This window comes from Chiloscyllium punctatum, chromosome 42 (assembly GCF_047496795.1).
Source record: "Chiloscyllium punctatum isolate Juve2018m chromosome 42, sChiPun1.3, whole genome shotgun sequence".
NCBI classification, from domain to species: Eukaryota; Metazoa; Chordata; class Chondrichthyes; order Orectolobiformes; family Hemiscylliidae; genus Chiloscyllium; species Chiloscyllium punctatum.
Genome location: NC_092780.1, coordinates 40,060,737 through 40,127,703, shown reverse-complemented (window position 1 = coordinate 40,127,703; position 66,967 = coordinate 40,060,737).

The window sequence follows — 66,967 nt, the reverse complement described above, 5'->3', positions numbered from 1 at the left end:
CCTTGCTCTGTTTGTTCCCTTGCTCTGAATGTTCCCTCGCTCTGAATGCTCCCTTGCTCTGTTTGTTCCCTTGATCTGAATGTTCCCTTGATCTGAGTGTTCCCTTGCTCTGAGTGTTCCCTTGCTCTGAATGTTCCCTTGCTCTGAGTGTTCCCTTGATCTGAGTGTTCCCTTGCTCTGAGTGTTCCCTTGATCTGAGTGTTCCCTTGATCTGAATGCTCCCTTGATCTGAGTGTTCCCTCGTTCTGAGTGTTCCTTTGCTCTGAATGCTCCCTTGCTCTGAATGTTCCCTTGATCTGAATGTTCCCTTGCTCTGAGTGTTCCCTTGCTCTGAGTGTTCCCTTGCTCTGAATGTTCCCTTGCTCTGAGTGTTCCCTTGCTCTGAATGCTGTCTTGCTCTGAGTGTTCCCTTGGTCTGAGTGTTCCATTGCTCTGAATGTTCCCTTGCTTGGAGTGTTCCCTTGCTCTGAGTACTCCCTTGCTCTGAGTGTTCCCTTGCTCTGAGTACTCCCTTGCTCTGAATGTTCCCTTGCTCTGAGTTCACTCTTGTCCTGAAAGTTCCCTTGCTCTGAATGTTCCCTTGCTCTGTTTGTTCCCTTGCTCTGAATGTTCCCTCGCTCTGAATGCTCCCTTGCTCTGTTTGTTCCCTTGATCTGAATGTTCCCTTGATCTGAGTGTTCCCTTGCTCTGAGTGTTCCCTTGCTCTGAATGTTCCCTTGCTCTGAGTGTTCCCTTGATCTGAGTGTTCCCTTGCTCTGAATGTTCCCTTGTTCTGAGTGTTCCCTTGCTCTGAGTGCTCCCTTGCTCTGTGTTCTCTCTTGTTCTGAATGTTCCCTCGCTCTGAATAATCTTTTGCTCTGAATATTCCCTTGCTCAGACTGTTCCCTTGCTCTGAATGCTCCCATGCTCTGAGTGTTCCCTTGGTCTGAATGCTCCCTTGCTCTGAATGCTCCCTTGCTCTAAATGTTCCCTTGCTCTGAGTGTTCCCTTGCTCTGAGTGTTCCCTTGCTCTGAGTGCTCCCTTGCTCTGAATGCTCCCTTGCTCTGAGTGCTCCCATGCTCTGAGTGTTCCCTTGCTCTGAATGCTCCCTTGCTCTGAATGCTCCCTTGCTCTGAATGTTCCCTTGCTCTGAGTTTTCCCTTGCTATGAATGTTCCCTTGCTCTGAGTGTTCTCTTGCTCTGAATGCTCCCTTGCTCTGAGTGCTCCCTTTTTCTGAATGTTCCCTTGCTCTGAGTACCCCCTCCTCTGAATGTTCCCTTGCTCTGAATGATCTCTTGCTCTGAGTGTTCCCTTGCTCTGAGTACCCCCTTGCTGTGAGTGCTACCTTGCTCTGAGTGCTCCCTTGCTCTGAATGTTCCTTTGCTCTGAGTACCCCCTTGCTCACGAATGCTGTCTTGCTCTGAGTGTTCCCTTGCTCTGAGTGTTCCATTGCTCTGAATGTTCCCTTGCTTGGAGTGTTCCCTTGCTCTGAGTACTCCCTTGCTCTGAGTGTTCCCTTGCTCTGAGTACTCCCTTGCTCTGAATGTTCCCTTGCTCTGAGTTCACTTTTGTTCTGAAAGTTCCCTTGGTCTGAATGTTCCCTTGTTCTGAGTGTTCCCTTGCTCTGAATGCTCTCTTGCTCTGAATGCTCCCTTGCTCTGAGTGTTCCCTTGCTCTGAATGCTCTCTTGCTCTGAATGCTCCCTTGCTCTGAGTGTTCCCTTGCTCTGAATGCTCTCTTGCTCTGAGTGCTCCCTTGCTCTGAATGCTCCCTTGCTCTGAGTTCTCTCTTGCTCTGAAAGTTCCCTTGCTCTGAATGCACCCTTGCTCTGAGTGTTCCCTTGCTCTGAGTGTTCCCTTGCTCTGAATGTTCCCTTCCTCTGAATCATCCCTTGCTCTGAGTGTTCCCTTGCTCTGAATGTTTCCTTGCTCTGAGTGATCCCTTGCTCTGAATATTCCCTTGCTCTGAATGCTCCCTTGTTCTGAGTGTTCCCTTGCTCTGACTTTTCCCTTGCTCTGAGTGTCCCCTTGCTCTGAGTGTCCCCTTGCTCTGAATGCTCCCTTGATCTGCGTGTTCCCTTGTTCTGAGTGTTCCTTTGCTCTGAGTGCTCCCTTGCTCTGAATGCTCCCTTGCTCTGAATGTTCCCTTGATCTGAGTGTTCCCTTGATCTGAGTGTTCCCTTGCTCTGAGTGTTCCCTTGCACTGAATGTTCCCTTGCTCTGAGTATTCCCTTGATCTGAGTGTTCCCTTGATCTGAGTGTTCCCTTGCTCTGAGTGTTCCCTTGCTCTGAGTACTCCCTTGCTCTGAGTGTTCCCTTGCTCTGAGTGCTCCCTTGCTCTGAATGCTCCCTTGCTCTGAGTTCTCTCTTGCTCTGAAAGTTCCCTTGCTCTGAATGCACCCTTGCTCTGAGTGTTCCCTTGCTCTGAGTGTTCCCATGCTCTGAATGTTCCCTTCCTCTGAATCATCCCTTGCTCTGAGTGTTCCCTTGCTCTGAATGTTTCCTTGCTCTGAGTGGTCCCTTGCTCTGAATATTCCCTTGCTCTGAATGCTCCCTTGTTCTGAGTGTTCCCTTGCTCTGACTGTTCCCTTGCTCTGAGTGTCCCCTTGCTCTGAGTGTCCCCTTGCTCTGAATGCTACCTTGATCTGAGTGTTCCCTTGTTCTGAGTGTTCCTTTGCTCTGAGTGCTCCCTTGCTCTGAATGCTCCCTTGCTCTTAATGTTCCCTTGATCTGAGTGTTCCCTTGATCTGAGTGTTCCCTTGCTCTGAGTGTTCCCTTGATCTGTATGTTCCCTTGCTCTGAGTGTTCCCTTGCTCTGAGTGTTCCCTTGCTCTGAGTGTTCCCTTGCTCTGAATGTTCCCTTGCTCTGAGTGTTCCCTTGATCTGAGTGTTCCCTTGATCTGAGTGTTCCCTTGCTCTGAGTGTTCCCTTGCTCTGAGTGTTCCCTTGCTCTGAATGTTCCCTTGCTCTGAGTGTTCCCTTGCTCTGAGTGTTCCCTTGCTCTGAGTGTTCCCTTGATCTGAGTGTTCCCTTGCTCTGAGTGTTCCCTTGCTCTGAATGTTCCCTTGCTCTGAATGTTCGCTTGCTCTGAGTGTTCCCTTGCTCTGAGTACCCCCTTGCTCTGAGTGCTACCTTGCTCTGAGTGCTCCCTTGCTCTGAATGTTCCTTTGCTCTGAGTACCCCCTTGCTCATGAATGCTGTCTTGCTCTGAGTGTTCCCTTGGTCTGAGTGTTCCATTGCTCTGAATGTTCCCTTGCTCTGAGTTCACTCTTGCTCTGAAAGTTCCCTTGCTCTGAATGTTCCCTTGCTCTGAGTGTTCCCTTGCTCTGAATGCTCTCTTGCTCTGAATGCTCCCTTGCTCTGAGTGTTCCCTTGCTCTGAATGCTCTCTTGCTCTGAGTGCTCCCTTGCTCTGAATGCTCCCTTGCTCTGAGTTCTCTCTTGCTCTGAAAGTTCCCTTGCTCTGAATGCACCCTTGCTCTGAGTGTTCCCTTGCTCTGAGTGTTCCATTGCTCTGTATGTTCCCTTCCTCTGAATCATCCCTTGCTCTGAGTGTTCCCTCGCTCTGAATGTTTCCTCGCTCTGCGTGTTCCCTTGTTCTGAGTGTTCCCTTGCTCTGACTGTTCCCTTGCTCTGAATGCTCCCTTGTTGTGAGTGTTCCCTTGCTCTGACTGTTCCCTTGCTCTGAGTGTTCCCTTGCTCTGAATGCTCCCTTGCTCTGAATGTTCCCTTGATCTGAATGTTCCCTTGATCTGAGTGTTCCCTTGCTCTGAGTGTTCCCTTGCTCTGAATGTTCCCTTACTCTGAGTGTTCCCTTGATCTGAGTGCTCCCTTGCTCTGAATGTTCCCTTGCTCTGAGTGTTCCCTCGCTCTGAATGCTCCCTTGCTCTGTTTGTTCCCTTGATCTGAATGTTCCCTTGATCTGAGTGTTCCCTTGTTCTGAGTGTTCCCTTGCTCTGAGTGTTCCCTTGATCTGAGTGTTCCCTTGATCTGAATGCTCCCTTGATCTGAGTGTTCCCTTGTTCTGAGTGTTCCTTTGCTCTGAATGCTCCCTTGCTCTGAATGTTCCCTTGATCTGAATGTTCCCTTGCTCTGAGTGTTCCCTTGCTCTGAGTGTTCCCTTGCTCTGAATGTTCCCTTGCTCTGAGTGTTCCCTTGCTCTGAATGCTGTCTTGCTCTGAGTGTTCCCTTGGTCTGAGTGTTCCATTGCTCTGAATGTTCCCTTGCTTGGAGTGTTCCCTTGCTCTGAGTACTCCCTTGCTCTGAGTGTTCCCTTGCTCTGAGTACTCCCTTGCTCTGAATGTTCCCTTGCTCTGAGTTCACTCTTGTCCTGAAAGTTCCCTTGCTCTGAATGTTCCCTTGCTCTGTTTGTTCCCTTGCTCTGAATGTTCCCTCGCTCTGAATGCTCCCTTGCTCTGTTTGTTCCCTTGATCTGAATGTTCCCTTGATCTGAGTGTTCCCTTGCTCTGAGTGTTCCCTTGCTCTGAATGTTCCCTTGCTCTGAGTGTTCCCTTGATCTGAGTGTTCCCTTGCTCTGAATGTTCCCTTGTTCTGAGTGTTCCCTTGCTCTGAGTGCTCCCTTGCTCCGTGTTCTCTCTTGTTCTGAATGTTCCCTCGCTCTGAATAATCTTTTGCTCTGAATATTCCCTTGCTCTGACTGTTCCCTTGCTCTGAATGCTCCCATGCTCTGAGTGTTCCCTTGGTCTGAATGCTCCCTTGCTCTGAATGCTCCCTTGCTCTGAATGTTCCCTTGCTCTGAGTGTTCCCTTGCTCTGAGTGTTCCCTTGCTCTGAGTGCTCCCTTGCTCTGAATGCTCCCTTGCTCTGAGTGCTCCCATGCTCTGAGTGTTCCCTTGCTCTGAATGCTCCCTTGCTCTGAATGCTCCCTTGCTCTGAATGTTCCCTTGCTCTGAGTTTTCCCTTGCTATGAATGTTCCCTTGCTCTGAGTGTTCTCTTGCTCTGAATGCTCCCTTGCTCTGAGTGCTCCCTTTTTCTGAATGTTCCCTTGCTCTGAGTACCCCCTCCTCTGAATGTTCCCTTGCTCTGAATGATCTCTTGCTCTGAGTGTTCCCTTGCTCTGAGTACCCCCTTGCTGTGAGTGCTACCTTGCTCTGAGTGCTCCCTTGCTCTGAATGTTCCTTTGCTCTGAGTACCCCCTTGCTCACGAATGCTGTCTTGCTCTGAGTGTTCCCTTGCTCTGAGTGTTCCATTGCTCTGAATGTTCCCTTGCATTGGAGTGTTCCCTTGCTCTGAGTACTCCCTTGCTCTGAGTGTTCCCTTGCTCTGAGTACTCCCTTGCTCTGAATGTTCCCTTGCTCTGAGTTCACTTTTGTTCTGAAAGTTCCCTTGGTCTGAATGTTCCCTTGTTCTGAGTGTTCCCTTGCTCTGAATGCTCTCTTGCTCTGAATGCTCCCTTGCTCTGAGTGTTCCCTTGCTCTGAATGCTCTCTTGCTCTGAATGCTCCCTTGCTCTGAGTGTTCCCTTGCTCTGAATGCTCTCTTGCTCTGAGTGCTCCCTTGCTCTGAATGCTCCCTTGCTCTGAGTTCTCTCTTGCTCTGAAAGTTCCCTTGCTCTGAATGCACCCTTGCTCTGAGTGTTCCCTTGCTCTGAGTGTTCCCTTGCTCTGAATGTTCCCTTCCTCTGAATCATCCCTTGCTCTGAGTGTTCCCTTGCTCTGAATGTTTCCTTGCTCTGAGTGATCCCTTGCTCTGAATATTCCCTTGCTCTGAATGCTCCCTTGTTCTGAGTGTTCCCTTGCTCTGACTTTTCCCTTGCTCTGAGTGTCCCCTTGCTCTGAGTGTCCCCTTGCTCTGAATGCTCCCTTGATCTGCGTGTTCCCTTGTTCTGAGTGTTCCTTTGCTCTGAGTGCTCCCTTGCTCTGAATGCTCCCTTGCTCTGAATGTTCCCTTGATCTGAGTGTTCCCTTGATCTGAGTGTTCCCTTGCTCTGAGTGTTCCCTTGCACTGAATGTTCCCTTGCTCTGAGTATTCCCTTGATCTGAGTGTTCCCTTGATCTGAGTGTTCCCTTGCTCTGAGTGTTCCCTTGCTCTGAGTACTCCCTTGCTCTGAGTGTTCCCTTGCTCTGAGTGCTCCCTTGCTCTGAATGCTCCCTTGCTCTGAGTTCTCTCTTGCTCTGAAAGTTCCCTTGCTCTGAATGCACCCTTGCTCTGAGTGTTCCCTTGCTCTGAGTGTTCCCATGCTCTGAATGTTCCCTTCCTCTGAATCATCCCTTGCTCTGAGTGTTCCCTTGCTCTGAATGTTTCCTTGCTCTGAGTGGTCCCTTGCTCTGAATATTCCCTTGCTCTGAATGCTCCCTTGTTCTGAGTGTTCCCTTGCTCTGACTGTTCCCTTGCTCTGAGTGTCCCCTTGCTCTGAGTGTCCCCTTGCTCTGAATGCTACCTTGATCTGAGTGTTCCCTTGTTCTGAGTGTTCCTTTGCTCTGAGTGCTCCCTTGCTCTGAATGCTCCCTTGCTCTTAATGTTCCCTTGATCTGAGTGTTCCCTTGATCTGAGTGTTCCCTTGCTCTGAGTGTTCCCTTGATCTGTATGTTCCCTTGCTCTGAGTGTTCCCTTGCTCTGAGTGTTCCCTTGCTCTGAGTGTTCCCTTGCTCTGAATGTTCCCTTGCTCTGAGTGTTCCCTTGATCTGAGTGTTCCCTTGATCTGAGGGTTCCCTTGCTCTGAGTGTTCCCTTGCTCTGAGTGTTCCCTTGCTCTGAATGTTCCCTTGCTCTGAGTGTTCCCTTGCTCTGAGTGTTCCCTTGCTCTGAGTGTTCCCTTGCTCTGAGTGTTCCCTTGATCTGAGTGTTCCCTTGCTCTGAGTGTTCCCTTGCTCTGAATGTTCCCTTGCTCTGAATGTTCCCTTGCTCTGAATGTTCGCTTGCTCTGAGTGTTCCCTTGCTCTGAGTACCCCCTTGCTCTGAGTGCTACCTTGCTCTGAGTGCTCCCTTGCTCTGAATGTTCCTTTGCTCTGAGTACCCCCTTGCTCATGAATGCTGTCTTGCTCTGAGTGTTCCCTTGGTCTGAGTGTTCCATTGCTCTGAATGTTCCCTTGCTCTGAGTTCACTCTTGCTCTGAAAGTTCCCTTGCTCTGAATGTTCCCTTGCTCTGAGTGTTCCCTTGCTCTGAATGCTCTCTTGCTCTGAATGCTCCCTTGCTCTGAGTGTTCCCTTGCTCTGAATGCTCTCTTGCTCTGAGTGCTCCCTTGCTCTGAATGCTCCCTTGCTCTGAGTTCTCTCTTGCTCTGAAAGTTCCCTTGCTCTGAATGCACCCTTGCTCTGAGTGTTCCCTTGCTCTGAGTGTTCCATTGCTCTGTATGTTCCCTTCCTCTGAATCATCCCTTGCTCTGAGTGTTCCCTCGCTCTGAATGTTTCCTCGCTCTGCGTGTTCCCTTGTTCTGAGTGTTCCCTTGCTCTGACTGTTCCCTTGCTCTGAATGCTCCCTTGTTGTGAGTGTTCCCTTGCTCTGACTGTTCCCTTGCTCTGAGTGTTCCCTTGCTCTGAATGCTCCCTTGCTCTGAATGTTCCCTTGATCTGAATGTTCCCTTGATCTGAGTGTTCCCTTGCTCTGAGTGTTCCCTTGCTCTGAATGTTCCCTTACTCTGAGTGTTCCCTTGATCTGAGTGCTCCCTTGGTCTGAATGTTCCCTTGCTCTGAGTGTTCCCTCGCTCTGAATGCTCCCTTGCTCTGTTTGTTCCCTTGATCTGAATGTTCCCTTGATCTGAGTGTTCCCTTGTTCTGAGTGTTCCCTTGCTCTGAGTGTTCCCTTGATCTGAGTGTTCCCTTGATCTGAATGCTCCCTTGATCTGAGTGTTCCCTTGTTCTGAGTGTTCCTTTGCTCTGAATGCTCCCTTGCTCTGAATGTTCCCTTGATCTGAATGTTCCCTTGCTCTGAGTGTTCCCTTGCTCTGAGTGTTCCCTTGCTCTGAATGTTCCCTTGCTCTGAGTGTTCCCTTGCTCTGAATGTTCCCTTGCTCTGAGTGTTCCCTTGATCTGAGTGCTCCCTTGCTCTGAATGTTCCCTTGCTCTGAGTGTTCCCTTGCTCTGAGTGTTCCCTTGCTCTGAGTGTTCCCTTGCTCTGAATGTTCCCTTGCTCTGAGTGTTCCCTTGATCTGAGTGCTCCCTTACTCTGAATGTTCCCTTGCTCTGAGTGTTCCCTTGCTCTGAGTGTTCCCTTGCTCTGAGTGTTCCCTTGCTCTGAATGCTCCCTTGCTCTGAATGTTCCCTTGCTCTGAGTGTTTCCTTGCTCTGAGTGCTCCCTTGCTCTGAATGCTCCCTTGCTCTGAGTGTTCCCTTGATCTGAGTGCTCCCTTGCTCTGAATGTTCCCTTGCTCTGACTGTTCCCTTGATCTGAATGTTCCCTTGCTCTGAGTGTTCCCTTGCTCTGAGTGTTCCCTTGCTCTGAATGTTCCCTTGCTCTGAGTGTTCCCTTGATCTGAGTGCTCCCTTGCTCTGAATGTTCCCTTGCTCTGAGTGTTCCCTTGCTCTGAGTGTTCCCTTGCTCTGAGTGTTCCCTTGCTCTGAATGCTCCCTTGCTCTGAATGTTCCCTTGCTCTGAGTGTTCCCTTCCTCTGAGTGCTCCCTTGCTCTGAATGCTTCCTTGCTCTGAGTGCTCCCTTGCTCTGAGTTTTCCCTTGCTATGAATGTTCCCTTGCTCTGAGTGTTCTCTTGCTCTGAATCTTCCTTTATTCTGAGTACCCCCTTGCTCTGAATGTTCCCTTGCTCTGAGTGCCCCCTTTTTCTGAATGTTCCCTTGCTCTGAATGATGTCTTGCTCTGAGTGTTCCCTTGTTCTGAGTACCCCCTTGCTCTGAGTGCTACCTTGCTCTGAGTGCTCCCTTGCTCTGAATGTTCCTTTGCTCTGAGTACCCCCTTGCTCATGAATGCTGTCTTGCTCTGAGTGTTCCCTTGCTCTGAGTGTTCCATTGCTCTGAATGTTACCTTGCTCGGAGTGTTCCCTTGCTCTGAGTACTCCCTTGCTCTGAGTGTTCCCTTGCTCTGAGTACTCCCTTGCTCTGAATGTTCCCTTGCTCTGAGTTCACTCTTGCTCTGAAAGTTCCCTGGCTCTGAATGTTCCCTTGCTCTGAGTGTTCCCTTGCTCTGAATGCTCTCTTGCTCTGAATGCTCCCTTGCTCTGAGTGTTCCCTTGCTCTGAATGCTCTCTTGCTCTGAATGTTCCCTTGCTCCGAGTGCTCCCTTGCTCTGAGTGTTCCCTTGCTCTGAGTGTTCCCTTGCTCTGAATGTTCCCTTCCTCTGAATCATCCCTTGCTCTGAGTGTTCCCTTGCTCTGAATGTTTCCTTGCTCTGAGTGATCCCTTGCTCTGAATATTCCCTTGCTCTGAATGCTCCCTTGTTCTGAGTGTTCCCTTGCTCTGACTGTTCCCTTGCTCTGAGTGTCCCCTTGCTCTGAGTGTCCCCTTGCTCTGAATGCTCCCTTGATCTACGTGTTCCCTTGATCTGAGTGTTCCTTTGCTCTGAGTGCTCCCTTGCTCTGAATGCTCCCTTGCTCTGAATGTTCCCTTGATCTGAGTGTTCCCTTGATCTGAGTGTTCCCTTGCTCTGAGTGTTCCCTTGCACTGAATGTTCCCTTGCTCTGAGTATTCCCTTGATCTGAGTGTTCCCTTGATCTGAGTGTTCCCTTGCTCTGAGTGTTCCCTTGCTCTGAGTGTTCCCTTGCTCTGAATGTTCCCTTGCTCTGAGTGTTCCCTTGATCTGAGTGTTCCCTTGCTCTGAGTGTTCCCTTGCTCTGAGTACTCCCTTGCTCTGAGTGTTCCCTTGCTCTGAGTACCCTCTTGCTCTGAATGTTCCTTTGCTCTGAGTACCCCCTTGCTCATGAATGCTGTCTTGCTCTGAGTGTTCCCTTGCTCTGAGTGTTCCATTGCTCTGAATGTTCCCTTGCTCGGAGTGTTCCCTTGCTCTGAGTACTCCCTTGCTCTGAGTGTTCCCTTGCTCTGAGTACTCCCTTGCTCTGAATGTTCCCTTGCTCTGAGTTCACTCTTGCTCTGAAAGTTCCCTTGCTCTGAATGTTCCCTTCCTCTGAATCATCCCTTGCTCTGAGTGTTCCCTTGCTCTGAGTGCTCCCTTGCTCTGAATGCTCCCTTGCTCTGAGTTCTCTCTTGCTCTGAAAGTTCCCTTGCTCTGAATGCACCCTTGCTCTGAGTGTTCCCTTGCTCTGAGTGTTCCCTTGCTCTGAATGTTCCCTTCCTCTGAATCATCCCTTGCTCTGAGTGTTCCCTTGCTCTGAATGTTCCCTTCCTCTGAATCATCCCTTGCTCTGAGTGCTCCCTTGCTCTGAATGTTTCCTTGCTCTGAGTGGTCCCTTGCTCTGAATATTCCCTTGCTCTGAATGCTCCCTTGTTCTGAGTGTTCCCTTGCTCTGACTCTTCCCTTGCTCTGAGTGTCCCCTTGCTCTGAGTGTCCCCTTGCTCTGAATGCTACCTTGATCTGAGTGTTCCCTTGTTCTGAGTGTTCCTTTGCTCTGAGTGCTCCCTTGCTCTGAATGCTCCCTTGCTCTTAATGTTCCCTTGATCTGAGTGTTCCCTTGATCTGAGTGTTCCCTTGCTCTGAGTGTTCCCTTGCTCTGAATGTTCCCTTGCTCTGAGTGTTCCCTTGATCTGTATGTTCCCTTGCTCTGAGTGTTCCCTTGCTCTGAGTGTTCCCTTGCTCTGAGTGTTCCCTTGCTCTGAGTGTTCCCTTGCTCTGAATGTTCCCTTGCTCTGAGTGTTCCCTTGCTCTGAGTGTTCCCTTGATCTGAGTGTTCCCTTGCTCTGAATGTTCCCTTGCTCTGAGTGTTCCCTTGCTCTGAGTGTTCCCTTGCTCTGAATGCTCCCTTGCTCTGAATGTTCCCTTGATCTGAATGTTCCCTTGATCTGAGTGTTCCCTTGCTCTGAGTGTTCCCTTGCTCTGAATGTTCCCTTACTCTGAGTGTTCCGTTGATCTGAGTGTTCCCTTGTTCTGAGTGTTCCCTTGCTCTCAGTGTTCCCTTGCTCTGAGTGTTCCCTTGCTCTGAGTGTTCCCTTGCTCTGAATGTTCCCTTGCTCTGAGTGTTCCCTTGATCTGAGTGTTCCCTTGCTCTGAATGTTCCCTTGTTCTGAGTGTTCCCTTGCTCTGTGTGCTCCCTTGCTCTGAGTTCTCTCTTGTTCTGAATGTTCCCTCGCTCTGAATAATCTTTTGCTCTGAATATTCCCTTGCTCTGACTGTTCCCTTGCTCTGAATGCTCCCATGCTCTGAGTGTTCCCTTGCTCTGAGTGCTCCCTTGCTCTGAATGCTCCCTTGCTCTGAATGTTCCCTTGCTCTGAGTGTTCACTTGCTCTGAGTGTTCTCTTGCTCTGAATGCTCCCTTGCTCTGAATGTTCCCTTGCTCTGTATGTTCCCTTGCTCTGAGTGTTCCCTTGCTCTGAATGCTCCCTTGCTCTGAGTGCTCCCTTGCTCTGAGTTTTCCCTTGCTATGAATGTTCCCTTGCTCTGAGTGTTCTCTTGCTCCGAATGCTCCCTTGCTCCGAATCTTCCTTTACTCTGAGTACCCCCTTGCTCTGAATGTTCCCTTACTCTGAGTGCTCCCTTTTTCTGAATGTTCCCTTGCTCTGAGTGCCCCCTCCTCTGAATGTTCCCTTGCTCTGAATGATCTCTTGCTCTGAGTGTTCCCTTGCTCTGAGTACCCCCTTGCTCTGAGTGCTACCTTGCTCTGAGTGCTCCCTTGCTCTGAATGTTCCTTTGCTCTGAGTACCCCCTTGCTCATGAATGCTGTCTTGCTCTGAGTGTTCCCTTGGTCTGAGTGTTCCATTGCTCTGAATGTTCCCTTGCTCTGAGTTCACTCTTGCTCTGAAAGTTCCCTTGCTCTGAATGTTCCCTTGGTCTGAGTGTTCCCTTGCTCTGAATGCTCTCTTGCTCTGAATGCTCCCTTGCTCTGAGTGTTCCCTTGCTCTGAATGCTCTCTTGCTCTGAGTGCTCCCTTGCTCTGAATGCTCCCTTGCTCTGAGTTCTCTCTTGCTCTGAAAGTTCCCTTGCTCTGAATGCACCCTTGCTCTGAGTGTTCCCTTGCTCTGAGTGTTCCATTGCTCTGTATGTTCCCTTCCTCTGAATCATCCCTTGCTCTGAGTGTTCCCTTGCTCTGAATGTTTCCTCGCTCTGCGTGTTCCCTTGTTCTGAGTGTTCCCTTGCTCTGACTGTTCCCTTGCTCTGAATGCTCCCTTGTTGTGAGTGTTCCCTTGCTCTGACTGTTCCCTTGCTCTGAGTGTTCCCTTGCTCTGAATGCTCCCTTGCTCTGAATGTTCCCTTGATCTGAATATTCCCTTGACCTGAGTGTTCCCTTGCTCTGAGTGTTCCCTTGCTCTGAATGTTCCCTTGCTCTGAGTGTTCCCTTGATCTGAGTGCTCCCTTGCTCTGAATGTTCCCTTGCTCTGAGTGTTCCCTCGCTCTGAATGCTCCCTTGCTCTGTTTGTTCCCTTGATCTGAATGTTCCCTTGATCTGAGTGTTCCCTTGTTCTGAGTGTTCCCTTGCTCTGAGTGTTCCCTTGATCTGAGTGTTCCCTTGATCTGAGTGTTCCCTTGCTCTCAGTGTTCCCTTGCTCTGAGTGTTCCCTTGCTCTGAGTGTTCCCTTGATCTGAGTGCTCCCTTGCTCTGAATGTTCCCTTGCTCTGAGTGTTCCCTTGCTCTGAGTGTTCCCTTGCTCTGAGTGTTCCCTTGCTCTGAATGCTCCCTTGCTCTGAATGTTCCCTTGCTCTGAGTGTTCCCTTCCTCTGAGTGCTCCCTTGCTCTGAATGCTTCCTTGCTCTGAGTGCTCCCTTGCTCTGAGTTTTCCCTTGCTATGAATGTTCCCTTGCTCTGAGTGTTCTCTTGCTCTGAATCTTCCTTTACTCTGAGTACCCCCTTGCTCTGAATGTTGCCTTGCTCTGAGTGCCCCCTTTTTCTGAATGTTCCCTTGCTCTGAATGATGTCTTGCTCTGAGTGTTCCCTTGTTCTGAGTACCCCCTTGCTCTGAGTGCTACCTTGCTCTGAGTGCTCCCTTGCTCTGAATGTTCCTTTGCTCTGAGTACCCCCTTGCTCATGAATGCTGTCTTGCTCTGAGTGTTCCCTTGCTCTGAGTGTTCCATTGCTCTGAATGTTACCTTGCTCGGAGTGTTCCCTTGCTCTGAGTACTCCCTTGCTCTGAGTGTTCCCTTGCTCTGAGTACTCCCTTGCTCTGAATGTTCCCTTGCTCTGAGTACACTCTTGCTCTGAAAGTTCCCTGGCTCTGAATGTTCCCTTGCTCTGAGTGTTCCCTTGCTCTGAATGCTCTCTTGCTCTGAATGCTCCCTTGCTCTGAGTGTTCCCTTGCTCTGAATGCTCTCTTGCTCTGAATGTTCCCTTGCTCCGAGTGCTCCCTTGCTCTGAGTGTTCCCTTGCTCTGAGTGTTCCCTTGCTCTGAATGTTCCCTTCCTCTGAATCATCCCTTGCTCTGAGTGTTCCCTTGCTCTGAATGTTTCCTTGCTCTGAGTGATCCCTTGCTCTGAATATTCCCTTGCTCTGAATGCTCCCTTGTTCTGAGTGTTCCCCTGCTCTGACTGTTCCCTTGCTCTGAGTGTCCCCTTGCTCTGAGTGTCCCCTTGCTCTGAATGCTCCCTTGATCTGCGTGTTCCCTTGATCTGAGTGTTCCTTTGCTCTGAGTGCTCCCTTGCTCTGAATGCTCCCTTGCTCTGAATGTTCCCTTGATCTGAGTGTTCCCTTGATCTGAGTGTTCCCTTGCTCTGAGTGTTCCCTTGCACTGAATGTTCCCTTGCTCTGAGTATTCCCTTGATCTGAGTGTTCCCTTGATCTGAGTGTTCCCTTGCTCTGAGTGTTCCCTTGCTCTGAGTGTTCCCTTGCTCTGAATGTTCCCTTGCTCTGAGTGTTCCCTTGATCTGAGTGTTCCCTTGCTCTGAGTGTTCCCTTGCTCTGAGTACTCCCTTGCTCTGAGTGTTCCCTTGCTCTGAGTACCCTCTTGCTCTGAATGTTCCTTTGCTCTGAGTACCCCCTTGCTCATGAATGCAGTCTTGCTCTGAGTGTTCCCTTGCTCTGAGTGTTCCATTGCTCTGAATGTTCCCTTGCTCGGAGTGTTCCCTTGCTCTGAGTACTCCCTTGCTCTGAGTGTTCCCTTGCTCTGAGTACTCCCTTGCTCTGAATGTTCCCTTGCTCTGAGTTCACTCTTGCTCTGAAAGTTCCCTTGCTCTGAATGTTCCCTTCCTCTGAATCATCCCTTGCTCTGAGTGTTCCCTTGCTCTGAGTGCTCCCTTGCTCTGAATGCTCCCTTGCTCTGAGTTCTCTCTTGCTCTGAAAGTTCCCTTGCTCTGAATGCACCCTTGCTCTGAGTGTTCCCTTGCTCTGAGTGTTCCCTTGCTCTGAATGTTCCCTTCCTCTGAATTATCCCTTGCTCTGAGTGTTCCCTTGCTCTGAATGTTCCCTTCCTCTGAATCATCCCTTGCTCTGAGTGCTCCCTTGCTCTGAATGTTTCCTTGCTCTGAGTGGTCCCTTGCTCTGAATATTCCCTTGCTCTGAATGCTCCCTTGTTCTGAGTGTTCCCTTGCTCTGACTGTTCCCTTGCTCTGAGTGTCCCCTTGCTCTGAGTGTCCCCTTGCTCTGAATGCTACCTTGATCTGAGTGTTCCCTTGTTCTGAGTGTTCCTTTGCTCTGAGTGCTCCCTTGCTCTGAATGCTCCCTTGCTCTTAATGTTCCCTTGATCTGAGTGTTCCCTTGATCTGAGTGTTCCCTTGCTCTGAGTGTTCCCTTGCTCTGAATGTTCCCTTGCTCTGAGTGTTCCCTTGATCTGTATGTTCCCTTGCTCTGAGTGTTCCCTTGCTCTGAGTGTTCCCTTGCTCTGAATGTTCCCTTGCTCTGAGTGTTCCCTTGATCTGAGTGTTCCCTTGATCTGAGTGTTCCCTTGCTCTGAGTGTTCCCTTGCTCTGAGTGTTCCCTTGCTCTGAGTGTTCCCTTGCTCTGAATGTTCCCTTGCTCTGAGTGTTCCCGTGCTCTGAGTGTTCCCTTGATCTGAGTGTTCCCTTGCTCTGAATGTTCCCTTGCTCTGAGTGTTCCCTTGCTCTGAGTGTTCCCTTGCTCTGAATGCTCCCTTGCTCTGAATGTTCCCTTGATCTGAATGTTCCCTTGATCTGAGTGTTCCCTTGCTCTGAGTGTTCCCTTGCTCTGAATGTTCCCTTGCTCTGAGTGTTCCGTTGATCTGAGTGTTCCCTTGATCTGAGTGTTTCCTTGCTCTCAGTGTTCCCTTGCTCTGAGTGTTCCCTTGCTCTGAGTGTTCCCTTGCTCTGAATGTTCCCTTGCTCTGAGTGTTCCCTTGATCTGAGTGTTCCCTTGCTCTGAATGTTCCCTTGTTCTGAGTGTTCCCTTGCTCTGTGTGCTCCCTTGCTCTGAGTTCTCTCTTGTTCTGAATGTTCCCTCGCTCTGAATAATCTTTTGCTCTGAATATTCCCTTGCTCTGACTGTTCCCTTGCTCTGAATGCTCCCATGCTCTGAGTGTTCCCTTGCTCTGAGTGCTCCCTTGCTCTGAATGCTCCCTTGCTCTGAATGTTCCCTTGCTCTGAGTGTTCACTTGCTCTGAGTGTTCTTTTGCTCTGAATGCTCCCTTGCTCTGAATGTTCCCTTGCTCTGTATGTTCCCTTGCTCTGAGTGTTCCCTTGCTCTGAATGCTCCCTTGCTCTGAGTGCTCCCTTGCTCTGAGTTTTCCCTTGCTATGAATGTTCCCTTGCTCTGAGTGTTCTCTTGCTCCGAATGCTCCCTTGCTCTGAATCTTCCTTTACTCTGAGTACCCCCTTGCTCTGAATGTTCCCTTGCTCTGAGTGCTCCCTTTTTCTGAATGTTCCCTTGCTCTGAGTGCCCCCTCCTCTGAATGTTCCCTTGCTCTGAATGATCTCTTGCTCTGAGTGTTCCCTTGCTCTGAGTACCCCCTTGCTCTGAGTGCTACCTTGCTCTGAGTGCTCCCTTGCTCTGAATGTTCCTTTGCTCTGAGTACCCCCTTGCTCATGAATGCTGTCTTGCTCTGAGTGTTCCCTTGGTCTGAGTGTTCCATTGCTCTGAGTGCTCCCTTGCTCTGAATGCTCCCTTGCTCTTAATGTTCCCTTGATCTGAGTGTTCCCTTGATCTGAGTGTTCCCTTGCTCTGAGTGTTCCCTTGCTCTGAATGTTCCCTTGCTCTGAGTGTTCCCTTGATCTGTATGTTCCCTTGCTCTGAGTGTTCCCTTGCTCTGAGTGTTCCCTTGCTCTGAATGTTCCCTTGCTCTGAGTGTTCCCTTGATCTGAGTGTTCCCTTGATCTGAGTGTTCCCTTGCTCTGAGTGTTCCCTTGCTCTGAGTGTTCCCTTGCTCTGAGTGTTCCCTTGCTCTGAATGTTCCCTTGCTCTGAGTGTTCCCGTGCTCTGAGTGTTCCCTTGATCTGAGTGTTCCCTTGCTCTGAATGTTCCCTTGCTCTGAGTGTTCCCTTGCTCTGAGTGTTCCCTTGCTCTGAATGCTCCCTTGCTCTGAATGTTCCCTTGATCTGAATGTTCCCTTGATCTGAGTGTTCCCTTGCTCTGAGTGTTCCCTTGCTCTGAATGTTCCCTTGCTCTGAGTGTTCCGTTGATCTGAGTGTTCCCTTGATCTGAGTGTTTCCTTGCTCTCAGTGTTCCCTTGCTCTGAGTGTTCCCTTGCTCTGAGTGTTCCCTTGCTCTGAATGTTCCCTTGCTCTGAGTGTTCCCTTGATCTGAGTGTTCCCTTGCTCTGAATGTTCCCTTGTTCTGAGTGTTCCCTTGCTCTGTGTGCTCCCTTGCTCTGAGTTCTCTCTTGTTCTGAATGTTCCCTCGCTCTGAATAATCTTTTGCTCTGAATATTCCCTTGCTCTGACTGTTCCCTTGCTCTGAATGCTCCCATGCTCTGAGTGTTCCCTTGCTCTGAGTGCTCCCTTGCTCTGAATGCTCCCTTGCTCTGAATGTTCCCTTGCTCTGAGTGTTCACTTGCTCTGAGTGTTCTTTTGCTCTGAATGCTCCCTTGCTCTGAATGTTCCCTTGCTCTGTATGTTCCCTTGCTCTGAGTGTTCCCTTGCTCTGAATGCTCCCTTGCTCTGAGTGCTCCCTTGCTCTGAGTTTTCCCTTGCTATGAATGTTCCCTTGCTCTGAGTGTTCTCTTGCTCCGAATGCTCCCTTGCTCTGAATCTTCCTTTACTCTGAGTACCCCCTTGCTCTGAATGTTCCCTTGCTCTGAGTGCTCCCTTTTTCTGAATGTTCCCTTGCTCTGAGTGCCCCCTCCTCTGAATGTTCCCTTGCTCTGAATGATCTCTTGCTCTGAGTGTTCCCTTGCTCTGAGTACCCCCTTGCTCTGAGTGCTACCTTGCTCTGAGTGCTCCCTTGCTCTGAATGTTCCTTTGCTCTGAGTACCCCCTTGCTCATGAATGCTGTCTTGCTCTGAGTGTTCCCTTGGTCTGAGTGTTCCATTGCTCTGAATGTTCCCTTGCTCTGAGTTCACTCTTGCTCTGAAAGTTCCCTTGCTCTGAATGTTCCCTTGCTCTGAGTGTTCCCTTGCTCTGAATGCTCTCTTGCTCTGAATGCTCCCTTGCTCTGAGTGTTCCCTTGCTCTGAATGCTCTCTTGCTCTGAGTGCTCCCTTGCTCTGAATGCTCCCTTGCTCTGAGTTCTCTCTTGCTCTGAAAGTTCCCTTGCTCTGAATGCACCCTTGCTCTGAGTGTTCCCTTGCTCTGAGTGTTCCCTTGCTCTGTATGTTCCCTTCCTCTGAATCATCCCTTGCTCTGAGTGTTCCCTTGCTCTGAATGTTTCCTCGCTCTGCGTGTTCCCTTGTTCTGAGTGTTCCCTTGCTCTGACTGTTCCCTTGCTCTGAATGCTCCCTTGTTGTGAGTGTTCCCTTGCTCTGACTGTTCCCTTGCTCTGAGTGTTCCCTTGCTCTGAATGCTCCCTTGCTCTGAATGTTCCCTTGATCTGAATATTCCCTTGATCTGAGTGTTCCCTTGCTCTGAATGTTCCCTTGCTCTGAGTGTTCCCTTAATCTGAGTGCTCCCTTGCTCTGAATGTTCCCTTGCTCTGAGTGTTCCCTTGCTCTGAATGCTCCCTTGCTCTGTTTGTTCCCTTGATCTGAATGTTCCCTTGATCTGAGTGTTCCCTTGTTCTGAGTGTTCCCTTGCTCTGAGTGTTCCCTTGATCTGAGTGTTCCCTTGATCTGAGTGTTCCCTTGCTCTGAGTGTTCCCTTGCTCTGAGTGTTCCCTTGCTCTGAATGTTCCCTTGCTCTGAGTGTTCCCTTGATCTGAGTGTTTCCTTGTTCTGAGTGTTCCCTTGCTCTGAGTGCTCCCTTGCTCTGTGTTCTCTCTTGTTCTGAATGTTCCCTCGCTCTGAATAATCTTTTGCTCTGAATATTCCCTTGCTCTGACTGTTCCCTTGCTCTGAATGCTCCCATGCTCTGAGTGTTCCCTTGCTCTGAATGCTCCCTTGCTCTGAATGCTCCCTTGCTCTGAATGTTCCCTTGCTCTGAGTGTTCCCTTGCTCTGAGTGTTCCCTTGCTCTGAGTGTTCTCTTGCTCTGATGCTCCCATGCTCTGAATGTTCCCTTGCTCTGAGTGCTCCCTTGCTCTGAATGCTCCCTTGCTCTGAGTGCTCCCTTGCTCTGAGTTTTCCCTTGCTATGAATGTTCCCTTGCTCTGAGTGTTCTCTTGCTCTGAATGCTCCCTTGCTCTGAGTGCTCCCTTTTTCTGAATGTTCCCTTGCTCTGAGTACCCCCTCCTCTGAATGTTCCCTTGCTCTGAATGATCTCTTGCTCTGAGTGTTCCCTTGCTCTGAGTACCCCCTTGCTGTGAGTGCTACCTTGCTCTGAGTGCTCCCTTGCTCTGAATGTTCCTTTGCTCTGAGTACCCCCTTGCTCACGAATGCTGTCTTGCTCTGAGTGTTCCCTTGCTCTGAGTGTTCCATTGCTCTGAATGTTCCCTTGCATTGGAGTGTTCCCTTGCTCTGAGTACTCCCTTGCTCTGAGTGTTCCCTTGCTCTGAGTACTCCCTTGCTCTGAATGTTCCCTTGCTCTGAGTTCACTCTTGTTCTGAAAGTTCCCTTGGTCTGAATGTTCCCTTGTTCTGAGTTTTCCCTTGCTCTGAATGCTCTCTTGCTCTGAATGCTCCCTTGCTCTGAGTGTTCCCTTGCTCTGAATGCTCTCTTGCTCTGAAAGTTCCCTTGCTCTGAATGCACCCTTGCTCTGAGTGTTCCCTTGCTCTGAGTGTTCCCTTGCTCTGAATGTTCCCTTCCTCTGAATCATGCCTTGCTCTGAGTGTTCCCTTGCTCTGAATGTTTCCTTGCTCTGAGTGATCCCTTGCTCTGAATATTCTCTTGCTCTGAATGCTCCCTTGTTCTGAGTGTTCCCTTGCTCTGACTGTTCCCTTGCTCTGAGTGTCCCCTTGCTCTGAGTGTCCCCTTGCTCTGAATGCTCCCTTGATCTGAGTGTTCCCTTGCTCTGAGTGTTCCCTTGCTCTGAATGTTCCCTTGCTCTGAGTGTTCCCTTGCTCTGAGTGTTCCCTTGATCTGAGTGTTCCCTTGCTCTGAATGTTCCCTTGCTCTGAATGTTCCCTTGCTCTGAGTGTTCCCTTGCTCTGAGTGTTCCCTTGCTCTGAATGCTCCCTTGCTCTGAATGTTCCCTTGATCTGAATGTTCCCTTGATCTGAGTGTTCCCTTGCTCTGAGTGTTCCCTTGCTCTGAATGTTCCCTTGCTCTGAGTGTTCCGTTGATCTGAGTGTTCCCTTGATCTGAGTGTTCCCTTGCTCTCAGTGTTCCCTTGCTCTGAGTGTTCCCTTGCTCTGAGTGTTCCCTTGCTCTGAATGTTCCCTTGCTCTGAGTGTTCCCTTGATCTGAGTGTTCCCTTGCTCTGAATGTTCCCTTGTTCTGAGTGTTCCCTTGCTCTGTGTGCTCCCTTGCTCTGAGTTCTCTCTTGTTCTGAATGTTCCCTCGCTCTGAATAATCTTTTGCTCTGAATATTCCCTTGCTCTGACTGTTCCCTTGCTATGAATGTTCCCTTGCTCTGAGTGTTCTCTTGCTCCGAATGCTCCCTTGCTCTGAATCTTCCTTTACTCTGAGTACCCCCTTGCTCTGAATGTTCCCTTGCTCTGAGTGCTCCCTTTTTCTGAATGTTCCCTTGCTCTGAGTGCCCCCTCCTCTGAATGTTCCCTTGCTCTGAATGATCTCTTGCTCTGAATGCTCCCTTGCTCTGAGTGTTCCCTTGCTCTGAATGCTCTCTTGCTCTGAATGCTCCCTTGCTCTGAGTGTTCCCTTGCTCTGAATGCTCTCTTGCTCTGAGTGCTCCCTTGCTCTGAATGCTCCCTTACTCTGAGTTCTCTCTTGCTCTGAAAGTTCCCTTGCTCTGAATGCACCCTTGCTCTGAGTGTTCCCTTGCTCTGAGTGTTCCCTTGCTCTGAATGTTCCCTTCCTCTGAATCATCCCTTGCTCTGAGTGTTCCCTTTATCTGAATGTTTCCTTGCTCTGAGTGATCCCTTGCTCTGAATATTCTCTTGCTCTGAATGCTCCCTTGTTCTGAGTGTTCCCTTGCTCTGACTGTTCCCTTGCTCTGAGTGTCCCCTTGCTCTGAGTGTCCCCTTGCTCTGAATGCTCCCTTGATCTGAGTGTTCCCTTGCTCTGAGTGTTCCCTTGCTCTGAATGTTCCCTTGCTCTGAGTGTTCCCTTGCTCTGAGTGTTCCCTTGATCTGAGTGTTCCCTTGCTCTGAATGTTCCCTTGCTCTGAATGTTCCCTTGCTCTGAGTGTTCCCTTGCTCTGAGTGTTCCCTTACTCTGAATGTTCCCTTGATCTGAATGTTCCCTTGATCTGAGTGTTCCCTTGCTCTGAGTGTTCCCTTGCTCTGAATGTTCCCTTGCTCTGAGTGTTCTGTTCATCTGAGTGTTCCCTTGATCTGAGTGTTCCCTTGCTCTCAGTGTTCCCTTGCTCTGAGTGTTCCCTTGCTCTGAGTGTTCCCTTGCTCTGAATGTTCCCTTGCTCTGAGTGTTCCCTTGATCTGAGTGTTCCCTTGCTCTGAATGTTCCCTTGTTCTGAGTGTTCCCTTGCTCTGTGTGCTCCCTTGCTCTGAGTTCTCTCTTGTTCTGAATGTTCCCTCGCTCTGAATAATCTTTTGCTCTGAATATTCCCTTGCTCTGACTGTTCCCTTGCTCTGAATGCTCCCATGCTCTGAGTGTTCCCTTGCTCTGAGTGCTCCCTTGCTCTGAATGCTCCCTTGCTCTGAATGTTCCCTTGCTCTGAGTGTTCCCTTGCTCTGAGTGTTCCCTTGCTCTGAGTGTTCACTTGCTCTGAGTGTTCTCTTGCTCTGAATGCTCCCTTGCTCTGTATGTTCCCTTGCTCTGAGTGTTCCCTTGCTCTGAGTGCTCCCTTGCTCTGAGTTTTCCCTTGCTATGAATGTTCCCTTGCTCTGAGTGTTCTCTTGCTCCGAATGCTCCCTTGCTCTGAATCTTCCTTTACTCTGAGTACCCCCTTGCTCTGAATGTTCCCTTGCTCTGAGTGCTCCCTTTTTCTGAATGTTCCCTTGCTTTGAGTGCCCCCTCCTCTGAATGTTCCCTTGCTCTGAATGATCTCTTGCTCTGAGTGTTCCCTTGCTCTGAGTGTTCCCTTGCTCTGAGTGCTCCCTTGCTCTGAATGCTTCCTTGCTCTGAGTGCTCCCTTGCTTTGAGTTTTCCCTTGCTATGAATGTTCCCTTGCTCTGAGTTTTCCCTTGCTCTGAATGTTCCCTTGCTCTGAGTGCCCCCTTTTTCTGAATGTTCCCTTGCTCTGAATGATGTCTTGCTCTGAGTGTTCCCTTGTTCTGAGTACCCCCTTGCTCTGAGTGCTACCTTGCTCTGAGTTCACTCTTGTCCTGAAAGTTCCCTTGCTCTGAATGTTCCCTTGCTCTGTTTGTTCCCTTGCTCTGAATGTTCCCTCGCTCTGAATGCTCCCTTGCTCTGTTTGTTCCCTTGATCTGAATGTTCCCTTGATCTGAGTGTTCCCTTGCTCTGAGTGTTCCCTTGCTCTGAATGTTCCCTTGCTCTGAGTGTTCCCTTGATCTGAGTGTTCCCTTGCTCTGAGTGTTCCCTTGATCTGAGTGTTCCCTTGATCTGAATGCTCCCTTGATCTGAGTGTTCCCTTGTTCTGAGTGTTCCTTTGCTCTGAATGCTCCCTTGCTCTGAATGTTCCCTTGATCTGAATGTTCCCTTGCTCTGAGTGTTCCCTTGCTCTGAGTGTTCCCTTGCTCTGAATGTTCCCTTGCTCTGAGTGTTCCCTTGCTCTGAATGCTGTCTTGCTCTGAGTGTTCCCTTGGTCTGAGTGTTCCATTGCTCTGAATGTTCCCTTGCTTGGAGTGTTCCCTTGCTCTGAGTACTCCCTTGCTCTGAGTGTTCCCTTGCTCTGAGTGTTCCCTTGCTCTGAATGTTCCCTTGCTCTGAGTGTTCCCTTGCTCTGAGTGTTCCCTTGCTCTGAGTGTTCCCTTGCTCTGAGTGTTCCCTTGATCTGAGTGTTCCCTTGCTCTGAGTGTTCCCTTGCTCTGAATGTTCCCTTGCTCTGAATGTTCGCTTGCTCTGAGTGTTCCCTTGCTCTGAGTACCCCCTTGCTCTGAGTGCTACCTTGCTCTGAGTGCTCCCTTGCTCTGAATGTTCCTTTGCTCTGAGTACCCCCTTGCTCATGAATGCTGTCTTGCTCTGAGTGTTCCCTTGGTCTGAGTGTTCCATTGCTCTGAATGTTCCCTTGCTCTGAGTTCACTCTTGCTCTGAAAGTTCCCTTGCTCTGAATGTTCCCTTGCTCTGAGTGTTCCCTTGCTCTGAATGCTCTCTTGCTCTGAATGCTCCCTTGCTCTGAGTGTTCCCTTGCTCTGAATGCTCTCTTGCTCTGAGTGCTCCCTTGCTCTGAATGCTCCCTTGCTCTGAGTTCTCTCTTGCTCTGAAAGTTCCCTTGCTCTGAATGCACCCTTGCTCTGAGTGTTCCCTTGCTCTGAGTGTTCCATTGCTCTGTATGTTCCCTTCCTCTGAATCATCCCTTGCTCTGAGTGTTCCCTCGCTCTGAATGTTTCCTCGCTCTGCGTGTTCCCTTGTTCTGAGTGTTCCCTTGCTCTGACTGTTCCCTTGCTCTGAATGCTCCCTTGTTGTGAGTGTTCCCTTGCTCTGACTGTTCCCTTGCTCTGAGTGTTCCCTTGCTCTGAATGCTCCCTTGCTCTGAATGTTCCCTTGATCTGAATGTTCCCTTGATCTGAGTGTTCCCTTGCTCTGAGTGTTCCCTTGCTCTGAATGTTCCCTTACTCTGAGTGTTCCCTTGATCTGAGTGCTCCCTTGCTCTGAATGTTCCCTTGCTCTGAGTGTTCCCTCGCTCTGAATGCTCCCTTGCTCTGTTTGTTCCCTTGATCTGAATGTTCCCTTGATCTGAGTGTTCCCTTGTTCTGAGTGTTCCCTTGCTCTGAGTGTTCCCTTGATCTGAGTGTTCCCTTGATCTGAATGCTCCCTTGATCTGAGTGTTCCCTTGTTCTGAGTGTTCCTTTGCTCTGAATGCTCCCTTGCTCTGAATGTTCCCTTGATCTGAATGTTCCCTTGCTCTGAGTGTTCCCTTGTTCTGAGTGTTCCCTTGCTCTGTGTGCTCCCTTGCTCTGAGTTCTCTCTTGTTCTGAATGTTCCCTCGCTCTGAATAATCTTTTGCTCTGAATATTCCCTTGCTCTGACTGTTCCCTTGCTCTGAATGCTCCCATGCTCTGAGTGTTCCCTTGCTCTGAGTGCTCCCTTGCTCTGAATGCTCCCTTGCTCTGAATGTTCCCTTGCTCTGAGTGTTCCCTTGCTCTGAGTGTTCCCTTGCTCTGAGTGTTCACTTGCTCTGAGTGTTCTCTTGCTCTGAATGCTCCCTTGCTCTGTATGTTCCCTTGCTCTGAGTGTTCCCTTGCTCTGAGTGCTCCCTTGCTCTGAGTTTTCCCTTGCTATGAATGTTCCCTTGCTCTGAGTGTTCTCTTGCTCCGAATGCTCCCTTGCTCTGAATCTTCCTTTACTCTGAGTACCCCCTTGCTCTGAATGTTCCCTTGCTCTGAGTGCTCCCTTTTTCTGAATGTTCCCTTGCTTTGAGTGCCCCCTCCTCTGAATGTTCCCTTGCTCTGAATGATCTCTTGCTCTGAGTGTTCCCTTGCTCTGAGTGTTCCCTTGCTCTGAGTGCTCCCTTGCTCTGAATGCTTCCTTGCTCTGAGTGCTCCCTTGCTTTGAGTTTTCCCTTGCTATGAATGTTCCCTTGCTCTGAGTTTTCCCTTGCTCTGAATGTTCCCTTGCTCTGAGTGCCCCCTTTTTCTGAATGTTCCCTTGCTCTGAATGATGTCTTGCTCTGAGTGTTCCCTTGTTCTGAGTACCCCCTTGCTCTGAGTGCTACCTTGCTCTGAGTTCACTCTTGTCCTGAAAGTTCCCTTGCTCTGAATGTTCCCTTGCTCTGTTTGTTCCCTTGCTCTGAATGTTCCCTCGCTCTGAATGCTCCCTTGCTCTGTTTGTTCCCTTGATCTGAATGTTCCCTTGATCTGAGTGTTCCCTTGCTCTGAGTGTTCCCTTGCTCTGAATGTTCCCTTGCTCTGAGTGTTCCCTTGATCTGAGTGTTCCCTTGCTCTGAGTGTTCCCTTGATCTGAGTGTTCCCTTGATCTGAATGCTCCCTTGATCTGAGTGTTCCCTTGTTCTGAGTGTTCCTTTGCTCTGAATGCTCCCTTGCTCTGAATGTTCCCTTGATCTGAATGTTCCCTTGCTCTGAGTGTTCCCTTGCTCTGAGTGTTCCCTTGCTCTGAATGTTCCCTTGCTCTGAGTGTTCCCTTGCTCTGAATGCTGTCTTGCTCTGAGTGTTCCCTTGGTCTGAGTGTTCCATTGCTCTGAATGTTCCCTTGCTTGGAGTGTTCCCTTGCTCTGAGTACTCCCTTGCTCTGAGTGTTCCCTTGCTCTGAGTGTTCCCTTGCTCTGAATGTTCCCTTGCTCTGAGTGTTCCCTTGCTCTGAGTGTTCCCTTGCTCTGAGTGTTCCCTTGCTCTGAGTGTTCCCTTGATCTGAGTGTTCCCTTGCTCTGAGTGTTCCCTTGCTCTGAATGTTCCCTTGCTCTGAATGTTCGCTTGCTCTGAGTGTTCCCTTGCTCTGAGTACCCCCTTGCTCTGAGTGCTACCTTGCTCTGAGTGCTCCCTTGCTCTGAATGTTCCTTTGCTCTGAGTACCCCCTTGCTCATGAATGCTGTCTTGCTCTGAGTGTTCCCTTGGTCTGAGTGTTCCATTGCTCTGAATGTTCCCTTGCTCTGAGTTCACTCTTGCTCTGAAAGTTCCCTTGCTCTGAATGTTCCCTTGCTCTGAGTGTTCCCTTGCTCTGAATGCTCTCTTGCTCTGAATGCTCCCTTGCTCTGAGTGTTCCCTTGCTCTGAATGCTCTCTTGCTCTGAGTGCTCCCTTGCTCTGAATGCTCCCTTGCTCTGAGTTCTCTCTTGCTCTGAAAGTTCCCTTGCTCTGAATGCACCCTTGCTCTGAGTGTTCCCTTGCTCTGAGTGTTCCATTGCTCTGTATGTTCCCTTCCTCTGAATCATCCCTTGCTCTGAGTGTTCCCTCGCTCTGAATGTTTCCTCGCTCTGCGTGTTCCCTTGTTCTGAGTGTTCCCTTGCTCTGACTGTTCCCTTGCTCTGAATGCTCCCTTGTTGTGAGTGTTCCCTTGCTCTGACTGTTCCCTTGCTCTGAGTGTTCCCTTGCTCTGAATGCTCCCTTGCTCTGAATGTTCCCTTGATCTGAATGTTCCCTTGATCTGAGTGTTCCCTTGCTCTGAGTGTTCCCTTGCTCTGAATGTTCCCTTACTCTGAGTGTTCCCTTGATCTGAGTGCTCCCTTGCTCTGAATGTTCCCTTGCTCTGAGTGTTCCCTCGCTCTGAATGCTCCCTTGCTCTGTTTGTTCCCTTGATCTGAATGTTCCCTTGATCTGAGTGTTCCCTTGTTCTGAGTGTTCCCTTGCTCTGAGTGTTCCCTTGATCTGAGTGTTCCCTTGATCTGAATGCTCCCTTGATCTGAGTGTTCCCTTGTTCTGAGTGTTCCTTTGCTCTGAATGCTCCCTTGCTCTGAATGTTCCCTTGATCTGAATGTTCCCTTGCTCTGAGTGTTCCCTTGCTCTGAGTGTTCCCTTGCTCTGAATGTTCCCTTGCTCTGAGTGTTCCCTTGCTCTGAATGCTGTCTTGCTCTGAGTGTTCCCTTGGTCTGAGTGTTCCATTGCTCTGAATGTTCCCTTGCTTGGAGTGTTCCCTTGCTCTGAGTACTCCCTTGCTCTGAGTGTTCCCTTGCTCTGAGTACTCCCTTGCTCTGAATGTTCCCTTGCTCTGAGTTCACTCTTGTCCTGAAAGTTCCCTTGCTCTGAATGTTCCCTTGCTCTGTTTGTTCCCTTGCTCTGAATGTTCCCTCGCTCTGAATGCTCCCTTGCTCTGTTTGTTCCCTTGATCTGAATGTTCCCTTGATCTGAGTGTTCCCTTGCTCTGAGTGTTCCCTTGCTCTGAATGTTCCCTTGCTCTGAGTGTTCCCTTGATCTGAGTGTTCCCTTGCTCTGAATGTTCCCTTGTTCTGAGTGTTCCCTTGCTCTGAGTGCTCCCTTGCTCCGTGTTCTCTCTTGTTCTGAATGTTCCCTCGCTCTGAATAATCTTTTGCTCTGAATATTCCCTTGCTCTGACTGTTCCCTTGCTCTGAATGCTCCCATGCTCTGAGTGTTCCCTTGGTCTGAATGCTCCCTTGCTCTGAATGCTCCCTTGCTCTGAATGTTCCCTTGCTCTGAGTGTTCCCTTGCTCTGAGTGTTCCCTTGCTCTGAGTGCTCCCTTGCTCTGAATGCTCCCTTGCTCTGAGTGCTCCCATGCTCTGAGTGTTCCCTTGCTCTGAATGCTCCCTTGCTCTGAATGCTCCCTTGCTCTGAATGTTCCCTTGCTCTGAGTTTTCCCTTGCTATGAATGTTCCCTTGCTCTGAGTGTTCTCTTGCTCTGAATGCTCCCTTGCTCTGAGTGCTCCCTTTTTCTGAATGTTCCCTTGCTCTGAGTACCCCCTCCTCTGAATGTTCCCTTGCTCTGAATGATCTCTTGCTCTGAGTGTTCCCTTGCTCTGAGTACCCCCTTGCTGTGAGTGCTACCTTGCTCTGAGTGCTCCCTTGCTCTGAATGTTCCTTTGCTCTGAGTACCCCCTTGCTCACGAATGCTGTCTTGCTCTGAGTGTTCCCTTGCTCTGAGTGTTCCATTGCTCTGAATGTTCCCTTGCATTGGAGTGTTCCCTTGCTCTGAGTACTCCCTTGCTCTGAGTGTTCCCTTGCTCTGAGTACTCCCTTGCTCTGAATGTTCCCTTGCTCTGAGTTCACTTTTGTTCTGAAAGTTCCCTTGGTCTGAATGTTCCCTTGTTCTGAGTGTTCCCTTGCTCTGAATGCTCTCTTGCTCTGAATGCTCCCTTGCTCTGAGTGTTCCCTTGCTCTGAATGCTCTCTTGCTCTGAATGCTCCCTTGCTCTGAGTGTTCCCTTGCTCTGAATGCTCTCTTGCTCTGAGTGCTCCCTTGCTCTGAATGCTCCCTTGCTCTGAGTTCTCTCTTGCTCTGAAAGTTCCCTTGCTCTGAATGCACCCTTGCTCTGAGTGTTCCCTTGCTCTGAGTGTTCCCTTGCTCTGAATGTTCCCTTCCTCTGAATCATCCCTTGCTCTGAGTGTTCCCTTGCTCTGAATGTTTCCTTGCTCTGAGTGATCCCTTGCTCTGAATATTCCCTTGCTCTGAATGCTCCCTTGTTCTGAGTGTTCCCTTGCTCTGACTTTTCCCTTGCTCTGAGTGTCCCCTTGCTCTGAGTGTCCCCTTGCTCTGAATGCTCCCTTGATCTGCGTGTTCCCTTGTTCTGAGTGTTCCTTTGCTCTGAGTGCTCCCTTGCTCTGAATGCTCCCTTGCTCTGAATGTTCCCTTGATCTGAGTGTTCCCTTGATCTGAGTGTTCCCTTGCTCTGAGTGTTCCCTTGCACTGAATGTTCCCTTGCTCTGAGTATTCCCTTGATCTGAGTGTTCCCTTGATCTGAGTGTTCCCTTGCTCTGAGTGTTCCCTTGCTCTGAGTACTCCCTTGCTCTGAGTGTTCCCTTGCTCTGAGTGCTCCCTTGCTCTGAATGCTCCCTTGCTCTGAGTTCTCTCTTGCTCTGAAAGTTCCCTTGCTCTGAATGCACCCTTGCTCTGAGTGTTCCCTTGCTCTGAGTGTTCCCATGCTCTGAATGTTCCCTTCCTCTGAATCATCCCTTGCTCTGAGTGTTCCCTTGCTCTGAATGTTTCCTTGCTCTGAGTGGTCCCTTGCTCTGAATATTCCCTTGCTCTGAATGCTCCCTTGTTCTGAGTGTTCCCTTGCTCTGACTGTTCCCTTGCTCTGAGTGTCCCCTTGCTCTGAGTGTCCCCTTGCTCTGAATGCTACCTTGATCTGAGTGTTCCCTTGTTCTGAGTGTTCCTTTGCTCTGAGTGCTCCCTTGCTCTGAATGCTCCCTTGCTCTTAATGTTCCCTTGATCTGAGTGTTCCCTTGATCTGAGTGTTCCCTTGCTCTGAGTGTTCCCTTGATCTGTATGTTCCCTTGCTCTGAGTGTTCCCTTGCTCTGAGTGTTCCCTTGCTCTGAGTGTTCCCTTGCTCTGAATGTTCCCTTGCTCTGAGTGTTCCCTTGATCTGAGTGTTCCCTTGATCTGAGGGTTCCCTTGCTCTGAGTGTTCCCTTGCTCTGAGTGTTCCCTTGCTCTGAATGTTCCCTTGCTCTGAGTGTTCCCTTGCTCTGAGTGTTCCCTTGCTCTGAGTGTTCCCTTGCTCTGAGTGTTCCCTTGATCTGAGTGTTCCCTTGCTCTGAGTGTTCCCTTGCTCTGAATGTTCCCTTGCTCTGAATGTTCCCTTGCTCTGAATGTTCGCTTGCTCTGAGTGTTCCCTTGCTCTGAGTACCCCCTTGCTCTGAGTGCTACCTTGCTCTGAGTGCTCCCTTGCTCTGAATGTTCCTTTGCTCTGAGTACCCCCTTGCTCATGAATGCTGTCTTGCTCTGAGTGTTCCCTTGGTCTGAGTGTTCCATTGCTCTGAATGTTCCCTTGCTCTGAGTTCACTCTTGCTCTGAAAGTTCCCTTGCTCTGAATGTTCCCTTGCTCTGAGTGTTCCCTTGCTCTGAATGCTCTCTTGCTCTGAATGCTCCCTTGCTCTGAGTGTTCCCTTGCTCTGAATGCTCTCTTGCTCTGAGTGCTCCCTTGCTCTGAATGCTCCCTTGCTCTGAGTTCTCTCTTGCTCTGAAAGTTCCCTTGCTCTGAATGCACCCTTGCTCTGAGTGTTCCCTTGCTCTGAGTGTTCCATTGCTCTGTATGTTCCCTTCCTCTGAATCATCCCTTGCTCTGAGTGTTCCCTCGCTCTGAATGTTTCCTCGCTCTGCGTGTTCCCTTGTTCTGAGTGTTCCCTTGCTCTGACTGTTCCCTTGCTCTGAATGCTCCCTTGTTGTGAGTGTTCCCTTGCTCTGACTGTTCCCTTGCTCTGAGTGTTCCCTTGCTCTGAATGCTCCCTTGCTCTGAATGTTCCCTTGATCTGAATGTTCCCTTGATCTGAGTGTTCCCTTGCTCTGAGTGTTCCCTTGCTCTGAATGTTCCCTTACTCTGAGTGTTCCCTTGATCTGAGTGCTCCCTTGGTCTGAATGTTCCCTTGCTCTGAGTGTTCCCTCGCTCTGAATGCTCCCTTGCTCTGTTTGTTCCCTTGATCTGAATGTTCCCTTGATCTGAGTGTTCCCTTGTTCTGAGTGTTCCCTTGCTCTGAGTGTTCCCTTGATCTGAGTGTTCCCTTGATCTGAATGCTCCCTTGATCTGAGTGTTCCCTTGTTCTGAGTGTTCCTTTGCTCTGAATGCTCCCTTGCTCTGAATGTTCCCTTGATCTGAATGTTCCCTTGCTCTGAGTGTTCCCTTGCTCTGAGTGTTCCCTTGCTCTGAATGTTCCCTTGCTCTGAGTGTTCCCTTGCTCTGAATGTTCCCTTGCTCTGAGTGTTCCCTTGATCTGAGTGCTCCCTTGCTCTGAATGTTCCCTTGCTCTGAGTGTTCCCTTGCTCTGAGTGTTCCCTTGCTCTGAGTGTTCCCTTGCTCTGAATGTTCCCTTGCTCTGAGTGTTCCCTTGATCTGAGTGCTCCCTTACTCTGAATGTTCCCTTGCTCTGAGTGTTCCCTTGCTCTGAGTGTTCCCTTGCTCTGAGTGTTCCCTTGCTCTGAATGCTCCCTTGCTCTGAATGTTCCCTTGCTCTGAGTGTTTCCTTGCTCTGAGTGCTCCCTTGCTCTGAATGCTCCCTTGCTCTGAGTGTTCCCTTGATCTGAGTGCTCCCTTGCTCTGAATGTTCCCTTGCTCTGACTGTTCCCTTGATCTGAATGTTCCCTTGCTCTGAGTGTTCCCTTGCTCTGAGTGTTCCCTTGCTCTGAATGTTCCCTTGCTCTGAGTGTTCCCTTGATCTGAGTGCTCCCTTGCTCTGAATGTTCCCTTGCTCTGAGTGTTCCCTTGCTCTGAGTGTTCCCTTGCTCTGAGTGTTCCCTTGCTCTGAATGCTCCCTTGCTCTGAATGTTCCCTTGCTCTGAGTGTTCCCTTCCTCTGAGTGCTCCCTTGCTCTGAATGCTTCCTTGCTCTGAGTGCTCCCTTGCTCTGAGTTTTCCCTTGCTATGAATGTTCCCTTGCTCTGAGTGTTCTCTTGCTCTGAATCTTCCTTTATTCTGAGTACCCCCTTGCTCTGAATGTTCCCTTGCTCTGAGTGCCCCCTTTTTCTGAATGTTCCCTTGCTCTGAATGATGTCTTGCTCTGAGTGTTCCCTTGTTCTGAGTACCCCCTTGCTCTGAGTGCTACCTTGCTCTGAGTGCTCCCTTGCTCTGAATGTTCCTTTGCTCTGAGTACCCCCTTGCTCATGAATGCTGTCTTGCTCTGAGTGTTCCCTTGCTCTGAGTGTTCCATTGCTCTGAATGTTACCTTGCTCGGAGTGTTCCCTTGCTCTGAGTACTCCCTTGCTCTGAGTGTTCCCTTGCTCTGAGTACTCCCTTGCTCTGAATGTTCCCTTGCTCTGAGTTCACTCTTGCTCTGAAAGTTCCCTGGCTCTGAATGTTCCCTTGCTCTGAGTGTTCCCTTGCTCTGAATGCTCTCTTGCTCTGAATGCTCCCTTGCTCTGAGTGTTCCCTTGCTCTGAATGCTCTCTTGCTCTGAATGTTCCCTTGCTCCGAGTGCTCCCTTGCTCTGAGTGTTCCCTTGCTCTGAGTGTTCCCTTGCTCTGAATGTTCCCTTCCTCTGAATCATCCCTTGCTCTGAGTGTTCCCTTGCTCTGAATGTTTCCTTGCTCTGAGTGATCCCTTGCTCTGAATATTCCCTTGCTCTGAATGCTCCCTTGTTCTGAGTGTTCCCTTGCTCTGACTGTTCCCTTGCTCTGAGTGTCCCCTTGCTCTGAGTGTCCCCTTGCTCTGAATGCTCCCTTGATCTACGTGTTCCCTTGATCTGAGTGTTCCTTTGCTCTGAGTGCTCCCTTGCTCTGAATGCTCCCTTGCTCTGAATGTTCCCTTGATCTGAGTGTTCCCTTGATCTGAGTGTTCCCTTGCTCTGAGTGTTCCCTTGCACTGAATGTTCCCTTGCTCTGAGTATTCCCTTGATCTGAGTGTTCCCTTGATCTGAGTGTTCCCTTGCTCTGAGTGTTCCCTTGCTCTGAGTGTTCCCTTGCTCTGAATGTTCCCTTGCTCTGAGTGTTCCCTTGATCTGAGTGTTCCCTTGCTCTGAGTGTTCCCTTGCTCTGAGTACTCCCTTGCTCTGAGTGTTCCCTTGCTCTGAGTACCCTCTTGCTCTGAATGTTCCTTTGCTCTGAGTACCCCCTTGCTCATGAATGCTGTCTTGCTCTGAGTGTTCCCTTGCTCTGAGTGTTCCATTGCTCTGAATGTTCCCTTGCTCGGAGTGTTCCCTTGCTCTGAGTACTCCCTTGCTCTGAGTGTTCCCTTGCTCTGAGTACTCCCTTGCTCTGAATGTTCCCTTGCTCTGAGTTCACTCTTGCTCTGAAAGTTCCCTTGCTCTGAATGTTCCCTTCCTCTGAATCATCCCTTGCTCTGAGTGTTCCCTTGCTCTGAGTGCTCCCTTGCTCTGAATGCTCCCTTGCTCTGAGTTCTCTCTTGCTCTGAAAGTTCCCTTGCTCTGAATGCACCCTTGCTCTGAGTGTTCCCTTGCTCTGAGTGTTCCCTTGCTCTGAATGTTCCCTTCCTCTGAATCATCCCTTGCTCTGAGTGTTCCCTTGCTCTGAATGTTCCCTTCCTCTGAATCATCCCTTGCTCTGAGTGCTCCCTTGCTCTGAATGTTTCCTTGCTCTGAGTGGTCCCTTGCTCTGAATATTCCCTTGCTCTGAATGCTCCCTTGTTCTGAGTGTTCCCTTGCTCTGACTCTTCCCTTGCTCTGAGTGTCCCCTTGCTCTGAGTGTCCCCTTGCTCTGAATGCTACCTTGATCTGAGTGTTCCCTTGTTCTGAGTGTTCCTTTGCTCTGAGTGCTCCCTTGCTCTGAATGCTCCCTTGCTCTTAATGTTCCCTTGATCTGAGTGTTCCCTTGATCTGAGTGTTCCCTTGCTCTGAGTGTTCCCTTGCTCTGAATGTTCCCTTGCTCTGAGTGTTCCCTTGATCTGTATGTTCCCTTGCTCTGAGTGTTCCCTTGCTCTGAGTGTTCCCTTGCTCTGAGTGTTCCCTTGCTCTGAGTGTTCCCTTGCTCTGAATGTTCCCTTGCTCTGAGTGTTCCCTTGCTCTGAGTGTTCCCTTGATCTGAGTGTTCCCTTGCTCTGAATGTTCCCTTGCTCTGAGTGTTCCCTTGCTCTGAGTGTTCCCTTGCTCTGAATGCTCCCTTGCTCTGAATGTTCCCTTGATCTGAATGTTCCCTTGATCTGAGTGTTCCCTTGCTCTGAGTGTTCCCTTGCTCTGAATGTTCCCTTACTCTGAGTGTTCCGTTGATCTGAGTGTTCCCTTGTTCTGAGTGTTCCCTTGCTCTCAGTGTTCCCTTGCTCTGAGTGTTCCCTTGCTCTGAGTGTTCCCTTGCTCTGAATGTTCCCTTGCTCTGAGTGTTCCCTTGATCTGAGTGTTCCCTTGCTCTGAATGTTCCCTTGTTCTGAGTGTTCCCTTGCTCTGTGTGCTCCCTTGCTCTGAGTTCTCTCTTGTTCTGAATGTTCCCTCGCTCTGAATAATCTTTTGCTCTGAATATTCCCTTGCTCTGACTGTTCCCTTGCTCTGAATGCTCCCATGCTCTGAGTGTTCCCTTGCTCTGAGTGCTCCCTTGCTCTGAATGCTCCCTTGCTCTGAATGTTCCCTTGCTCTGAGTGTTCACTTGCTCTGAGTGTTCTCTTGCTCTGAATGCTCCCTTGCTCTGAATGTTCCCTTGCTCTGTATGTTCCCTTGCTCTGAGTGTTCCCTTGCTCTGAATGCTCCCTTGCTCTGAGTGCTCCCTTGCTCTGAGTTTTCCCTTGCTATGAATGTTCCCTTGCTCTGAGTGTTCTCTTGCTCCGAATGCTCCCTTGCTCCGAATCTTCCTTTACTCTGAGTACCCCCTTGCTCTGAATGTTCCCTTACTCTGAGTGCTCCCTTTTTCTGAATGTTCCCTTGCTCTGAGTGCCCCCTCCTCTGAATGTTCCCTTGCTCTGAATGATCTCTTGCTCTGAGTGTTCCCTTGCTCTGAGTACCCCCTTGCTCTGAGTGCTACCTTGCTCTGAGTGCTCCCTTGCTCTGAATGTTCCTTTGCTCTGAGTACCCCCTTGCTCATGAATGCTGTCTTGCTCTGAGTGTTCCCTTGGTCTGAGTGTTCCATTGCTCTGAATGTTCCCTTGCTCTGAGTTCACTCTTGCTCTGAAAGTTCCCTTGCTCTGAATGTTCCCTTGGTCTGAGTGTTCCCTTGCTCTGAATGCTCTCTTGCTCTGAATGCTCCCTTGCTCTGAGTGTTCCCTTGCTCTGAATGCTCTCTTGCTCTGAGTGCTCCCTTGCTCTGAATGCTCCCTTGCTCTGAGTTCTCTCTTGCTCTGAAAGTTCCCTTGCTCTGAATGCACCCTTGCTCTGAGTGTTCCCTTGCTCTGAGTGTTCCATTGCTCTGTATGTTCCCTTCCTCTGAATCATCCCTTGCTCTGAGTGTTCCCTTGCTCTGAATGTTTCCTCGCTCTGCGTGTTCCCTTGTTCTGAGTGTTCCCTTGCTCTGACTGTTCCCTTGCTCTGAATGCTCCCTTGTTGTGAGTGTTCCCTTGCTCTGACTGTTCCCTTGCTCTGAGTGTTCCCTTGCTCTGAATGCTCCCTTGCTCTGAATGTTCCCTTGATCTGAATATTCCCTTGACCTGAGTGTTCCCTTGCTCTGAGTGTTCCCTTGCTCTGAATGTTCCCTTGCTCTGAGTGTTCCCTTGATCTGAGTGCTCCCTTGCTCTGAATGTTCCCTTGCTCTGAGTGTTCCCTCGCTCTGAATGCTCCCTTGCTCTGTTTGTTCCCTTGATCTGAATGTTCCCTTGATCTGAGTGTTCCCTTGTTCTGAGTGTTCCCTTGCTCTGAGTGTTCCCTTGATCTGAGTGTTCCCTTGATCTGAGTGTTCCCTTGCTCTCAGTGTTCCCTTGCTCTGAGTGTTCCCTTGCTCTGAGTGTTCCCTTGATCTGAGTGCTCCCTTGCTCTGAATGTTCCCTTGCTCTGAGTGTTCCCTTGCTCTGAGTGTTCCCTTGCTCTGAGTGTTCCCTTGCTCTGAATGCTCCCTTGCTCTGAATGTTCCCTTGCTCTGAGTGTTCCCTTCCTCTGAGTGCTCCCTTGCTCTGAATGCTTCCTTGCTCTGAGTGCTCCCTTGCTCTGAGTTTTCCCTTGCTATGAATGTTCCCTTGCTCTGAGTGTTCTCTTGCTCTGAATCTTCCTTTACTCTGAGTACCCCCTTGCTCTGAATGTTGCCTTGCTCTGAGTGCCCCCTTTTTCTGAATGTTCCCTTGCTCTGAATGATGTCTTGCTCTGAGTGTTCCCTTGTTCTGAGTACCCCCTTGCTCTGAGTGCTACCTTGCTCTGAGTGCTCCCTTGCTCTGAATGTTCCTTTGCTCTGAGTACCCCCTTGCTCATGAATGCTGTCTTGCTCTGAGTGTTCCCTTGCTCTGAGTGTTCCATTGCTCTGAATGTTACCTTGCTCGGAGTGTTCCCTTGCTCTGAGTACTCCCTTGCTCTGAGTGTTCCCTTGCTCTGAGTACTCCCTTGCTCTGAATGTTCCCTTGCTCTGAGTACACTCTTGCTCTGAAAGTTCCCTGGCTCTGAATGTTCCCTTGCTCTGAGTGTTCCCTTGCTCTGAATGCTCTCTTGCTCTGAATGCTCCCTTGCTCTGAGTGTTCCCTTGCTCTGAATGCTCTCTTGCTCTGAATGTTCCCTTGCTCCGAGTGCTCCCTTGCTCTGAGTGTTCCCTTGCTCTGAGTGTTCCCTTGCTCTGAATGTTCCCTTCCTCTGAATCATCCCTTGCTCTGAGTGTTCCCTTGCTCTGAATGTTTCCTTGCTCTGAGTGATCCCTTGCTCTGAATATTCCCTTGCTCTGAATGCTCCCTTGTTCTGAGTGTTCCCCTGCTCTGACTGTTCCCTTGCTCTGAGTGTCCCCTTGCTCTGAGTGTCCCCTTGCTCTGAATGCTCCCTTGATCTGCGTGTTCCCTTGATCTGAGTGTTCCTTTGCTCTGAGTGCTCCCTTGCTCTGAATGCTCCCTTGCTCTGAATGTTCCCTTGATCTGAGTGTTCCCTTGATCTGAGTGTTCCCTTGCTCTGAGTGTTCCCTTGCACTGAATGTTCCCTTGCTCTGAGTATTCCCTTGATCTGAGTGTTCCCTTGATCTGAGTGTTCCCTTGCTCTGAGTGTTCCCTTGCTCTGAGTGTTCCCTTGCTCTGAATGTTCCCTTGCTCTGAGTGTTCCCTTGATCTGAGTGTTCCCTTGCTCTGAGTGTTCCCTTGCTCTGAGTACTCCCTTGCTCTGAGTGTTCCCTTGCTCTGAGTACCCTCTTGCTCTGAATGTTCCTTTGCTCTGAGTACCCCCTTGCTCATGAATGCAGTCTTGCTCTGAGTGTTCCCTTGCTCTGAGTGTTCCATTGCTCTGAATGTTCCCTTGCTCGGAGTGTTCCCTTGCTCTGAGTACTCCCTTGCTCTGAGTGTTCCCTTGCTCTGAGTACTCCCTTGCTCTGAATGTTCCCTTGCTCTGAGTTCACTCTTGCTCTGAAAGTTCCCTTGCTCTGAATGTTCCCTTCCTCTGAATCATCCCTTGCTCTGAGTGTTCCCTTGCTCTGAGTGCTCCCTTGCTCTGAATGCTCCCTTGCTCTGAGTTCTCTCTTGCTCTGAAAGTTCCCTTGCTCTGAATGCACCCTTGCTCTGAGTGTTCCCTTGCTCTGAGTGTTCCCTTGCTCTGAATGTTCCCTTCCTCTGAATTATCCCTTGCTCTGAGTGTTCCCTTGCTCTGAATGTTCCCTTCCTCTGAATCATCCCTTGCTCTGAGTGCTCCCTTGCTCTGAATGTTTCCTTGCTCTGAGTGGTCCCTTGCTCTGAATATTCCCTTGCTCTGAATGCTCCCTTGTTCTGAGTGTTCCCTTGCTCTGACTGTTCCCTTGCTCTGAGTGTCCCCTTGCTCTGAGTGTCCCCTTGCTCTGAATGCTACCTTGATCTGAGTGTTCCCTTGTTCTGAGTGTTCCTTTGCTCTGAGTGCTCCCTTGCTCTGAATGCTCCCTTGCTCTTAATGTTCCCTTGATCTGAGTGTTCCCTTGATCTGAGTGTTCCCTTGCTCTGAGTGTTCCCTTGCTCTGAATGTTCCCTTGCTCTGAGTGTTCCCTTGATCTGTATGTTCCCTTGCTCTGAGTGTTCCCTTGCTCTGAGTGTTCCCTTGCTCTGAATGTTCCCTTGCTCTGAGTGTTCCCTTGATCTGAGTGTTCCCTTGATCTGAGTGTTCCCTTGCTCTGAGTGTTCCCTTGCTCTGAGTGTTCCCTTGCTCTGAGTGTTCCCTTGCTCTGAATGTTCCCTTGCTCTGAGTGTTCCCGTGCTCTGAGTGTTCCCTTGATCTGAGTGTTCCCTTGCTCTGAATGTTCCCTTGCTCTGAGTGTTCCCTTGCTCTGAGTGTTCCCTTGCTCTGAATGCTCCCTTGCTCTGAATGTTCCCTTGATCTGAATGTTCCCTTGATCTGAGTGTTCCCTTGCTCTGAGTGTTCCCTTGCTCTGAATGTTCCCTTGCTCTGAGTGTTCCGTTGATCTGAGTGTTCCCTTGATCTGAGTGTTTCCTTGCTCTCAGTGTTCCCTTGCTCTGAGTGTTCCCTTGCTCTGAGTGTTCCCTTGCTCTGAATGTTCCCTTGCTCTGAGTGTTCCCTTGATCTGAGTGTTCCCTTGCTCTGAATGTTCCCTTGTTCTGAGTGTTCCCTTGCTCTGTGTGCTCCCTTGCTCTGAGTTCTCTCTTGTTCTGAATGTTCCCTCGCTCTGAATAATCTTTTGCTCTGAATATTCCCTTGCTCTGACTGTTCCCTTGCTCTGAATGCTCCCATGCTCTGAGTGTTCCCTTGCTCTGAGTGCTCCCTTGCTCTGAATGCTCCCTTGCTCTGAATGTTCCCTTGCTCTGAGTGTTCACTTGCTCTGAGTGTTCTTTTGCTCTGAATGCTCCCTTGCTCTGAATGTTCCCTTGCTCTGTATGTTCCCTTGCTCTGAGTGTTCCCTTGCTCTGAATGCTCCCTTGCTCTGAGTGCTCCCTTGCTCTGAGTTTTCCCTTGCTATGAATGTTCCCTTGCTCTGAGTGTTCTCTTGCTCCGAATGCTCCCTTGCTCTGAATCTTCCTTTACTCTGAGTACCCCCTTGCTCTGAATGTTCCCTTGCTCTGAGTGCTCCCTTTTTCTGAATGTTCCCTTGCTCTGAGTGCCCCCTCCTCTGAATGTTCCCTTGCTCTGAATGATCTCTTGCTCTGAGTGTTCCCTTGCTCTGAGTACCCCCTTGCTCTGAGTGCTACCTTGCTCTGAGTGCTCCCTTGCTCTGAATGTTCCTTTGCTCTGAGTACCCCCTTGCTCATGAATGCTGTCTTGCTCTGAGTGTTCCCTTGGTCTGAGTGTTCCATTGCTCTGAGTGCTCCCTTGCTCTGAATGCTCCCTTGCTCTTAATGTTCCCTTGATCTGAGTGTTCCCTTGATCTGAGTGTTCCCTTGCTCTGAGTGTTCCCTTGCTCTGAATGTTCCCTTGCTCTGAGTGTTCCCTTGATCTGTATGTTCCCTTGCTCTGAGTGTTCCCTTGCTCTGAGTGTTCCCTTGCTCTGAATGTTCCCTTGCTCTGAGTGTTCCCTTGATCTGAGTGTTCCCTTGATCTGAGTGTTCCCTTGCTCTGAGTGTTCCCTTGCTCTGAGTGTTCCCTTGCTCTGAGTGTTCCCTTGCTCTGAATGTTCCCTTGCTCTGAGTGTTCCCGTGCTCTGAGTGTTCCCTTGATCTGAGTGTTCCCTTGCTCTGAATGTTCCCTTGCTCTGAGTGTTCCCTTGCTCTGAGTGTTCCCTTGCTCTGAATGCTCCCTTGCTCTGAATGTTCCCTTGATCTGAATGTTCCCTTGATCTGAGTGTTCCCTTGCTCTGAGTGTTCCCTTGCTCTGAATGTTCCCTTGCTCTGAGTGTTCCGTTGATCTGAGTGTTCCCTTGATCTGAGTGTTTCCATGCTCTCAGTGTTCCCTTGCTCTGAGTGTTCCCTTGCTCTGAGTGTTCCCTTGCTCTGAATGTTCCCTTGCTCTGAGTGTTCCCTTGATCTGAGTGTTCCCTTGCTCTGAATGTTCCCTTGTTCTGAGTGTTCCCTTGCTCTGTGTGCTCCCTTGCTCTGAGTTCTCTCTTGTTCTGAATGTTCCCTCGCTCTGAATAATCTTTTGCTCTGAATATTCCCTTGCTCTGACTGTTCCCTTGCTCTGAATGCTCCCATGCTCTGAGTGTTCCCTTGCTCTGAGTGCTCCCTTGCTCTGAATGCTCCCTTGCTCTGAATGTTCCCTTGCTCTGAGTGTTCACTTGCTCTGAGTGTTCTTTTGCTCTGAATGCTCCCTTGCTCTGAATGTTCCCTTGCTCTGTATGTTCCCTTGCTCTGAGTGTTCCCTTGCTCTGAATGCTCCCTTGCTCTGAGTGCTCCCTTGCTCTGAGTTTTCCCTTGCTATGAATGTTCCCTTGCTCTGAGTGTTCTCTTGCTCCGAATGCTCCCTTGCTCTGAATCTTCCTTTACTCTGAGTACCCCCTTGCTCTGAATGTTCCCTTGCTCTGAGTGCTCCCTTTTTCTGAATGTTCCCTTGCTCTGAGTGCCCCCTCCTCTGAATGTTCCCTTGCTCTGAATGATCTCTTGCTCTGAGTGTTCCCTTGCTCTGAGTACCCCCTTGCTCTGAGTGCTACCTTGCTCTGAGTGCTCCCTTGCTCTGAATGTTCCTTTGCTCTGAGTACCCCCTTGCTCATGAATGCTGTCTTGCTCTGAGTGTTCCCTTGGTCTGAGTGTTCCATTGCTCTGAATGTTCCCTTGCTCTGAGTTCACTCTTGCTCTGAAAGTTCCCTTGCTCTGAATGTTCCCTTGCTCTGAGTGTTCCCTTGCTCTGAATGCTCTCTTGCTCTGAATGCTCCCTTGCTCTGAGTGTTCCCTTGCTCTGAATGCTCTCTTGCTCTGAGTGCTCCCTTGCTCTGAATGCTCCCTTGCTCTGAGTTCTCTCTTGCTCTGAAAGTTCCCTTGCTCTGAATGCACCCTTGCTCTGAGTGTTCCCTTGCTCTGAGTGTTCCCTTGCTCTGTATGTTCCCTTCCTCTGAATCATCCCTTGCTCTGAGTGTTCCCTTGCTCTGAATGTTTCCTCGCTCTGCGTGTTCCCTTGTTCTGAGTGTTCCCTTGCTCTGACTGTTCCCTTGCTCTGAATGCTCCCTTGTTGTGAGTGTTCCCTTGCTCTGACTGTTCCCTTGCTCTGAGTGTTCCCTTGCTCTGAATGCTCCCTTGCTCTGAATGTTCCCTTGATCTGAATATTCCCTTGATCTGAGTGTTCCCTTGCTCTGAATGTTCCCTTGCTCTGAGTGTTCCCTTAATCTGAGTGCTCCCTTGCTCTGAATGTTCCCTTGCTCTGAGTGTTCCCTTGCTCTGAATGCTCCCTTGCTCTGTTTGTTCCCTTGATCTGAATGTTCCCTTGATCTGAGTGTTCCCTTGTTCTGAGTGTTCCCTTGCTCTGAGTGTTCCCTTGATCTGAGTGTTCCCTTGATCTGAGTGTTCCCTTGCTCTGAGTGTTCCCTTGCTCTGAGTGTTCCCTTGCTCTGAATGTTCCCTTGCTCTGAGTGTTCCCTTGATCTGAGTGTTTCCTTGTTCTGAGTGTTCCCTTGCTCTGAGTGCTCCCTTGCTCTGTGTTCTCTCTTGTTCTGAATGTTCCCTCGCTCTGAATAATCTTTTGCTCTGAATATTCCCTTGCTCTGACTGTTCCCTTGCTCTGAATGCTCCCATGCTCTGAGTGTTCCCTTGCTCTGAATGCTCCCTTGCTCTGAATGCTCCCTTGCTCTGAATGTTCCCTTGCTCTGAGTGTTCCCTTGCTCTGAGTGTTCCCTTGCTCTGAGTGTTCTCTTGCTCTGATGCTCCCATGCTCTGAATGTTCCCTTGCTCTGAGTGCTCCCTTGCTCTGAATGCTCCCTTGCTCTGAGTGCTCCCTTGCTCTGAGTTTTCCCTTGCTATGAATGTTCCCTTGCTCTGAGTGTTCTCTTGCTCTGAATGCTCCCTTGCTCTGAGTGCTCCCTTTTTCTGAATGTTCCCTTGCTCTGAGTACCCCCTCCTCTGAATGTTCCCTTGCTCTGAATGATCTCTTGCTCTGAGTGTTCCCTTGCTCTGAGTACCCCCTTGCTGTGAGTGCTACCTTGCTCTGAGTGCTCCCTTGCTCTGAATGTTCCTTTGCTCTGAGTACCCCCTTGCTCACGAATGCTGTCTTGCTCTGAGTGTTCCCTTGCTCTGAGTGTTCCATTGCTCTGAATGTTCCCTTGCATTGGAGTGTTCCCTTGCTCTGAGTACTCCCTTGCTCTGAGTGTTCCCTTGCTCTGAGTACTCCCTTGCTCTGAATGTTCCCTTGCTCTGAGTTCACTCTTGTTCTGAAAGTTCCCTTGGTCTGAATGTTCCCTTGTTCTGAGTTTTCCCTTGCTCTGAATGCTCTCTTGCTCTGAATGCTCCCTTGCTCTGAGTGTTCCCTTGCTCTGAATGCTCTCTTGCTCTGAAAGTTCCCTTGCTCTGAATGCACCCTTGCTCTGAGTGTTCCCTTGCTCTGAGTGTTCCCTTGCTCTGAATGTTCCCTTCCTCTGAATCATGCCTTGCTCTGAGTGTTCCCTTGCTCTGAATGTTTCCTTGCTCTGAGTGATCCCTTGCTCTGAATATTCTCTTGCTCTGAATGCTCCCTTGTTCTGAGTGTTCCCTTGCTCTGACTGTTCCCTTGCTCTGAGTGTCCCCTTGCTCTGAGTGTCCCCTTGCTCTGAATGCTCCCTTGATCTGAGTGTTCCCTTGCTCTGAGTGTTCCCTTGCTCTGAATGTTCCCTTGCTCTGAGTGTTCCCTTGCTCTGAGTGTTCCCTTGATCTGAGTGTTCCCTTGCTCTGAATGTTCCCTTGCTCTGAATGTTCCCTTGCTCTGAGTGTTCCCTTGCTCTGAGTGTTCCCTTGCTCTGAATGCTCCCTTGCTCTGAATGTTCCCTTGATCTGAATGTTCCCTTGATCTGAGTGTTCCCTTGCTCTGAGTGTTCCCTTGCTCTGAATGTTCCCTTGCTCTGAGTGTTCCGTTGATCTGAGTGTTCCCTTGATCTGAGTGTTCCCTTGCTCTCAGTGTTCCCTTGCTCTGAGTGTTCCCTTGCTCTGAGTGTTCCCTTGCTCTGAATGTTCCCTTGCTCTGAGTGTTCCCTTGATCTGAGTGTTCCCTTGCTCTGAATGTTCCCTTGTTCTGAGTGTTCCCTTGCTCTGTGTGCTCCCTTGCTCTGAGTTCTCTCTTGTTCTGAATGTTCCCTCGCTCTGAATAATCTTTTGCTCTGAATATTCCCTTGCTCTGACTGTTCCCTTGCTATGAATGTTCCCTTGCTCTGAGTGTTCTCTTGCTCCGAATGCTCCCTTGCTCTGAATCTTCCTTTACTCTGAGTACCCCCTTGCTCTGAATGTTCCCTTGCTCTGAGTGCTCCCTTTTTCTGAATGTTCCCTTGCTCTGAGTGCCCCCTCCTCTGAATGTTCCCTTGCTCTGAATGATCTCTTGCTCTGAATGCTCCCTTGCTCTGAGTGTTCCCTTGCTCTGAATGCTCTCTTGCTCTGAATGCTCCCTTGCTCTGAGTGTTCCCTTGCTCTGAATGCTCTCTTGCTCTGAGTGCTCCCTTGCTCTGAATGCTCCCTTGCTCTGAGTTCTCTCTTGCTCTGAAAGTTCCCTTGCTCTGAATGCACCCTTGCTCTGAGTGTTCCCTTGCTCTGAGTGTTCCCTTGCTCTGAATGTTCCCTTCCTCTGAATCATCCCTTGCTCTGAGTGTTCCCTTTATCTGAATGTTTCCTTGCTCTGAGTGATCCCTTGCTCTGAATATTCTCTTGCTCTGAATGCTCCCTTGTTCTGAGTGTTCCCTTGCTCTGACTGTTCCCTTGCTCTGAGTGTCCCCTTGCTCTGAGTGTCCCCTTGCTCTGAATGCTCCCTTGATCTGAGTGTTCCCTTGCTCTGAGTGTTCCCTTGCTCTGAATGTTCCCTTGCTCTGAGTGTTCCCTTGCTCTGAGTGTTCCCTTGATCTGAGTGTTCCCTTGCTCTGAATGTTCCCTTGCTCTGAATGTTCCCTTGCTCTGAGTGTTCCCTTGCTCTGAGTGTTCCCTTACTCTGAATGTTCCCTTGATCTGAATGTTCCCTTGATCTGAGTGTTCCCTTGCTCTGAGTGTTCCCTTGCTCTGAATGTTCCCTTGCTCTGAGTGTTCTGTTCATCTGAGTGTTCCCTTGATCTGAGTGTTCCCTTGCTCTCAGTGTTCCCTTGCTCTGAGTGTTCCCTTGCTCTGAGTGTTCCCTTGCTCTGAATGTTCCCTTGCTCTGAGTGTTCCCTTGATCTGAGTGTTCCCTTGCTCTGAATGTTCCCTTGTTCTGAGTGTTCCCTTGCTCTGTGTGCTCCCTTGCTCTGAGTTCTCTCTTGTTCTGAATGTTCCCTCGCTCTGAATAATCTTTTGCTCTGAATATTCCCTTGCTCTGACTGTTCCCTTGCTCTGAATGCTCCCATGCTCTGAGTGTTCCCTTGCTCTGAGTGCTCCCTTGCTCTGAATGCTCCCTTGCTCTGAATGTTCCCTTGCTCTGAGTGTTCCCTTGCTCTGAGTGTTCCCTTGCTCTGAGTGTTCACTTGCTCTGAGTGTTCTCTTGCTCTGAATGCTCCCTTGCTCTGTATGTTCCCTTGCTCTGAGTGTTCCCTTGCTCTGAGTGCTCCCTTGCTCTGAGTTTTCCCTTGCTATGAATGTTCCCTTGCTCTGAGTGTTCTCTTGCTCCGAATGCTCCCTTGCTCTGAATCTTCCTTTACTCTGAGTACCCCCTTGCTCTGAATGTTCCCTTGCTCTGAGTGCTCCCTTTTTCTGAATGTTCCCTTGCTTTGAGTGCCCCCTCCTCTGAATGTTCCCTTGCTCTGAATGATCTCTTGCTCTGAGTGTTCCCTTGCTCTGAGTGTTCCCTTGCTCTGAGTGCTCCCTTGCTCTGAATGCTTCCTTGCTCTGAGTGCTCCCTTGCTTTGAGTTTTCCCTTGCTATGAATGTTCCCTTGCTCTGAGTTTTCCCTTGCTCTGAATGTTCCCTTGCTCTGAGTGCCCCCTTTTTCTGAATGTTCCCTTGCTCTGAATGATGTCTTGCTCTGAGTGTTCCCTTGTTCTGAGTACCCCCTTGCTCTGAGTGCTACCTTGCTCTGAGTTCACTCTTGTCCTGAAAGTTCCCTTGCTCTGAATGTTCCCTTGCTCTGTTTGTTCCCTTGCTCTGAATGTTCCCTCGCTCTGAATGCTCCCTTGCTCTGTTTGTTCCCTTGATCTGAATGTTCCCTTGATCTGAGTGTTCCCTTGCTCTGAGTGTTCCCTTGCTCTGAATGTTCCCTTGCTCTGAGTGTTCCCTTGATCTGAGTGTTCCCTTGCTCTGAGTGTTCCCTTGATCTGAGTGTTCCCTTGATCTGAATGCTCCCTTGATCTGAGTGTTCCCTTGTTCTGAGTGTTCCTTTGCTCTGAATGCTCCCTTGCTCTGAATGTTCCCTTGATCTGAATGTTCCCTTGCTCTGAGTGTTCCCTTGCTCTGAGTGTTCCCTTGCTCTGAATGTTCCCTTGCTCTGAGTGTTCCCTTGCTCTGAATGCTGTCTTGCTCTGAGTGTTCCCTTGGTCTGAGTGTTCCATTGCTCTGAATGTTCCCTTGCTTGGAGTGTTCCCTTGCTCTGAGTACTCCCTTGCTCTGAGTGTTCCCTTGCTCTGAGTACTCCCTTGCTCTGAATGTTCCCTTGCTCTGAGTTCACTCTTGTCCTGAAAGTTCCCTTGCTCTGAATGTTCCCTTGCTCTGTTTGTTCCCTTGCTCTGAATGTTCCCTCGCTCTGAATGCTCCCTTGCTCTGTTTGTTCCCTTGATCTGAATGTTCCCTTGATCTGAGTGTTCCCTTGCTCTGAGTGTTCCCTTGCTCTGAATGTTCCCTTGCTCTGAGTGTTCCCTTGATCTGAGTGTTCCCTTGCTCTGAATGTTCCCTTGTTCTGAGTGTTCCCTTGCTCTGAGTGCTCCCTTGCTCTGTGTTCTCTCTTGTTCTGAATGTTCCCTCGCTCTGAATAATCTTTTGCTCTGAATATTCCCTTGCTCTGACTGTTCCCTTGCTCTGAATGCTCCCATGCTCTGAGTGTTCCCTTGGTCTGAATGCTCCCTTGCTCTGAATGCTCCCTTGCTCTGAATGTTCCCTTGCTCTGAGTGTTCCCTTGCTCTGAGTGTTCCCTTGCTCTGAGTGCTCCCTTGCTCTGAATGCTCCCTTGCTCTGAGTGCTCCCATGCTCTGAGTGTTCCCTTGCTCTGAATGCTCCCTTGCTCTGAATGCTCCCTTGCTCTGAATGTTCCCTTGCTCTGAGTTTTCCCTTGCTATGAATGTTCCCTTGCTCTGAGTGTTCTCTTGCTCTGAATGCTCCCTTGCTCTGAGTGCTCCCTTTTTCTGAATGTTCCCTTGCTCTGAGTACCCCCTCCTCTGAATGTTCCCTTGCTCTGAATGATCTCTTGCTCTGAGTGTTCCCTTGCTCTGAGTACCCCCTTGCTGTGAGTGCTACCTTGCTCTGAGTGCTCCCTTGCTCTGAATGTTCCTTTGCTCTGAGTACCCCCTTGCTCACGAATGCTGTCTTGCTCTGAGTGTTCCCTTGCTCTGAGTGTTCCATTGCTCTGAATGTTCCCTTGCTTGGAGTGTTCCCTTGCTCTGAGTACTCCCTTGCTCTGAGTGTTCCCTTGCTCTGAGTACTCCCTTGCTCTGAATGTTCCCTTGCTCTGAGTTCACTTTTGTTCTGAAAGTTCCCTTGGTCTGAATGTTCCCTTGTTCTGAGTGTTCCCTTGCTCTGAATGCTCTCTTGCTCTGAATGCTCCCTTGCTCTGAGTGTTCCCTTGCTCTGAATGCTCTCTTGCTCTGAATGCTCCCTTGCTCTGAGTGTTCCCTTGCTCTGAATGCTCTCTTGCTCTGAGTGCTCCCTTGCTCTGAATGCTCCCTTGCTCTGAGTTCTCTCTTGCTCTGAAAGTTCCCTTGCTCTGAATGCACCCTTGCTCTGAGTGTTCCCTTGCTCTGAGTGTTCCCTTGCTCTGAATGTTCCCTTCCTCTGAATCATCCCTTGCTCTGAGTGTTCCCTTGCTCTGAATGTTTCCTTGCTCTGAGTGATCCCTTGCTCTGAATATTCCCTTGCTCTGAATGCTCCCTTGTTCTGAGTGTTCCCTTGCTCTGACTTTTCCCTTGCTCTGAGTGTCCCCTTGCTCTGAGTGTCCCCTTGCTCTGAATGCTCCCTTGATCTGCGTGTTCCCTTGTTCTGAGTGTTCCTTTGCTCTGAGTGCTCCCTTGCTCTGAATGCTCCCTTGCTCTGAATGTTCCCTTGATCTGAGTGTTCCCTTGATCTGAGTGTTCCCTTGCTCTGAGTGTTCCCTTGCACTGAATGTTCCCTTGCTCTGAGTATTCCCTTGATCTGAGTGTTCCCTTGATCTGAGTGTTCCCTTGCTCTGAGTGTTCCCTTGCTCTGAGTACTCCCTTGCTCTGAGTGTTCCCTTGCTCTGAGTGCTCCCTTGCTCTGAATGCTCCCTTGCTCTGAGTTCTCTCTTGCTCTGAAAGTTCCCTTGCTCTGAATGCACCCTTGCTCTGAGTGTTCCCTTGCTCTGAGTGTTCCCATGCTCTGAATGTTCCCTTCCTCTGAATCATCCCTTGCTCTGAGTGTTCCCTTGCTCTGAATGTTTCCTTGCTCTGAGTGGTCCCTTGCTCTGAATATTCCCTTGCTCTGAATGCTCCCTTGTTCTGAGTGTTCCCTTGCTCTGACTGTTCCCTTGCTCTGAGTGTCCCCTTGCTCTGAGTGTCCCCTTGCTCTGAATGCTACCTTGATCTGAGTGTTCCCTTGTTCTGAGTGTTCCTTTGCTCTGAGTGCTCCCTTGCTCTGAATGCTCCCTTGCTCTTAATGTTCCCTTGATCTGAGTGTTCCCTTGATCTGAGTGTTCCCTTGCTCTGAGTGTTCCCTTGATCTGTATGTTCCCTTGCTCTGAGTGTTCCCTTGCTCTGAGTGTTCCCTTGCTCTGAGTGTTCCCTTGCTCTGAATGTTCCCTTGCTCTGAGTGTTCCCTTGATCTGAGTGTTCCCTTGATCTGAGTGTTCCCTTGCTCTGAGTGTTCCCTTGCTCTGAGTGTTCCCTTGCTCTGAATGTTCCCTTGCTCTGAGTGTTCCCTTGCTCTGAGTGTTCCCTTGCTCTGAGTGTTCCCTTGCTCTGAGTGTTCCCTTGATCTGAGTGTTCCCTTGCTCTGAGTGTTCCCTTGCTCTGAATGTTCCCTTGCTCTGAATGTTCGCTTGCTCTGAGTGTTCCCTTGCTCTGAGTACCCCCTTGCTCTGAGTGCTACCTTGCTCTGAGTGCTCCCTTGCTCTGAATGTTCCTTTGCTCTGAGTACCCCCTTGCTCATGAATGCTGTCTTGCTCTGAGTGTTCCCTTGGTCTGAGTGTTCCATTGCTCTGAATGTTCCCTTGCTCTGAGTTCACTCTTGCTCTGAAAGTTCCCTTGCTCTGAATGTTCCCTTGCTCTGAGTGTTCCCTTGCTCTGAATGCTCTCTTGCTCTGAATGCTCCCTTGCTCTGAGTGTTCCCTTGCTCTGAATGCTCTCTTGCTCTGAGTGCTCCCTTGCTCTGAATGCTCCCTTGCTCTGAGTTCTCTCTTGCTCTGAAAGTTCCCTTGCTCTGAATGCACCCTTGCTCTGAGTGTTCCCTTGCTCTGAGTGTTCCATTGCTCTGTATGTTCCCTTCCTCTGAATCATCCCTTGCTCTGAGTGTTCCCTCGCTCTGAATGTTTCCTCGCTCTGCGTGTTCCCTTGTTCTGAGTGTTCCCTTGCTCTGACTGTTCCCTTGCTCTGAATGCTCCCTTGTTGTGAGTGTTCCCTTGCTCTGACTGTTCCCTTGCTCTGAGTGTTCCCTTGCTCTGAATGCTCCCTTGCTCTGAATGTTCCCTTGATCTGAATGTTCCCTTGATCTGAGTGTTCCCTTGCTCTGAGTGTTCCCTTGCTCTGAATGTTCCCTTACTCTGAGTGTTCCCTTGATCTGAGTGCTCCCTTGCTCTGAATGTTCCCTTGCTCTGAGTGTTCCCTCGCTCTGAATGCTCCCTTGCTCTGTTTGTTCCCTTGATCTGAATGTTCCCTTGATCTGAGTGTTCCCTTGTTCTGAGTGTTCCCTTGCTCTGAGTGTTCCCTTGATCTGAGTGTTCCCTTGATCTGAATGCTCCCTTGATCTGAGTGTTCCCTTGTTCTGAGTGTTCCTTTGCTCTGAATGCTCCCTTGCTCTGAATGTTCCCTTGATCTGAATGTTCCCTTGCTCTGAGTGTTCCCTTGCTCTGAGTGTTCCCTTGCTCTGAATGTTCCCTTGCTCTGAGTGTTCCCTTGCTCTGAATGCTGTCTTGCTCTGAGTGTTCCCTTGGTCTGAGTGTTCCATTGCTCTGAATGTTCCCTTGCTTGGAGTGTTCCCTTGCTCTGAGTACTCCCTTGCTCTGAGTGTTCCCTTGCTCTGAGTACTCCCTTGCTCTGAATGTTCCCTTGCTCTGAGTTCACTCTTGTCCTGAAAGTTCCCTTGCTCTGAATGTTCCCTTGCTCTGTTTGTTCCCTTGCTCTGAATGTTCCCTCGCTCTGAATGCTCCCTTGCTCTGTTTGTTCCCTTGATCTGAATGTTCCCTTGATCTGAGTGTTCCCTTGCTCTGAGTGTTCCCTTGCTCTGAATGTTCCCTTGCTCTGAGTGTTCCCTTGATCTGAGTGTTCCCTTGCTCTGAATGTTCCCTTGTTCTGAGTGTTCCCTTGCTCTGAGTGCTCCCTTGCTCCGTGTTCTCTCTTGTTCTGAATGTTCCCTCGCTCTGAATAATCTTTTGCTCTGAATATTCCCTTGCTCTGACTGTTCCCTTGCTCTGAATGCTCCCATGCTCTGAGTGTTCCCTTGGTCTGAATGCTCCCTTGCTCTGAATGCTCCCTTGCTCTGAATGTTCCCTTGCTCTGAGTGTTCCCTTGCTCTGAGTGTTCCCTTGCTCTGAGTGCTCCCTTGCTCTGAATGCTCCCTTGCTCTGAGTGCTCCCATGCTCTGAGTGTTCCCTTGCTCTGAATGCTCCCTTGCTCTGAATGCTCCCTTGCTCTGAATGTTCCCTTGCTCTGAGTTTTCCCTTGCTATGAATGTTCCCTTGCTCTGAGTGTTCTCTTGCTCTGAATGCTCCCTTGCTCTGAGTGCTCCCTTTTTCTGAATGTTCCCTTGCTCTGAGTACCCCCTCCTCTGAATGTTCCCTTGCTCTGAATGATCTCTTGCTCTGAGTGTTCCCTTGCTCTGAGTACCCCCTTGCTGTGAGTGCTACCTTGCTCTGAGTGCTCCCTTGCTCTGAATGTTCCTTTGCTCTGAGTACCCCCTTGCTCACGAATGCTGTCTTGCTCTGAGTGTTCCCTTGCTCTGAGTGTTCCATTGCTCTGAATGTTCCCTTGCATTGGAGTGTTCCCTTGCTCTGAGTACTCCCTTGCTCTGAGTGTTCCCTTGCTCTGAGTACTCCCTTGCTCTGAATGTTCCCTTGCTCTGAGTTCACTTTTGTTCTGAAAGTTCCCTTGGTCTGAATGTTCCCTTGTTCTGAGTGTTCCCTTGCTCTGAATGCTCTCTTGCTCTGAATGCTCCCTTGCTCTGAGTGTTCCCTTGCTCTGAATGCTCTCTTGCTCTGAATGCTCCCTTGCTCTGAGTGTTCCCTTGCTCTGAATGCTCTCTTGCTCTGAGTGCTCCCTTGCTCTGAATGCTCCCTTGCTCTGAGTTCTCTCTTGCTCTGAAAGTTCCCTTGCTCTGAATGCACCCTTGCTCTGAGTGTTCCCTTGCTCTGAGTGTTCCCTTGCTCTGAATGTTCCCTTCCTCTGAATCATCCCTTGCTCTGAGTGTTCCCTTGCTCTGAATGTTTCCTTGCTCTGAGTGATCCCTTGCTCTGAATATTCCCTTGCTCTGAATGCTCCCTTGTTCTGAGTGTTCCCTTGCTCTGACTTTTCCCTTGCTCTGAGTGTCCCCTTGCTCTGAGTGTCCCCTTGCTCTGAATGCTCCCTTGATCTGCGTGTTCCCTTGTTCTGAGTGTTCCTTTGCTCTGAGTGCTCCCTTGCTCTGAATGCTCCCTTGCTCTGAATGTTCCCTTGATCTGAGTGTTCCCTTGATCTGAGTGTTCCCTTGCTCTGAGTGTTCCCTTGCACTGAATGTTCCCTTGCTCTGAGTATTCCCTTGATCTGAGTGTTCCCTTGATCTGAGTGTTCCCTTGCTCTGAGTGTTCCCTTGCTCTGAGTACTCCCTTGCTCTGAGTGTTCCCTTGCTCTGAGTGCTCCCTTGCTCTGAATGCTCCCTTGCTCTGAGTTCTCTCTTGCTCTGAAAGTTCCCTTGCTCTGAATGCACCCTTGCTCTGAGTGTTCCCTTGCTCTGAGTGTTCCCATGCTCTGAATGTTCCCTTCCTCTGAATCATCCCTTGCTCTGAGTGTTCCCTTGCTCTGAATGTTTCCTTGCTCTGAGTGGTCCCTTGCTCTGAATATTCCCTTGCTCTGAATGCTCCCTTGTTCTGAGTGTTCCCTTGCTCTGACTGTTCCCTTGCTCTGAGTGTCCCCTTGCTCTGAGTGTCCCCTTGCTCTGAATGCTACCTTGATCTGAGTGTTCCCTTGTTCTGAGTGTTCCTTTGCTCTGAGTGCTCCCTTGCTCTGAATGCTCCCTTGCTCTTAATGTTCCCTTGATCTGAGTGTTCCCTTGATCTGAGTGTTCCCTTGCTCTGAGTGTTCCCTTGATCTGTATGTTCCCTTGCTCTGAGTGTTCCCTTGCTCTGAGTGTTCCCTTGCTCTGAGTGTTCCCTTGCTCTGAATGTTCCCTTGCTCTGAGTGTTCCCTTGATCTGAGTGTTCCCTTGATCTGAGGGTTCCCTTGCTCTGAGTGTTCCCTTGCTCTGAGTGTTCCCTTGCTCTGAATGTTCCCTTGCTCTGAGTGTTCCCTTGCTCTGAGTGTTCCCTTGCTCTGAGTGTTCCCTTGCTCTGAGTGTTCCCTTGATCTGAGTGTTCCCTTGCTCTGAGTGTTCCCTTGCTCTGAATGTTCCCTTGCTCTGAATGTTCCCTTGCTCTGAATGTTCGCTTGCTCTGAGTGTTCCCTTGCTCTGAGTACCCCCTTGCTCTGAGTGCTACCTTGCTCTGAGTGCTCCCTTGCTCTGAATGTTCCTTTGCTCTGAGTACCCCCTTGCTCATGAATGCTGTCTTGCTCTGAGTGTTCCCTTGGTCTGAGTGTTCCATTGCTCTGAATGTTCCCTTGCTCTGAGTTCACTCTTGCTCTGAAAGTTCCCTTGCTCTGAATGTTCCCTTGCTCTGAGTGTTCCCTTGCTCTGAATGCTCTCTTGCTCTGAATGCTCCCTTGCTCTGAGTGTTCCCTTGCTCTGAATGCTCTCTTGCTCTGAGTGCTCCCTTGCTCTGAATGCTCCCTTGCTCTGAGTTCTCTCTTGCTCTGAAAGTTCCCTTGCTCTGAATGCACCCTTGCTCTGAGTGTTCCCTTGCTCTGAGTGTTCCATTGCTCTGTATGTTCCCTTCCTCTGAATCATCCCTTGCTCTGAGTGTTCCCTCGCTCTGAATGTTTCCTCGCTCTGCGTGTTCCCTTGTTCTGAGTGTTCCCTTGCTCTGACTGTTCCCTTGCTCTGAATGCTCCCTTGTTGTGAGTGTTCCCTTGCTCTGACTGTTCCCTTGCTCTGAGTGTTCCCTTGCTCTGAATGCTCCCTTGCTCTGAATGTTCCCTTGATCTGAATGTTCCCTTGATCTGAGTGTTCCCTTGCTCTGAGTGTTCCCTTGCTCTGAATGTTCCCTTACTCTGAGTGTTCCCTTGATCTGAGTGCTCCCTTGGTCTGAATGTTCCCTTGCTCTGAGTGTTCCCTCGCTCTGAATGCTCCCTTGCTCTGTTTGTTCCCTTGATCTGAATGTTCCCTTGATCTGAGTGTTCCCTTGTTCTGAGTGTTCCCTTGCTCTGAGTGTTCCCTTGATCTGAGTGTTCCCTTGATCTGAATGCTCCCTTGATCTGAGTGTTCCCTTGTTCTGAGTGTTCCTTTGCTCTGAATGCTCCCTTGCTCTGAATGTTCCCTTGATCTGAATGTTCCCTTGCTCTGAGTGTTCCCTTGCTCTGAGTGTTCCCTTGCTCTGAATGTTCCCTTGCTCTGAGTGTTCCCTTGCTCTGAATGTTCCCTTGCTCTGAGTGTTCCCTTGATCTGAGTGCTCCCTTGCTCTGAATGTTCCCTTGCTCTGAGTGTTCCCTTGCTCTGAGTGTTCCCTTGCTCTGAGTGTTCCCTTGCTCTGAATGTTCCCTTGCTCTGAGTGTTCCCTTGATCTGAGTGCTCCCTTACTCTGAATGTTCCCTTGCTCTGAGTGTTCCCTTGCTCTGAGTGTTCCCTTGCTCTGAGTGTTCCCTTGCTCTGAGTGTTCCCTTGATCTGAGTGCTCCCTTGCTCTGAATGTTCCCTTGCTCTGAGTGTTCCCTTGCTCTGAGTGTTCCCTTGCTCTGAGTGTTCCCTTGCTCTGAATGTTCCCTTGCTCTGAATGTTCCCTTGCTCTGACTGTTCCCTTGATGTGAATGTTCCCTTGCTCTGAGTGTTCCCTTGCTCTGAGTGTTCCCTTGCTCTGAATGTTCCCTTGCTCTGAGTGTTCCCTTGATCTGAGTGCTCCCTTGCTCTGAATGTTCCCTTGCTCTGAGTGTTCCCTTGCTCTGAGTGTTCCCTTGCTCTGAGTGTTCCCTTGCTCTGAATGCTCCCTTGCTCTGAATGTTCCCTTGCTCTGAGTGTTCCCTTCCTCTGAGTGCTCCCTTGCTCTGAATGCTTCCTTGCTCTGAGTGCTCCCTTGCTCTGAGTTTTCCCTTGCTATGAATGTTCCCTTGCTCTGAGTGTTCTCTTGCTCTGAATCTTCCTTTATTCTGAGTACCCCCTTGCTCTGAATGTTCCCTTGCTCTGAGTGCCCCCTTTTTCTGAATGTTCCCTTGCTCTGAATGATGTCTTGCTCTGAGTGTTCCCTTGTTCTGAGTACCCCCTTGCTCTGAGTGCTACCTTGCTCTGAGTGCTCCCTTGCTCTGAATGTTCCTTTGCTCTGAGTACCCCCTTGCTCATGAATGCTGTCTTGCTCTGAGTGTTCCCTTGCTCTGAGTGTTCCATTGCTCTGAATGTTACCTTGCTCGGAGTGTTCCCTTGCTCTGAGTACTCCCTTGCTCTGAGTGTTCCCTTGCTCTGAGTACTCCCTTGCTCTGAATGTTCCCTTGCTCTGAGTTCACTCTTGCTCTGAAAGTTCCCTGGCTCTGAATGTTCCCTTGCTCTGAGTGTTCCCTTGCTCTGAATGCTCTCTTGCTCTGAATGCTCCCTTGCTCTGAGTGTTCCCTTGCTCTGAATGCTCTCTTGCTCTGAATGTTCCCTTGCTCCGAGTGCTCCCTTGCTCTGAGTGTTCCCTTGCTCTGAGTGTTCCCTTGCTCTGAATGTTCCCTTCCTCTGAATCATCCCTTGCTCTGAGTGTTCCCTTGCTCTGAATGTTTCCTTGCTCTGAGTGATCCCTTGCTCTGAATATTCCCTTGCTCTGAATGCTCCCTTGTTCTGAGTGTTCCCTTGCTCTGACTGTTCCCTTGCTCTGAGTGTCCCCTTGCTCTGAGTGTCCCCTTGCTCTGAATGCTCCCTTGATCTACGTGTTCCCTTGATCTGAGTGTTCCTTTGCTCTGAGTGCTCCCTTGCTCTGAATGCTCCCTTGCTCTGAATGTTCCCTTGATCTGAGTGTTCCCTTGATCTGAGTGTTCCCTTGCTCTGAGTGTTCCCTTGCACTGAATGTTCCCTTGCTCTGAGTATTCCCTTGATCTGAGTGTTCCCTTGATCTGAGTGTTCCCTTGCTCTGAGTGTTCCCTTGCTCTGAGTGTTCCCTTGCTCTGAATGTTCCCTTGCTCTGAGTGTTCCCTTGATCTGAGTGTTCCCTTGCTCTGAGTGTTCCCTTGCTCTGAGTACTCCCTTGCTCTGAGTGTTCCCTTGCTCTGAGTACCCTCTTGCTCTGAATGTTCCTTTGCTCTGAGTACCCCCTTGCTCATGAATGCTGTCTTGCTCTGAGTGTTCCCTTGCTCTGAGTGTTCCATTGCTCTGAATGTTCCCTTGCTCGGAGTGTTCCCTTGCTCTGAGTACTCCCTTGCTCTGAGTGTTCCCTTGCTCTGAGTACTCCCTTGCTCTGAATGTTCCCTTGCTCTGAGTTCACTCTTGCTCTGAAAGTTCCCTTGCTCTGAATGTTCCCTTCCTCTGAATCATCCCTTGCTCTGAGTGTTCCCTTGCTCTGAGTGCTCCCTTGCTCTGAATGCTCCCTTGCTCTGAGTTCTCTCTTGCTCTGAAAGTTCCCTTGCTCTGAATGCACCCTTGCTCTGAGTGTTCCCTTGCTCTGAGTGTTCCCTTGCTCTGAATGTTCCCTTCCTCTGAATCATCCCTTGCTCTGAGTGTTCCCTTGCTCTGAATGTTCCCTTCCTCTGAATCATCCCTTGCTCTGAGTGCTCCCTTGCTCTGAATGTTTCCTTGCTCTGAGTGGTCCCTTGCTCTGAATATTCCCTTGCTCTGAATGCTCCCTTGTTCTGAGTGTTCCCTTGCTCTGACTCTTCCCTTGCTCTGAGTGTCCCCTTGCTCTGAGTGTCCCCTTGCTCTGAATGCTACCTTGATCTGAGTGTTCCCTTGTTCTGAGTGTTCCTTTGCTCTGAGTGCTCCCTTGCTCTGAATGCTCCCTTGCTCTTAATGTTCCCTTGATCTGAGTGTTCCCTTGATCTGAGTGTTCCCTTGCTCTGAGTGTTCCCTTGCTCTGAATGTTCCCTTGCTCTGAGTGTTCCCTTGATCTGTATGTTCCCTTGCTCTGAGTGTTCCCTTGCTCTGAGTGTTCCCTTGCTCTGAGTGTTCCCTTGCTCTGAGTGTTCCCTTGCTCTGAATGTTCCCTTGCTCTGAGTGTTCCCTTGCTCTGAGTGTTCCCTTGATCTGAGTGTTCCCTTGCTCTGAATGTTCCCTTGCTCTGAGTGTTCCCTTGCTCTGAGTGTTCCCTTGCTCTGAATGCTCCCTTGCTCTGAATGTTCCCTTGATCTGAATGTTCCCTTGATCTGAGTGTTCCCTTGCTCTGAGTGTTCCCTTGCTCTGAATGTTCCCTTACTCTGAGTGTTCCGTTGATCTGAGTGTTCCCTTGTTCTGAGTGTTCCCTTGCTCTCAGTGTTCCCTTGCTCTGAGTGTTCCCTTGCTCTGAGTGTTCCCTTGCTCTGAATGTTCCCTTGCTCTGAGTGTTCCCTTGATCTGAGTGTTCCCTTGCTCTGAATGTTCCCTTGTTCTGAGTGTTCCCTTGCTCTGTGTGCTCCCTTGCTCTGAGTTCTCTCTTGTTCTGAATGTTCCCTCGCTCTGAATAATCTTTTGCTCTGAATATTCCCTTGCTCTGACTGTTCCCTTGCTCTGAATGCTCCCATGCTCTGAGTGTTCCCTTGCTCTGAGTGCTCCCTTGCTCTGAATGCTCCCTTGCTCTGAATGTTCCCTTGCTCTGAGTGTTCACTTGCTCTGAGTGTTCTCTTGCTCTGAATGCTCCCTTGCTCTGAATGTTCCCTTGCTCTGTATGTTCCCTTGCTCTGAGTGTTCCCTTGCTCTGAATGCTCCCTTGCTCTGAGTGCTCCCTTGCTCTGAGTTTTCCCTTGCTATGAATGTTCCCTTGCTCTGAGTGTTCTCTTGCTCCGAATGCTCCCTTGCTCCGAATCTTCCTTTACTCTGAGTACCCCCTTGCTCTGAATGTTCCCTTACTCTGAGTGCTCCCTTTTTCTGAATGTTCCCTTGCTCTGAGTGCCCCCTCCTCTGAATGTTCCCTTGCTCTGAATGATCTCTTGCTCTGAGTGTTCCCTTGCTCTGAGTACCCCCTTGCTCTGAGTGCTACCTTGCTCTGAGTGCTCCCTTGCTCTGAATGTTCCTTTGCTCTGAGTACCCCCTTGCTCATGAATGCTGTCTTGCTCTGAGTGTTCCCTTGGTCTGAGTGTTCCATTGCTCTGAATGTTCCCTTGCTCTGAGTTCACTCTTGCTCTGAAAGTTCCCTTGCTCTGAATGTTCCCTTGGTCTGAGTGTTCCCTTGCTCTGAATGCTCTCTTGCTCTGAATGCTCCCTTGCTCTGAGTGTTCCCTTGCTCTGAATGCTCTCTTGCTCTGAGTGCTCCCTTGCTCTGAATGCTCCCTTGCTCTGAGTTCTCTCTTGCTCTGAAAGTTCCCTTGCTCTGAATGCACCCTTGCTCTGAGTGTTCCCTTGCTCTGAGTGTTCCATTGCTCTGTATGTTCCCTTCCTCTGAATCATCCCTTGCTCTGAGTGTTCCCTTGCTCTGAATGTTTCCTCGCTCTGCGTGTTCCCTTGTTCTGAGTGTTCCCTTGCTCTGACTGTTCCCTTGCTCTGAATGCTCCCTTGTTGTGAGTGTTCCCTTGCTCTGACTGTTCCCTTGCTCTGAGTGTTCCCTTGCTCTGAATGCTCCCTTGCTCTGAATGTTCCCTTGATCTGAATATTCCCTTGACCTGAGTGTTCCCTTGCTCTGAGTGTTCCCTTGCTCTGAATGTTCCCTTGCTCTGAGTGTTCCCTTGATCTGAGTGCTCCCTTGCTCTGAATGTTCCCTTGCTCTGAGTGTTCCCTCGCTCTGAATGCTCCCTTGCTCTGTTTGTTCCCTTGATCTGAATGTTCCCTTGATCTGAGTGTTCCCTTGTTCTGAGTGTTCCCTTGCTCTGAGTGTTCCCTTGATCTGAGTGTTCCCTTGATCTGAGTGTTCCCTTGCTCTCAGTGTTCCCTTGCTCTGAGTGTTCCCTTGCTCTGAGTGTTCCCTTGATCTGAGTGCTCCCTTGCTCTGAATGTTCCCTTGCTCTGAGTGTTCCCTTGCTCTGAGTGTTCCCTTGCTCTGAGTGTTCCCTTGCTCTGAATGCTCCCTTGCTCTGAATGTTCCCTTGCTCTGAGTGTTCCCTTCCTCTGAGTGCTCCCTTGCTCTGAATGCTTCCTTGCTCTGAGTGCTCCCTTGCTCTGAGTTTTCCCTTGCTATGAATGTTCCCTTGCTCTGAGTGTTCTCTTGCTCTGAATCTTCCTTTACTCTGAGTACCCCCTTGCTCTGAATGTTGCCTTGCTCTGAGTGCCCCCTTTTTCTGAATGTTCCCTTGCTCTGAATGATGTCTTGCTCTGAGTGTTCCCTTGTTCTGAGTACCCCCTTGCTCTGAGTGCTACCTTGCTCTGAGTGCTCCCTTGCTCTGAATGTTCCTTTGCTCTGAGTACCCCCTTGCTCATGAATGCTGTCTTGCTCTGAGTGTTCCCTTGCTCTGAGTGTTCCATTGCTCTGAATGTTACCTTGCTCGGAGTGTTCCCTTGCTCTGAGTACTCCCTTGCTCTGAGTGTTCCCTTGCTCTGAGTACTCCCTTGCTCTGAATGTTCCCTTGCTCTGAGTTCACTCTTGCTCTGAAAGTTCCCTGGCTCTGAATGTTCCCTTGCTCTGAGTGTTCCCTTGCTCTGAATGCTCTCTTGCTCTGAATGCTCCCTTGCTCTGAGTGTTCCCTTGCTCTGAATGCTCTCTTGCTCTGAATGTTCCCTTGCTCCGAGTGCTCCCTTGCTCTGAGTGTTCCCTTGCTCTGAGTGTTCCCTTGCTCTGAATGTTCCCTTCCTCTGAATCATCCCTTGCTCTGAGTGTTCCCTTGCTCTGAATGTTTCCTTGCTCTGAGTGATCCCTTGCTCTGAATATTCCCTTGCTCTGAATGCTCCCTTGTTCTGAGTGTTCCCCTGCTCTGACTGTTCCCTTGCTCTGAGTGTCCCCTTGCTCTGAGTGTCCCCTTGCTCTGAATGCTCCCTTGATCTGCGTGTTCCCTTGATCTGAGTGTTCCTTTGCTCTGAGTGCTCCCTTGCTCTGAATGCTCCCTTGCTCTGAATGTTCCCTTGATCTGAGTGTTCCCTTGATCTGAGTGTTCCCTTGCTCTGAGTGTTCCCTTGCACTGAATGTTCCCTTGCTCTGAGTATTCCCTTGATCTGAGTGTTCCCTTGCTCTGAGTGTTCCCTTGCTCTGAGTGTTCCCTTGCTCTGAATGTTCCCTTGCTCTGAGTGTTCCCTTGATCTGAGTGTTCCCTTGCTCTGAGTGTTCCCTTGCTCTGAGTACTCCCTTGCTCTGAGTGTTCCCTTGCTCTGAGTACCCTCTTGCTCTGAATGTTCCTTTGCTCTGAGTACCCCCTTGCTCATGAATGCAGTCTTGCTCTGAGTGTTCCCTTGCTCTGAGTGTTCCATTGCTCTGAATGTTCCCTTGCTCGGAGTGTTCCCTTGCTCTGAGTACTCCCTTGCTCTGAGTGTTCCCTTGCTCTGAGTACTCCCTTGCTCTGAATGTTCCCTTGCTCTGAGTTCACTCTTGCTCTGAAAGTTCCCTTGCTCTGAATGTTCCCTTCCTCTGAATCATCCCTTGCTCTGAGTGTTCCCTTGCTCTGAGTGCTCCCTTGCTCTGAATGCTCCCTTGCTCTGAGTTCTCTCTTGCTCTGAAAGTTCCCTTGCTCTGAATGCACCCTTGCTCTGAGTGTTCCCTTGCTCTGAGTGTTCCCTTGCTCTGAATGTTCCCTTCCTCTGAATTATCCCTTGCTCTGAGTGTTCCCTTGCTCTGAATGTTCCCTTCCTCTGAATCATCCCTTGCTCTGAGTGCTCCCTTGCTCTGAATGTTTCCTTGCTCTGAGTGGTCCCTTGCTCTGAATATTCCCTTGCTCTGAATGCTCCCTTGTTCTGAGTGTTCCCTTGCTCTGACTGTTCCCTTGCTCTGAGTGTCCCCTTGCTCTGAGTGTCCCCTTGCTCTGAATGCTACCTTGATCTGAGTGTTCCCTTGTTCTGAGTGTTCCTTTGCTCTGAGTGCTCCCTTGCTCTGAATGCTCCCTTGCTCTTAATGTTCCCTTGATCTGAGTGTTCCCTTGATCTGAGTGTTCCCTTGCTCTGAGTGTTCCCTTGCTCTGAATGTTCCCTTGCTCTGAGTGTTCCCTTGATCTGTATGTTCCCTTGCTCTGAGTGTTCCCTTGCTCTGAGTGTTCCCTTGCTCTGAATGTTCCCTTGCTCTGAGTGTTCCCTTGATCTGAGTGTTCCCTTGATCTGAGTGTTCCCTTGCTCTGAGTGTTCCCTTGCTCTGAGTGTTCCCTTGCTCTGAGTGTTCCCTTGCTCTGAATGTTCCCTTGCTCTGAGTGTTCCCGTGCTCTGAGTGTTCCCTTGATCTGAGTGTTCCCTTGCTCTGAATGTTCCCTTGCTCTGAGTGTTCCCTTGCTCTGAGTGTTCCCTTGCTCTGAATGCTCCCTTGCTCTGAATGTTCCCTTGATCTGAATGTTCCCTTGATCTGAGTGTTCCCTTGCTCTGAGTGTTCCCTTGCTCTGAATGTTCCCTTGCTCTGAGTGTTCCGTTGATCTGAGTGTTCCCTTGATCTGAGTGTTTCCTTGCTCTCAGTGTTCCCTTGCTCTGAGTGTTCCCTTGCTCTGAGTGTTCCCTTGCTCTGAATGTTCCCTTGCTCTGAGTGTTCCCTTGATCTGAGTGTTCCCTTGCTCTGAATGTTCCCTTGTTCTGAGTGTTCCCTTGCTCTGTGTGCTCCCTTGCTCTGAGTTCTCTCTTGTTCTGAATGTTCCCTCGCTCTGAATAATCTTTTGCTCTGAATATTCCCTTGCTCTGACTGTTCCCTTGCTCTGAATGCTCCCATGCTCTGAGTGTTCCCTTGCTCTGAGTGCTCCCTTGCTCTGAATGCTCCCTTGCTCTGAATGTTCCCTTGCTCTGAGTGTTCACTTGCTCTGAGTGTTCTTTTGCTCTGAATGCTCCCTTGCTCTGAATGTTCCCTTGCTCTGTATGTTCCCTTGCTCTGAGTGTTCCCTTGCTCTGAATGCTCCCTTGCTCTGAGTGCTCCCTTGCTCTGAGTTTTCCCTTGCTATGAATGTTCCCTTGCTCTGAGTGTTCTCTTGCTCCGAATGCTCCCTTGCTCTGAATCTTCCTTTACTCTGAGTACCCCCTTGCTCTGAATGTTCCCTTGCTCTGAGTGCTCCCTTTTTCTGAATGTTCCCTTGCTCTGAGTGCCCCCTCCTCTGAATGTTCCCTTGCTCTGAATGATCTCTTGCTCTGAGTGTTCCCTTGCTCTGAGTACCCCCTTGCTCTGAGTGCTACCTTGCTCTGAGTGCTCCCTTGCTCTGAATGTTCCTTTGCTCTGAGTACCCCCTTGCTCATGAATGCTGTCTTGCTCTGAGTGTTCCCTTGGTCTGAGTGTTCCATTGCTCTGAATGTTCCCTTGCTCTGAGTTCACTCTTGCTCTGAAAGTTCCCTTGCTCTGAATGTTCCCTTGCTCTGAGTGTTCCCTTGCTCTGAATGCTCTCTTGCTCTGAATGCTCCCTTGCTCTGAGTGTTCCCTTGCTCTGAATGCTCTCTTGCTCTGAGTGCTCCCTTGCTCTGAATGCTCCCTTGCTCTGAGTTCTCTCTTGCTCTGAAAGTTCCCTTGCTCTGAATGCACCCTTGCTCTGAGTGTTCCCTTGCTCTGAGTGTTCCCTTGCTCTGTATGTTCCCTTCCTCTGAATCATCCCTTGCTCTGAGTGTTCCCTTGCTCTGAATGTTTCCTCGCTCTGCGTGTTCCCTTGTTCTGAGTGTTCCCTTGCTCTGACTGTTCCCTTGCTCTGAATGCTCCCTTGTTGTGAGTGTTCCCTTGCTCTGACTGTTCCCTTGCTCTGAGTGTTCCCTTGCTCTGAATGCTCCCTTGCTCTGAATGTTCCCTTGATCTGAATATTCCCTTGATCTGAGTGTTCCCTTGCTCTGAATGTTCCCTTGCTCTGAGTGTTCCCTTAATCTGAGTGCTCCCTTGCTCTGAATGTTCCCTTGCTCTGAGTGTTCCCTCGCTCTGAATGCTCCCTTGCTCTGTTTGTTCCCTTGATCTGAATGTTCCCTTGATCTGAGTGTTCCCTTGTTCTGAGTGTTCCCTTGCTCTGAGTGTTCCCTTGATCTGAGTGTTCCCTTGATCTGAGTGTTCCCTTGCTCTGAGTGTTCCCTTGCTCTGAGTGTTCCCTTGCTCTGAATGTTCCCTTGCTCTGAGTGTTCCCTTGATCTGAGTGTTCCCTTGTTCTGAGTGTTCCCTTGCTCTGAGTGCTCCCTTGCTCTGTGTTCTCTCTTGTTCTGAATGTTCCCTCGCTCTGAATAATCTTTTGCTCTGAATATTCCCTTGCTCTGACTGTTCCCTTGCTCTGAATGCTCCCATGCTCTGAGTGTTCCCTTGCTCTGAATGCTCCCTTGCTCTGAATGCTCCCTTGCTCTGAATGTTCCCTTGCTCTGAGTGTTCCCTTGCTCTGAGTGTTCCCTTGCTCTGAGTGTTCTCTTGCTCTGATGCTCCCATGCTCTGAATGTTCCCTTGCTCTGAGTGCTCCCTTGCTCTGAATGCTCCCTTGCTCTGAGTGCTCCCTTGCTCTGAGTTTTCCCTTGCTATGAATGTTCCCTTGCTCTGAGTGTTCTCTTGCTCTGAATGCTCCCTTGCTCTGAGTGCTCCCTTTTTCTGAATGTTCCCTTGCTCTGAGTACCCCCTCCTCTGAATGTTCCCTTGCTCTGAATGATCTCTTGCTCTGAGTGTTCCCTTGCTCTGAGTACCCCCTTGCTGTGAGTGCTACCTTGCTCTGAGTGCTCCCTTGCTCTGAATGTTCCTTTGCTCTGAGTACCCCCTTGCTCACGAATGCTGTCTTGCTCTGAGTGTTCCCTTGCTCTGAGTGTTCCATTGCTCTGAATGTTCCCTTGCATTGGAGTGTTCCCTTGCTCTGAGTACTCCCTTGCTCTGAGTGTTCCCTTGCTCTGAGTACTCCCTTGCTCTGAATGTTCCCTTGCTCTGAGTTCACTCTTGTTCTGAAAGTTCCCTTGGTCTGAATGTTCCCTTGTTCTGAGTTTTCCCTTGCTCTGAATGCTCTCTTGCTCTGAATGCTCCCTTGCTCTGAGTGTTCCCTTGCTCTGAATGCTCTCTTGCTCTGAAAGTTCCCTTGCTCTGAATGCACCCTTGCTCTGAGTGTTCCCTTGCTCTGAGTGTTCCCTTGCTCTGAATGTTCCCTTCCTCTGAATCATGCCTTGCTCTGAGTGATCCCTTGCTCTGAATATTCTCTTGCTCTGAATGCTCCCTTGTTCTGAGTGTTCCCTTGCTCTGACTGTTCCCTTGCTCTGAGTGTCCCCTTGCTCTGAGTGTCCCCTTGCTCTGAATGCTCCCTTGATCTGAGTGTTCCCTTGCTCTGAGTGTTCCCTTGCTCTGAATGTTCCCTTGCTCTGAGTGTTCCCTTGCTCTGAGTGTTCCCTTGATCTGAGTGTTCCCTTGCTCTGAATGTTCCCTTGCTCTGAATGTTCCCTTGCTCTGAGTGTTCCCTTGCTCTGAGTGTTCCCTTGCTCTGAATGCTCCCTTGCTCTGAATGTTCCCTTGATCTGAATGTTCCCTTGATCTGAGTGTTCCCTTGCTCTGAGTGTTCCCTTGCTCTGAATGTTCCCTTGCTCTGAGTGTTCCGTTGATCTGAGTGTTCCCTTGATCTGAGTGTTCCCTTGCTCTCAGTGTTCCCTTGCTCTGAGTGTTCCCTTGCTCTGAGTGTTCCCTTGCTCTGAATGTTCCCTTGCTCTGAGTGTTCCCTTGATCTGAGTGTTCCCTTGCTCTGAATGTTCCCTTGTTCTGAGTGTTCCCTTGCTCTGTGTGCTCCCTTGCTCTGAGTTCTCTCTTGTTCTGAATGTTCCCTCGCTCTGAATAATCTTTTGCTCTGAATATTCCCTTGCTCTGACTGTTCCCTTGCTATGAATGTTCCCTTGCTCTGAGTGTTCTCTTGCTCCGAATGCTCCCTTGCTCTGAATCTTCCTTTACTCTGAGTACCCCCTTGCTCTGAATGTTCCCTTGCTCTGAGTGCTCCCTTTTTCTGAATGTTCCCTTGCTCTGAGTGCCCCCTCCTCTGAATGTTCCCTTGCTCTGAATGATCTCTTGCTCTGAATGCTCCCTTGCTCTGAGTGTTCCCTTGCTCTGAATGCTCTCTTGCTCTGAATGCTCCCTTGCTCTGAGTGTTCCCTTGCTCTGAATGCTCTCTTGCTCTGAGTGCTCCCTTGCTCTGAATGCTCCCTTGCTCTGAGTTCTCTCTTGCTCTGAAAGTTCCCTTGCTCTGAATGCACCCTTGCTCTGAGTGTTCCCTTGCTCTGAGTGTTCCCTTGCTCTGAATGTTCCCTTCCTCTGAATCATCCCTTGCTCTGAGTGTTCCCTTTATCTGAATGTTTCCTTGCTCTGAGTGATCCCTTGCTCTGAATATTCTCTTGCTCTGAATGCTCCCTTGTTCTGAGTGTTCCCTTGCTCTGACTGTTCCCTTGCTCTGAGTGTCCCCTTGCTCTGAGTGTCCCCTTGCTCTGAATGCTCCCTTGATCTGAGTGTTCCCTTGCTCTGAGTGTTCCCTTGCTCTGAATGTTCCCTTGCTCTGAGTGTTCCCTTGCTCTGAGTGTTCCCTTGATCTGAGTGTTCCCTTGCTCTGAATGTTCCCTTGCTCTGAATGTTCCCTTGCTCTGAGTGTTCCCTTGCTCTGAGTGTTCCCTTGCTCTGAATGTTCCCTTGATCTGAATGTTCCCTTGATCTGAGTGTTCCCTTGCTCTGAGTGTTCCCTTGCTCTGAATGTTCCCTTGCTCTGAGTGTTCTGTTCATCTGAGTGTTCCCTTGATCTGAGTGTTCCCTTGCTCTCAGTGTTCCCTTGCTCTGAGTGTTCCCTTGCTCTGAGTGTTCCCTTGCTCTGAATGTTCCCTTGCTCTGAGTGTTCCCTTGATCTGAGTGTTCCCTTGCTCTGAATGTTCCCTTGTTCTGAGTGTTCCCTTGCTCTGTGTGCTCCCTTGCTCTGAGTTCTCTCTTGTTCTGAATGTTCCCTCGCTCTGAATAATCTTTTGCTCTGAATATTCCCTTGCTCTGACTGTTCCCTTGCTCTGAATGCTCCCATGCTCTGAGTGTTCCCTTGCTCTGAGTGCTCCCTTGCTCTGAATGCTCCCTTGCTCTGAATGTTCCCTTGCTCTGAGTGTTCCCTTGCTCTGAGTGTTCCCTTGCTCTGAGTGTTCACTTGCTCTGAGTGTTCTCTTGCTCTGAATGCTCCCTTGCTCTGTATGTTCCCTTGCTCTGAGTGTTCCCTTGCTCTGAGTGCTCCCTTGCTCTGAGTTTTCCCTTGCTATGAATGTTCCCTTGCTCTGAGTGTTCTCTTGCTCCGAATGCTCCCTTGCTCTGAATCTTCCTTTACTCTGAGTACCCCCTTGCTCTGAATGTTCCCTTGCTCTGAGTGCTCCCTTTTTCTGAATGTTCCCTTGCTTTGAGTGCCCCCTCCTCTGAATGTTCCCTTGCTCTGAACGATCTCTTGCTCTGAGTGTTCCCTTGCTCTGAGTACCCCCTTGCTCTGAGTGTTCCCTTGCTCTGAGTGCTCCCTTGCTCTGAATGCTTCCTTGCTCTGAGTGCTCCCTTGCTTTGAGTTTTCCCTTGCTATGAATGTTCCCTTGCTCTGAGTTTTCCCTTGCTCTGAATGTTCCCTTGCTCTGAGTGCCCCCTTTTTCTGAATGTTCCCTTGCTCTGAATGATGTCTTGCTCTGAGTGTTCCCTTGTTCTGAGTACCCCCTTGCTCTGAGTGCTACCTTGCTCTGAGTGCTCCCTTGCTCTGAATGTTCCTTTGCTCTGAGTACCCCCTTGCTCATGAATGCTGTCTTGCTCTGAGTGTTCCCTTGCTCTGAGTGTTCCATTGCTCTGAATGTTACCTTGCTCGGAGTGTTCCCTTGCTCTGAGTGCTCCCTTGCTCTGAGTCTTCCCTTGCTCTGAGTACTCCCTTGCTCTGAATGTTCCCTTGCTCTGAGTTCACTCTTGCTCTGAAAGTTCCCTGGCTCTGAATGTTCCCTTGCTCTGAGTGTTCCCTTGCTCTGAATGCTCTCTTGCTCTGAATGCTCCCTTGCTCTGAGTGTTCCCTTGCTCTGAATGCTCTCTTGCTCTGAATGTTCCCTTGCTCCGAGTGCTCCCTTGCTCTGAGTGTTCCCTTGCTCTGAAGGTTCCCTTGCTCTGAATGTTCCCTTCCTCTGAATCATCCCTTGCTCTGAGTGTTCCCTTGCTCTGAATGTTCCCTTGCTCTGAATGCACCCTTGCTCTGATTGTTCCCTTGCTCTGAGTGTTCCCTTGCTCTGAATGTTCCCTTCCTCTGAATCATCCCTTGCTCTGAGTGTTCCCTTGCTCTGAATGTTTCCTTGCTCTGAGTGATCCCTTGCTCTGAATATTCCCTTGCTCTGAATGCTCCCTTGTTCTGAGTGTTCCCTTGCTCTGACTGTTCCCTTGCTCTGAGTGTCCCCTTGCTCTGAGTGTCCCCTTGCTCTGAATGCTCCCTTGATCTGCGTGTTCCCTTGTTCTGAGTGTTCCTTTGCTCTGAGTGCTCCCTTGCTCTGAATGCTCCCTTGCTCTGAATGTTCCCTTGATCTGAGTGTTCCCTTGATCTGAGTGTTCCCTTGCTCTGAGTGTTCCCTTGCACTGAATGTTCCCTTGCTCTGAGTATTCCCTTGATCTGAGTGTTCCCTTGATCTGAGTGTTCCCTTGCTCTGAGTGTTCCCTTGCTCTGAATGCTCTCTTGCTCTGAATGCTCCCTTGCTCTGAGTGTTCCCTTGCTCTGAATGCTCTCTTGCTCTGAATGTTCCCTTGCTCCGAGTGCTCCCTTGCTCTGAGTGTTCCCTTGCTCTGAAGGTTCCCTTGCTCTGAATGTTCCCTTCCTCTGAATCATCCCTTGCTCTGAGTGTTCCCTTGCTCTGAATGTTCCCTTGCTCTGAATGCACCCTTGCTCTGATTGTTCCCTTGCTCTGAGTGTTCCCTTGCTCTGAATGTTCCCTTCCTCTGAATCATCCCTTGCTCTGAGTGTTCCCTTGCTCTGAATGTTTCCTTGCTCTGAGTGATCCCTTGCTCTGAATATTCCCTTGCTCTGAATGCTCCCTTGTTCTGAGTGTTCCCTTGCTCTGACTGTTCCCTTGCTCTGAGTGTCCCCTTGCTCTGAGTGTCCCCTTGCTCTGAATGCTCCCTTGATCTGCGTGTTCCCTTGTTCTGAGTGTTCCTTTGCTCTGAGTGCTCCCTTGCTCTGAATGCTCCCTTGCTCTGAATGTTCCCTTGATCTGAGTGTTCCCTTGATCTGAGTGTTCCCTTGCTCTGAGTGTTCCCTTGCACTGAATGTTCCCTTGCTCTGAGTATTCCCTTGATCTGAGTGTTCCCTTGATCTGAGTGTTCCCTTGCTCTGAGTGTTCCCTTGCTCTGAGTGTTCCCTTGCTCTGAATGTTCCCTTGCTCTGAGTGTTCCCTTGATCTGAGTGTTCCCTTGCTCTGAGTGTTCCCTTGCTCTGAGTACTCCCTTGCTCTGAGTGTTCCCTTGCTCTGAATGTTTCCTTGCTCTGAGTGGTCCCTTGCTCTGAATATTCCCTTGCTCTGAATGCTCCCTTGTTCTGAGTGTTCCCTTGCTCTGACTGTTCCCTTGCTCTGAGTGTCCCCTTGCTCTGAGTGTCCCCTTGCTCTGAATGCTACCTTGATCTTATTTTTTTCCTTGTTCTGAGTGTTCCTTTGCTCTGAGTGCTCCCTTGCTCTGAATGCTCCCTTGCTCTTAATGTTCCCTTGATCTGAGTGTTCCCTTGATCTGAGTGTTCCCTTGCTCTGAGTGTTCCCTTGCTCTGAATGTTCCCTTGCTCTGAGTGTTCCCTTGATCTGTATGTTCCCTTGCTCTGAGTGTTCCCTTGCTCTGAGTGTTCCCTTGCTCTGAATGTTCCCTTGCTCTGAGTGTTCCCTTGATCTGAGTGTTCCCTTGATCTGAGTGTTCCCTTGCTCTGAGTGTTCCCTTGCTCTGAATGTTCCCTTGCTCTGAGTGTTCCCTTGCTCTGAGTGTTCCCTTGCTCTGAGTGTTCCCTTGCTCTGAATGTTCCCTTGCTCTGAGTGTTCCCTTGCTCTGAGTGTTCCCTTGCTCTGAGTGTTCCCTTGATCTGAGTGTTCCCTTGCTCTGAATGTTCCCTTGCTCTGAGTGTTCCCTTGCTCTGAGTGTTCCCTTGCTCTGAATGCTCCCTTGCTCTGAATGTTCCCTTGATCTGAATGTTCCCTTGATCTGAGTGTTCCCTTGCTCTGAGTGTTCCCTTGCTCTGAATGTTCCCTTGCTCTGAGTGTTCCGTTGATCTGAGTGTTCCCTTGATCTGAGTGTTCCCTTGCTCTGAATGTTCCCTTGCTCTGAGTGTTCCCTTGCTCTGAGTGTTCCCTTGCTCTGAATGCTCCCTTGCTCTGAATGTTCCCTTGATCTGAATGTTCCCTTGATCTGAGTGTTCCCTTGCTCTGAGTGTTCCCTTGCTCTGAATGTTCCCTTGCTCTGAGTGTTCCGTTGATCTGAGTGTTCCCTTGATCTGAGTGTTCCCTTGCTCTCAGTGTTCCCTT